At 37.3% G+C, this 71,690-nt stretch overlaps 2 protein-coding genes, 1 long non-coding RNA gene, 2 other non-coding genes and 1 pseudogene across 25 annotated transcripts; 4 read left to right on the top strand and 2 right to left on the bottom strand.

Annotated features, from left to right (window-relative positions):
- Positions 1-10,992: 10,992 nt before the first annotated feature.
- Positions 10,993-15,624, bottom strand: LOC148846327 (autophagy-related protein 11-like; annotated as a pseudogene).
- A 379-nt stretch (positions 15,625-16,003) lies between these two features.
- On the bottom strand, positions 16,004-24,834 carry LOC148846326 (uncharacterized). Of its 2 annotated transcripts, none has more exons than XR_016101938.1 (7): positions 21,285-24,834; positions 21,127-21,176; positions 20,934-21,038; positions 20,554-20,852; positions 20,361-20,465; positions 16,419-16,891; positions 16,004-16,270 (listed from the first exon to the last, which is right to left on the bottom strand). It is a non-coding gene; the product is annotated as an uncharacterized LOC148846326 (long non-coding RNA). The 2 variants fall into 2 exon arrangements; XR_016101939.1 differs by having other exon boundaries at positions 20,934-21,028; positions 21,285-21,424.
- A 3,447-nt stretch (positions 24,835-28,281) lies between these two features.
- Positions 28,282-34,575, top strand: LOC148846323 (large ribosomal subunit protein uL22y-like). Of its 2 annotated transcripts, none has more exons than XM_088955129.1 (7): positions 28,282-28,494; positions 28,588-28,624; positions 28,886-28,926; positions 33,548-33,778; positions 33,871-33,973; positions 34,064-34,131; positions 34,259-34,575. In XM_088955129.1, exons 1-7 carry the CDS (start codon positions 28,492-28,494, stop codon positions 34,325-34,327), a joined length of 552 nt encoding a protein of 183 aa, XP_088811255.1. In that variant the 5' UTR covers positions 28,282-28,491; the 3' UTR covers positions 34,328-34,575. The 2 variants fall into 2 exon arrangements, with proteins under 2 accessions (XP_088811255.1, XP_088811256.1); XM_088955130.1 differs by having other exon boundaries at positions 28,340-28,494; positions 33,916-33,973.
- LOC148846325 (small nucleolar RNA snoR74) lies at positions 32,430-32,559 on the top strand. The gene has a single exon (XR_016102647.1). It is a non-coding gene; the product is annotated as a small nucleolar RNA snoR74 (small nucleolar RNA).
- LOC148846324 (small nucleolar RNA snoR74) lies at positions 32,772-32,902 on the top strand. The gene has a single exon (XR_016102658.1). It is a non-coding gene; the product is annotated as a small nucleolar RNA snoR74 (small nucleolar RNA).
- A 1,245-nt stretch (positions 34,576-35,820) lies between the features above and the next one.
- Positions 35,821-62,410, top strand: LOC148846322 (uncharacterized). Of its 19 annotated transcripts, none has more exons than XR_016102290.1 (8): positions 35,821-36,947; positions 39,489-39,579; positions 45,731-45,793; positions 46,108-46,167; positions 46,247-46,318; positions 46,827-46,874; positions 61,653-61,844; positions 61,968-62,410. XR_016102290.1 is itself a non-coding variant. In XM_088955124.1 (6 exons), the coding sequence occupies exons 1-5, from the start codon at positions 36,835-36,837 to the stop codon at positions 46,866-46,868; spliced, it is 369 nt and encodes a 122-aa protein (XP_088811250.1). In that variant the 5' UTR covers positions 35,821-36,834; the 3' UTR covers positions 46,869-46,874; positions 50,871-51,487. The 19 variants fall into 19 exon arrangements, 5 of the variants coding, with proteins under 5 accessions (XP_088811250.1, XP_088811252.1, XP_088811251.1 ...); XR_016102291.1 differs by having other exon boundaries at positions 61,630-61,844; XR_016102288.1 differs by lacking the exon at positions 46,247-46,318.
- The last annotated feature ends 9,280 nt before the right edge of the window (positions 62,411-71,690 follow it).

Here is a 71,690-nt window from a genome sequence, read left to right as displayed (position 1 = left end):
GCTTAGCAACTCAGCTTCTCCTCTTCATCCCGTCAAGTAGGTTGTCGCCACGAGTCTTCTCCTCCTCCATGATACCTGCGAGAAGAGCTCGGTATCAGTAAAAAAAAAAATCATCTAAGTAAATAACGTACTCGGACTCAGTCCGACCTGGACAAGCTTAGCCTTTGTAAGGTAATCTTTGCATTTGAGCCCAAGCTGGGCCCAAGACTGGAAGGTCTTCGCCATGTCCTTGTCTAACATGGCACTGGGGTCGTGAATAGCCGCCCTCCAATGGGTGGGGAATGGCCACCTCCCTGTGGCACTTCGGACCACAAAGTAGTCATGCTTCCATGCTGGGACCTTACTTGGAAGCTCGTGTAGAAGTTTAAACCCCGGGCGGGGAGACAAGTAATAGGCCCACCTGTGCTCGGGGAGGAAGCTCGCATGCTTCTTAAGCATAAGGAGGGCGGAGAAGATTTCTAAGTCTAGTGGGAGGACATATTCACAACAGAGGGAGATGGTTCCAACAACGCTGCGGATGGAGTTCGGGTGGAGTTGACCAATGGTGATGCCGAAGTGATTCAAGACCCTGACGATAAGGGAATGAAGAGGAAGGCGCAGCCCGGCAATGAGCTGCTCCCGAAAAACCATGATCTCATCCGGACCATGCTCTCAAGGGAAGTCGCCCATGGGTAAACTATAGGTGTACTCCCTGGGTAGATTGAACTGACGAATAAGAGACCGAAGTCTCTCAGAAGTCATAGTGGAAGGGTCGAACTTATCTGGCATCCGAACTCGACGAGAAGTGGATGCCAGGTTGCCAGAGGTGATCCGGACTGAAGCTCCTACCTTGGGCTCATCCAGAAGGCTGTCGAAAGAAGCAGCCCAAGCCGAGGTCCCCACCTCAGGCTCTCCTAAGAGACAATCTAAGCTACTCGAACTAGACATTGAAAGGAAAGGAATTGAAGGAAAAGCTAAGGGGACTCACCAAGGAAAAGCTACTGGACTAGGAAAAGTGACGCGAGCTGAAGACCTTGGACGCGAGCTCAAAGAACAAGTGCTAAAGACTATGGAAAGGGAAAAGTGACCAAGACCCCCACTATTTATAGCCACTATACCCGTGCATCAACGATCAAGACCAAATCCATCCAATGGCTCTCAGTAAAATCGGATGCACGACCCCCTAGGTGAAATCAGTTTAGCTTGAATTTTTGACGTTCGAAGTCTAATAATCGTTTGACGTCCGCACGTGATCTGTACGCGACCCGGGTTGACCCTTGGTCGACCCGAGCTGGCCCTGATTAAGCCAAAGGCATAGGCAGGTTAGACCAAAGTATCACCGAGTTGGACGAAGCACGCCACAAGCCAAATCCACCCGTTATCCCGTGAACTCCCCGCGTCGGGTCACGACCCCGGGCACGGGGGGAAGGAGGCAATTGATGGAGGGAGATTTGGCCCGACCCCTTGGCCGAGCGACATGTGGAGGCAATCGGGTATGACCTAGCAGGAGTGTCAGCTCGGCACATCGCCATAGCCATAGCCCAAGAAGAGGCCCCAAGCTCCCCAAAAAAGGAGAACCTGTGCTTTCCTTAGAAATCCCGAGCCCTACAAGGAACACTCCACAAAAGGAAAAGCCCAGACTAACCCACCTTGGGTAAGTCCGGGCCACACTCCTGTCTGAACTCAAAGACCACCTCATGCACCACTTCGACACCTCAGCTCCAGGTTGCATGACTGAACGACCGTACCTGACACCAAAGAAGTTCGTACTTTGAGGCGGCATGCCTAACTGATCAGGGATCTGATACATGACAGCCGCACTCCAACGACCACCTGCTACCGCCATCTCAGTCATTGCAGAGATAGCTCTGGTAGAGAAGACAATGGCGGTTACGTATGCCCCCCGCAACAGCAGTTACACCTGATCTGGCAGAGGCTTGGGAGTGAGTGCACCAGGGCGGTTATAAAAGGCCCTCTTCCCCTAGAGTAAAAGTAAGTGATACTTTGCACCTTCTGGTCTAAGAGAACTTCTCATCTTCCTTGCTTTCTCAGAGTGCTAACTTGAGCATCGGAGCGTTCCTGTCGGGTTCTTCCCCTGGGGATCTCTTGTTTCCTCCCTGTTTCACGCATCTCCCACTCTGTCAGAGGCAAGGTTACCGATAGTTAGGACCGACTGGATTGCGCATCATCAATTTCCATCCAATTTAATCAATTGAAGAGAAGCATTATGCTTCTGCAAATTGATTAAGTTAAAAATGTACAATTGAAAAAAAAAGAACAAATAGAAAGCACCCAATCAAAATCAAAGAAGAAACTATTTTTTTTTCCACTTGGTTTCTCATCACTCACTCCCCCTCAATGTCTCTGGTTCCCATGAAAGAATGGGAACTCACCTTAGAAGAAGATGTAAGAATGTACAAAAACATTGAACCCCTCTTTGTTCTTGCCCGACTTGTACTCCCCCGGCATATTCACTACTTCTGGCAACCTTACCTCTCTTTCCAAATACCTTACTAATTGTTTCATTGTCAGTTGTGATGTAAGACCACTACTGGAGCACATCATCCCTAACTGGAGCATCATCACAACATCGGCTTCATCATATACCCAGTTCGACCTTGGGTCTACCACATCCAAGATGCCCCTTTTTGTCCACAGCGCTCCAGCCATTAGAATTTGTATTAGTTTTTGAACCGTACCCATTTGAAGTTGGGATCACCCTTAATATAGGAAGTCAATGAAGACAAGCTTTGACACACCATGACGGAGGAGGATGAAGATGGTCTGGGCATCTAAGCAAGTATTGGTGGTGTTAGGATGACACCGACCATGGGGATGGTGAAGCAAAGCTCATAGATGGATGAGACATTTGGAGCTACGTTAGAGATTACGCCTCCTCTCTCATGATGTAGAACGGACTGAAGGTTGAAGCGAGTCGCAGGCACCAACAACGGATCTAAGACCAGGTGTAGGAGATGTCGTAGACAACAGAGTGTAAGGCAAAGCATATCAAAAGGGTAGTTTGGGGATTTAAAATTGTTGTAACAGTTAAATGAGAATCTTTTATGATGATAACTAGCCAAATGCTAACAAAAGGGGGTCTTTGTCTAGGCCAAAGTTTAGGGGGATCTTTGTCGCAAAAAAAAAAAAATACAAGGGGGTCTTTGTCGCTGACCCCATAGTATAGGGGGTCCGTGTAATAACAATTTGCAAAGAATAAGAAGTTAAGCTCGCATACCATATAAATAGTACCCATGCATAGCAAGTATAGTGGATGGCTTTTGTAATTCGCAATATTCCCCAAGTCAATTTTAGGAGCACAAGAATTTCTTCAACTTCTTGAGTAAAAGAAAAAGAATAAACAATAGTTGGTGTAAGTTAACAAGCTAAATTTAGGTCTATCTATTTTAGATAGTCTATGCCCTTAGCTCCAATCAGATTGATGTACATAAACATTTATCAGTAAATGAATAAAGTACATTGTTGTTTTATGTTAAATTGGTACATTTTTGTGAATTACTTTGTAAACTGGGCACTTATGAGACTCATGTTAGTTTAGAATGTTCTTAGCCATTGGATAGAGTTGAGAAATTTATCCTAACAAGGATGACTCTAGTGTGCTTTGAATTGGTGGAACAACTTGTCTCAACTTCTAGAATTAGACCCCAAGCACAACTAGTGGGTTTCTAGAAGAAACATTGAACTCAAATCAATTTTCAGTTATACCCTGGACCTTGGAGATAAATAGGCAAAATTAGAAAGTTACACTCGACTCCGTACTTGATTATAATATTACACTAGGTGTTGGACTGAATTGTCTTTAATGTGCCCCTCAGTGAGATCCATCAAGGTCAAATATTTGGGAATGTTGGGGTAATTTGGGAAATTACTTGAGTGAATGATCATAGTGATAGGATCAACCCCTTTGTTAGACAAAATGAATATCGGGGTTTTCACTCTTTCTAATAGAAACCTAAACAACTAGTAATGGATTTCAACTATATTTGAAACATAATTTGCAAAATATATTTATATGTTATATTACTATTTTATGAAAAAAGGTTTTTAAAAGGTTTTAATTGTGGATTCGATCCGAGTAGAGAGTCTGACACTATATATTGTTGTCAGGGAAGGGGTCCTTCCCTATAGGCAATGTTTTGATGATTATGGGCCAAGAGGTTACGTGTAAGAGACTATTACAGGGATGATTACCTGATGGGCTTTATCTTATACAAGCCCATTATCCTTGGGTCTTCATAGGGTGGCTAAATTCAATGATCATTTATGTGTAAATGTTGGGGTCAAATTGAGCCAAAGCTTATTGGGTTAGGGGTTCACTACCTTGAAAAGTGAATTTGGCCTAATATTTTCCCAAGGTAGGGCCAAACCTTTATGGAGTTGTATGAGACCTTTGTGGGTCCCAAACCATACAATATTTAGGCCCAAAGTGGCCATGCAACACCTTAGGATGTGAACCATTAGGGAAAATGGGCCTAAGGCCCATTACTAATATGATTAGTTAAGTGATCACACAACAACTTAAGTTGTCATGTGACTTGGGTTGAAAATGGGCTTGGATCTAGGTGTTGATTCAATTAAAGATAGAGTCTTGATTCAAATTTGATTTGGATCAGCTCCTAATTAAATTAGGATAGTGCTCTATATAAAGGAGAAAGAGGGGAGAGTCCAATTTAGTTAATTCTCTCCACTCTCCTCTTCTCCCTTGCTTCCCAGAAACCCTAATTCAACCTAGCATTGTTAGTGATTGATTTCTATCAGTCCTCCACGATGTTTTTGCAAGAAAAACATTAGGGTACATCAAGTTCACATACCCACTTTGATCTAAGCAAGTTGGAGATTGGATTTTGCTAAAATGGTGTTGTTGAATCAACTCTACATACACACTGTGCCATTTTCAGATGGAAACTGATATTAGATGTGAACTATCACTTTTAATTTGAGTTTCAAATATGGTCCAGTTCAGTGCAAGATCGATTCAGAAGTTTCATATTTCAAAATTACTTGGAAATTGGTTCCTAGGTTGGGTTAGAAAATTTTTGAAAATTCGACCGATCACCAAACCCAATTTAACCATGTAAAATCTGATTTTTAACCTTTCCAATAGTGTATAAAAGAATGAATAAGCTGAAAATTTTCTAGAACAACTTGATGATATTCTATGAAAGACAAGATGACCTCTATAAGCTTTCCCTTATCCAAAATGTCAAAGACATTGAAGAGTAGTTTTTCATACAACCTAACAATGAGATGATAACCATCTACCAATGGCATACTTCACTAGTCAAGTCACCTTTGAGTTGGCCTTTTAGCAAGTGAAATGGCAATCTCTCTAAGAGATCTTAAACACTCGGTACATTGCAGCTCACCGGTAGATGATTGAAGAGATTGAAAAATAAAACACATATTAACCAAGAAAGATGAACGGATAAAAATCAGTACCAAGGTGTAGAGAATATGTCAACCCTAAAGTTTAAATAAACAATAACAATTAAAATATGCCATTTATTGAGTTATAATATCCCTTTATTGGGTTGAGTATAAAATCTAACCAAACCTAAGCCCTTAGATATGAGTTATAATATCCCTTTATTGATTTTTTTGAAAGATAAGATAAAAATTAATTAGAAACAACTAGAAAATAGTACAATAGCTTCCTACCCACATTTAGATTGGCTAGGAAAGAGGATAAAATTATAGACTCCAAAGAGAATGGGATCTTAACAACTCAGGTACATTCATATTTTTGAAACATTTACAGAGACCCAAAAAATCAGTTTACGAAAAATAGAATGTATAAGGTCCTCTAAACTATTTGCTTTGTTACAAAAGATTCTATTGTTTATTTTGGTCTAGATAAACCAAAGAACAACTGCATGAATAGACATCCAAATAAGCATTCCTTTTTTTCTTCAGTCCTTAAATTTTCTAGTAGCACATCAAGTCTTTTACTGAGCTTGGCATTACCTTATTGATCCTAATAGCATTAAGAAAGTGATCCCACACCTTAAAAGTGATAGAACAATGGATACTTAGGTGATTTGTGGTTTCAGGCACTAAGCCACAAAGACAACAAGATTGGTCCAAAATCTGTAGGCCCCTTCTCTCCAGACTTGTTCTAGTGAGCCATTTATCTAAAGTCATAGCCCAAACCAAAAAATTCACTTTCGATGTGGGGGGGGGGGGTGTAGGATTCCAAATCTTCTTACTAGGGAAATCCAAAGAACTAGATCTACTTAGCTTTGAAGCCAAAGATCGCACTGAGAAGCACCCATCACCATTCAACTTCCAGCACCACTCATCCACCTTGCTAGTATCAATTTCCTATCTCTGTAACATGTTCAACAACTCCAACACTTTACCAAATTCCCAGTCAAACAAGTTTCTTCTGAATTAAGGGGTCCAAACTATTGAATCTTCAGAAAATACATGGGAATCAGCCACTGAGACATCTTAGTTAGTTGCAGACCAGAAGAGGATAGGGAAGGCCTTAGCCAAGGTACTGTCCATACACCAAGGGTCTCTCCAAAACTTTAACCTGCCACCTTTACCTATTGTAAACCCCACCCCTTCATAGAAACAAGGAGAACATTTCAAGATTCCTTTCCAAATAGAACAATCCCTGTTTGGAAGGGGGTCTTGAGAACACCAATCACCCCACCGGTTCACCCCAAAATTGGTTACAATTTGGCTTCCTTACCAAGAATTCCTTTCAGTGCCAAATTTCCAAATCCACTTACTAAGGAGGGTAGTGTTAAACAGTTTTAATTTTCTAATTCCCAGTCGCCCCTTCTTCAATAGGATGACAAGCTTTCTGCCACTTAATGAATAATGATATGGATTTTTCTTTTCTTCTTCCCAACCTTTCCATAGGAAATTTCTTTGTAAGCACTCTAGCTTTTTGGCAATTTTAGTTGGGATCAGGAAGAGGGAAAGGAAATAAGTAGGAAGTTTAGACAAAGTGCTCTTTATAAGAGTCACCCTACCCCCCACTGAGAGATATTTAGCTTTCTAGGAAGAGAGTTTTCTCTCCAACCTTTCAATCACAAGGTCCCACAAAGTAGGTGAAGTACACTTGGCCCTAGAGGGAGATCCAAAAACTTTATAGGGAGGCTAGTCTTAATACAAATTAAATGGCCTAACTCAAAGTTTAATAAATTAGATTGAGGCAGGTCCAAAACCAAGATGATAATCACAAAATGCAAATGAATAGAAGCATTCAAATAATATAGGAATAGAGAGAGCACCAAATGAGGAAGAAGGATTGCATGTCTAGCACATCACAAAAACCAATTGGAAAAACTACAAAATGTGTACCTTAGATTCCTCTATCTTTCTCAAAATAAGCATCAAGTCACTTGCCTTATGTCTAGATTCTCCAAATCCAACAGTAAGATGATTTATAAGCACTTCTTTTAGAATATTTAACTATACCATAACAAATGTAAGAAATACTATTAGAGATTAGCACACACAAAAAAGAAAGCATCAAGCTACAATATATTCATATTATTCTATAGACCTACCTCTTTTGCCACTGTAAATATGATTTCTTGTCATATAACTTCATTTGAGAAATACAACACAATAATTCCAATGGAACCAAAAGGGTATCCATTCTTTTTCCAACTTTCCCTACAAGGGCATTAAGTAGGCCTTGCCTTACCCCAATGTCCATTTCTTTTGAAATCTATAGAAAATAACAATTAAAGAGTAAAATAAACAACATGTTTAATTAGACTTGTTTTTGTAAAAATAAAAAAAAAATCAATTAACAGAAATAGTTTGTATCAATGAATTAAGAGGAAGAGATTCAAGAGAACAAAGGGGAGAAGCATCAACCTTTAGGTGCATGTGCAACCCCATTTCTATTTATATAAATAAGCCTAAATACAATAGGATGGCTACTATAATCCTAACAGAAGCACTATAAGAAAATAAAATATAAGGGAGGTATGGTACATGAGATCTTTGAATTGCTCTGGTTAAAGACTCTTAGGCGAATTGGGTATTTCTTGGGATGAATGATTGAAGTTGCAATCAAGCAAACCATTAAAATTTCCAATAATCTAATATAACATGACATGACAAAATACACATAAGTAGATTCCATAAAAAGGTTTCGAATGGGGAGGTATGCCTACCATTCATGGAGGCCAATCAACAATTGGCAGACATATTTACTAAAGAAGTTGCACAACTACCATTTAAAGACAATTAATGTCTACGTTTAACTTGAGGGGACTATAAGAATAGTTGAAAAGCTTTTGTTTTTTATCTTTTTCTTTACTAGGGGTCTTTCTGCCTTTTTTTTTTTACTTTTTATAACTAAAGAAGGGTGCAAATGGGTTAGAAAATATGGGGTTCTTTACTTGATGTATTGCTTATGTGATTAGAAAAGATTGGGGTTAGGCCATCTCAATCTCTATGGTGGTTGGTTTTAAGTTATAGTTGTTCATCAAAAAATAGACCAACACCCTGGAGAAATGGGGAAGTGAACATCCAGGAGGTAATAAGATGAAAAACCTTTTTTTGATAAATGACAGAAATGTATTCATTAAAGAAAATTAAGGAAATACAAAAAGGGAGAGGTTATTTATAAAAAAACAAAAAAAAAGGAGAGGTAAACTCTCATAACTCTCCCCAAACAACATGTACAAAAAATAATAATAATAAATTACAACATAGCCCAAAGCATAGGACCCCTCCCCACTCCTAGTTTAGCTAACACATTGGCTAAGCAATTAGCGTCTCTTTTAAACAAATTTAGGTTAACTTCCATTCGTTGTGTGAGATAACTAAACTTCCTTTTATCATTGAAGTAGTCCCACCACCTTGAATCCTCCTATCGAAGCCAACTGATAACCAACTTTGAATCCCCTTCAATTATCAGTTTTCATTGGCTTTCTGAACTCCTTCTATAGGTACATAGTACTCACTCAAACCCTCAGAGAACATCAAACATCAATATTAACACCACAAAGTTGTGTGCGAATAACCCATAGTCAATCCCCATGCTACGATGAACCCGCAACACACCATCAACCCTACGATAAACTCATAATGCGTATCACAAAACTGTGATAAACCCGCGGTCCATCGGGCCTACTCGGTGCCTAAACCAAAAGAAACCATGATCGAACCCATCCAAGGGCCTCAAGCCTACTCGAACATGCGATGAACCTATGCCCACCAAAGTGTGCGATAAACCAGTAGCTTACAAGCCCACTTGAGACCCAAATCAAGAGAAACTGAGGGCCGAGCCCATGGCAAGGCCCACGTGCGCCCGGAGGCACGTGGAACCTGCAACAACAAAAAGACATGGTGAAATGCCACATGGATTCAACAAAGCGGTGCCTAACAAGTGGTGACATCATCAATGCTATGTCAATTAAGTTAAACTGCACAAAAGGTGGTAGCACATACGAGTAATGAGGAATCTTGAGGAGAAGGAAAGCCAATCCTCGGGAAAATCCTCATGAGGCATGTGGTGAAACCCTGGTAGCGCACTTAATAATTGATAGTGAATCCAATATTCCCTTTCCCGGTATGTTGCAAATACCCTTATCTCCTACTTTTTATGATCTTGGGATCTTCCCCATAAATAGAGGTCCTCCTCGTATTGAAAATCTATCGATCCTTAGCATTTGGCACCCAGCACTCAAGCACACTTTCTCTCCACTCCCTCACCTTAGCATCCCTTACCCTGGAAGCCTATTCCTCTACTCACCGACCTCTCTCTGTCTTTCAAAGAGACCACTCCCCAACCTAGCCTTACCCCACCTACATCTTCCATAACCGCAAAGATTTCAGCTCTCAAAGAATCTCTAACACCTATAGGACTTGAAAAGAGTTCCAATATTCTTCTTTCCTCATTCTTGAAAACTCCTATGCATAATGGACTCAGATTACCTTCACTACTACCATCAAATTTCAGCTTATTAAATCCATAGCTTGGGGGAGACCAAATTGGCCTAATAACAAGTTTCAATGAGCAAAATCAGCCACCAACCTCCAGTTCCTCAACAATAGTTGAAACTCCTTTAATTAATTTAAAGTTTTCACATAGTGGACCACTCTAATAGTGATGGCTTCAATAATGGCTTCCCTACTCCTCTCTTTTCTGCAAATGTTCTCCGGTTCCTCTCTTCCCATATTGTCCAACAAAGTGCAGTTCTCATTGTCGACACAAATTTCTTATATTTCAATTAACACAAAATATGGAGACAAATTTCAAAAATAAATTTTGTAATAAAGGAAAATACAAGGTATTTGAATTCTCTTTGATTTTTTCTTGATGACGTGAGCAACCTCAGATTAACGGTCGAATTCGGTGAACACAAGGGCCATTGGCATGTTTCTCATACTTTTTGAAGTGTTGATGTAGATTTCCTTAATTTTGGTGCTTTCAGAGATTTGGTGTAGTCTTCACTCCGGGTTTCGCACTTGATTGGCTTGGATGATGACTTTCTAAGAAAGTCCATTTGTGGTGGTTTAATCTTCTTGGGAGAGCTTGAATCCAAGTGTGTTGTAGAGAACGAAGAAGCTTTTCCCTTCTTTCTTCTCTCTTGATTTTGCAGTTGCTGGAATTTGCAGGAGCTTGTGGTTGCTTTCAATCTTTAGTGTTGGTGTCTAAGAGCTTCTTGCAGTGTGTTTGTTAAAAAGAGAAAATCTTTCTTCCTAGGCAAGGCTATTCATGGCCAAGGATTAGGGCTGCCACCTCAGTCCACTTTTTCCAACCAATCCCATGTGAATAGGGTGTTAGGTTAGGGTTAACTCCCATACATGCACCATTATGTAGGAGTTAGTGGTCTTGCCAAAGAGACCACCCTATTACAATTGAGCATGGGCCATATTGGATGAGTACACTTGGATCTTTGGGCCATTAAGTCATATTTATGTAGACTTGGGCCTTGGGCTCATGGAGGCCCATATTAACTTGAGAGGGCAATCATGTATATTAAGTCCATTTATTTGGCTTAAATACTCACATGTCTACAAATGCCCCTTCGAGGATGAGGTGACAAAGCTTTGTATGACGCCGATATCCTCGACGAAGTTGATGTCCCTATTGGATGATTGTTCAACATGGCCATTTAGGAAGTCCTTCACATAATAAGTCTGGAGGAGAAGATGCATGCATAAACTGAAGTTTCAGAATTGCAGTCATGAGGGCTCTTCTATTACGGAGCTTCGCCTTTGCAGACATCGTTCTTTTAGTAATTTCGTGGAACACCTGCATTTTCTTGTAGGCTTTCTAATCTGATCATGATGGACGGTTTGACGAACCATACTATTACAATTGATGAGGTTAAGTAGCATTTCATCCATTTCCGCTTGGGTAAGGATTAATAGCCGATAAGCTTGCTTTGTATAAATCGGTGGTCTTGACCTAGGCCGGTAGTTGTTTAGGGGGCAGGCTCATGACCGACACCTTAGATCTGAGGCGGCGATCTAAAGGGCTAAGCCAACGGTCCTACGCCCGCCATCTTTGACTATTTTCTTTGTAGTGGACCTGTCTTAAAACTTTCAGCAACAAACTGAATAACCCTTACACCGTTGTTGAGTTTATGACTTCCACCGCCTTTGAGTACCGATTTGACGTAGTTCAATCATTCCTAAACCAGTGGTATATTAGAACCACCGGCTCAGAGGTAATAAAGGTAGTGGTTTAGACCGCTGGCTTAGATCTCTTTAGACTGTCGCCTTAGGTTCGTCAAAATGTTGCTTCCGTTTTTAGGTGGCGGTTTGGACCGCCAACTTAGATTTCTTTGGAACGCCGCCTTAGGTCTGTCGAAATGTTGCTTCCGTTTTTAGGTGGTGGTTTGGACCGTCGGCATAGATCTCTTTTATGTCTAAGGTGGCAGTTGTATGATTGCCGACTTTGTTTTTTTAATTATTTATTATTTATATTAATTTGGTTTCAACATTTTTTATACCTATTTAATACAAATCTCATGGCAGTTAATGCATAAAAATCAATTTAAATAAAAGATGCAAATTAAGAATAAAAAACTTTTAATTAAATTATTAATTATTATAATATCGAAAACAAATAGCTTAAATATAATATCCAATTAATATAAAAAAGTACAAGGCATTTAAAAAAAAATATTCTCGAATAATGTAACAAATCTTTCAATGCAAATCCACTTAACATAATGGTTTAACCTACAAATCATAATATATAAATTGTTAGATAATGTAAATTAAATGAGATATCAAATTCAATTCTTAGTCAAATTAGAGTTGTATCCGGGTTTTGCACTCAATGCACAATTTAAGAGTATAAATATAGATATGTAGAGTGCAAAACCTTATATTTTTATAAATTTGTACAATACACATGGAAACAATACAAATGTTTTCAAAATTTGAGGGTGCATTTGGTTCGCGGATAGGACCAGAATCGAAATCACTTGTTCTTGGCACTTGTTTGGTTCAGTAAGGAATTGGAATCCAATTGTTTCTATTTGGTTCAACTAGAAGCTGGAATCATTCAAAGTTTCCAATTCTGCCTCTGTTAAAAGAACCTCAAAAACATCCACTAATTATATATATTCAACATATACACATATTGGCAACATGCTACTAAGTGCATATATGGAGAAAATATGAAAAAAAAAAGTAAAGAAAAACACATAAATGAACAAAATTCACAAAAACAATATTCTCCACCATCAACGAATCCAACTAATGATTTAGCATGCTAGAGGACTCAATCATATTTTCATCAACCCCTTCTCGGGCTTTGCTTGGATGGCTATTGAAATGTTCCACTTTTGCATCCAATGAAGCAGTTGTGTAGGAGAACTCATCCATGGGTTCAGTAGAGATTTAAGGCATGTGGGCCTCCCCATCTCCTGATAGTTCCGATTTGCACTCTTCAATTTTAACAAATGAATTGGCAAATTCAAAGACATACTTACCACTTGAAAGATTGTGTCTTTGAAGATACTGGTCAGGCAATCTTTGCTCTAGCTCTTGCATGTGCTTCTCATATGGCAAGCATTGCATCTCCTTCATCTTTACATGGGTTAAAGATGCTTTACATATTCATCATTCAAATGCAAAGCTTCAGTTGTCTTCTCTGCTGCATTCTTGAGTAAATTATCTTGCTTACTATCATCTAATGAGTCATACTCAATTTCAAGGCTAATTGAACAAGAAGCAAGTTTGGCTTTCAGTGTTAGACAATTATGCCCTTAGCTCCAACTTGTGGGAATGATCAAGAATCATTCTTGATATTGCTTCTTGGTAGAAGAGGCAATCTGAAGTCGTGATCACCAACCCTTTACTACATTCTTGCTGAAGAATTCGGTTCTTGCTGAAGAGCTGTCTTGTTGATTCTGCTTCATTTCACACTATATCATCTTCAGTGGAAGTAGTTTTTGGTCTTCTACTTGAACGTGAATACCTTCATTGGGAGTTACTGTTACTCCGTATCAGGTATATCCCTCTCCTCCCTTTCGCTTTTAGATATGGTCTGGTTTGGTTCAAGATTGATCCTTAATCTAAAATAGGTAATGCGATTCCCAAATAGTAGAGAGATAAATTTTTGAAAATTTGCCCAAACTTCCTTCAGGCTTCGGACATCCATATGATGGACCTCTCATCCCTTCATTTAGCCTTGCATTCTCTACCTCCACCTTGCTTGTTCCAGCAATTTCCACTGAGTCATAGCCTCAAGTAACTCCACAAAGTCAAATTTATCAGAGAGTTCCCCACAAGACTCTTCTTCCTTAGAAAATTGAAAACCATCATTTGACATGGAAAATGACCCTTTTGATGCTCCCTATTTCTCACCTTTAAAAGGAATATGTACCAAATATTCAAGTGCATAACGACCAGTATCGACCTCCAACAAATTAGAGTCAAAAGGAGCAATATTTACATTACACTCATTGGGAGTATCAAATAACTCCATGGATGCAAATACATCCTGAGGTAAGAAAACACTCAGTGCTTTCAAGTTGCTCCCGTATTCTAACTTCAACCTTCCTCTTTGTTGTAAGCCTTTCTTCCAATTGTCCAGCCATGCCCATGTACAACTTCATAGAAGCCTTCCTTCTCACCACTTCTTCAAGGTAGGCTCTATATGCAAGACTAATACAATGCACGGATTTTAGATTTGCAAACAGATCTTCTTGGCACACTATTGCCTTTTTGGAAGCTGGAAATTGTAGCTGAACATCTCTAATGATGAATTGAACATATGCAACCTTTTGCATACAAATATCGACAAAATGGTTCATCTCATTCTTCTTATCCTTAAAGACATCCAACAGCTTGGAAATGGACCGATCACAAGATAGCATCTTGGGTAAGTGATGTTTGTCATGGAATGGCTCTCATACATAGGGCCTAAGGATGAAACTGCATCATGAGGATGGAGTGATGTAGATAATTGGTAGCTCAGACAACCATCCACTAGCTTCTTTATAGTGGTGACATCCTTGCTACATAAAAATACAAGAATACATTTTTGGATGATAGTGAAGACAAAACTATAAGTATCTTCAAATACATGGTGTAATCACCATGGTAAGGCTATGGAGGTCAAGTCTCCGAAGGTCCAGAGATGGCGGTGGAAAAGAGAGAGGAAGTGAGGGAGAGAGAATGGAGAATTCCCTTGTAAGAAACGCTAGGTCAGAGTTATGATTCTGTCACCCTAGGGAAGGATTGCTCTCTCCCTTTTATAAGGAGGGAGTTAAGGTTATCAAGGAAGAAGTTCTTTTCTGTTAAGAATGAAAATCTTTTCTTTTGTTTGAATATTAAAACATCATTATTAGAGAATTCTATCCCTTTTGGATTTTCTCCATATGCGACCCTGTTATACTGATGTGGCACGGGTAACGTCATCATTTGGCAGATGTACTTTCATTAAACTCGCATTCGTAACTTAAAGATGTACATGTAACCGGTATCTATTCCTGTTTTACTGTGATTTTGCGGTTTTATAAGGCTTCGTTTGGTTTGAGGAAAAGTATATGTGGGATGGGAAAGGGTGGGATGGGATGGAATGGAATGGGATGAGAAAGTGTGAAAATTTTATTTTCTTCTGTTTGGTTGTACAAGGGAAAATAGTGGAAAAATTCATTTTCTCATATTTGTTTTTTGAGAAAATTCATTTTCTCATGTTTCTTTCCCTCTCTCATATTATGAATTAATGAAGTGAAATAAGGGCCAAACAGCCAAACTAATTGATGTAATCCAACTAATAAATATTTCTAGAATCATATTTTAATGATGTTGATTGTAACCATCACATTTGAGACAAACCAATGATGGGCCCACGTCATTTGAATTTCATATGGCAAGTTATGGCCCCGTGCAACAAGAGCTAGTAGTCCTATTTTGCAACCAATCGACCTGTAACTATAATTGTATTACTGCCCTTGGACAATAGAGCTAAGTTGGACTCCTAATGATAGACATTCATTAATCAGTAAAACTTAAGATTTGTGTTATATGTTCGTCAAAAGATTTTGCAAGTATTGGAATGATAGCTTAATGGCATAAGACTAAACACTGAAGCGTTGGGATGAGAACCTCTGCCTCAATTCATATATGAAACACATTGGCATAAGCCGCCTGAGGATGTGAGGTATGTGGCTTACCATGCATGGGGTGTTCCCCCCAAGCCTTCCCCCAAGGAGTAAACTTCACACCTTTTAAAATATTAATTTTCCGTATGGCATAATTGAAGACATGATGTTAATGCACATGTATCTGCTTTTCTATATTACCAAATTTGGAAAGATAATTTGTTACCATGGAAGTTTTGGTGTGTTTTTTGTTTCACAGGAAAAAAACTAGGTTTCCTCTTGTAGCACATTAGAAGTTTCAGGAACCTAGAGAATTGGAGGTTCTCTCTTTTCCTCTTCTAACCCCAGAAAAATCTACCCTTTCGGTTCCCTCTTCTAACCCCCAAAAAATCTACCCATTTGGTTCTCTCTTCTAACCCCAGATAAATCTACAGTAAATCAAGGAATGAAGTCATCACTTTAGAAGAACCAATCAGTTGCCTCTTTTTTCTTTTGCATTGTCTTCTTTGATCATGGTAACAAATGGTTCTAAAATCAAACCAAAAGAATAGGCAGTCTTGTTGGAAGTCATAATGGAAAAAAAAAATGCACACCACTGTAAATCGATCAAACAAAACTCCTGTACTTGTGCATGTCCTGAAGAAGATGAAATGGAGCTTCTCCTTTGCTCACTAAAACAGTCTGTCCTACCAAATCTCGCCTACCCAAGGAGAATGGAGCTTCTCCTTTCCGAAAATAGTAAAGAAGATGAAATGGGATTAGTCATTGCAGAGACTGGCGCAACTATGGTAAAAACATTCTTATCCACCAAAATATACAAGAAAATATAGGAAATGGTTGGCCAAAGCAAGATGAGTCTAGATTTAGTCTTACCTTTGCTTGATATCACCAAAGAAGTCACCGGAGATATGACCATTGGAATGCCTGGCTGAAGGAAGAAGGAAACTCTCGAGTTCTGGCCTGACAAAGCCTGATAACATTTCTTAGTCGCGTCTCTGGCCTGGCTAAATGGTGCGACCCATTTACTTATTTTTGGGATCCTGCGTCTCACTCTTTTCTCGTACCATACTACCGTATCCCAACAATCAAACATGGGAAAAAGGTATCATTTAGGAATATTCCTCTTTTCCCATCCCTTTCCTTCAAACCAAACAGAGCCTAATGGTGTCGGGTTCATCGCAATTTTATGTGTGTTTAGGGTTCACTGTAATCACACACGTGTCCTATCTTTATTGCGGATTTGCGCTAGCCGAAGTTCATCGTGACTTGTCCCAGGTATGAGTTCATCCGTGTAGTATTGGTTTGATACCTTTTATACTCTGAGGGTCTTAGTAACCATTGTGTACCTAGACATGGATTGAATTATAACATAAGTCACATAATAAAATATGCAAGGGTTACTAGTGGTTAAGCTTTACAATGATATGATCATGCAGCATTGGAGAAACAATCCTGTTTATTGATCAAAACAAAAAAAAAAAAAATAGTGCTGCTTAGGTGGTAAATGCGTACAAGTGTTTAATTCTGTTAAGTCAAAACATTTCTACATTGTTTGGGAACATTTGTACTACTTAAATCTTTCAAACACAAAACCATATAAGGTTCTGATGCAGCTATTCTCCGAAAGAGAGAATGGAGAAAAGAAATACAACATGCATGGTTTTATGCCGCCAAGAAGCAAGTGGAGCAAGACTCTTCAATCAATGCAACATCTCTATAAGAATTAAAAAAAAAAAAACATTTCTAAAACTTACATAGTTTTAAGCACAAAACAAAGAAAGGTTTTTATAACTCCAATCTCCTTAAAAAAATAATGAAAGTTGAGTAAGCCTGTTCTAAATAAATGTTAGTCAACATGATATACATGGTTTAATGAGGATAAATTGCATCCAGGCATTGTCTAGACACTGTTCCAAAAATTAAGACATTCTAGACTGCAAAAAATTAGTATCTCATTTGACATGTGGGGTTGCCACTAGAGTTAAATGGATAAATTCAACTGGACATTTGAAAAAGCCCTAAATATTTTTCATTAGCTCATTATAAATATTTGACATGAGTGACCTCATTTGAACTGATCCATATTACTTGTTAAGGCAAAACAAATACTGCTAGGGCAGTTTCTTGTAAGCTCCCTTTGTATGACTGCTTGTTGAACATGGATTTCTTTTGTTGATTAATGAAGTTTTACTTCACCTTTTCTCAAAAAAAAAAAAAGAAAGAAAATATGTAGTGATCTACTTGCACCAATCAAAGATAAAAGAGGGAAAAGACATTAACCCAAAATTTCTGAAACATAAAATCATGAACCCCAATTCAACAAGTGAATATTTCATAAACACTTCAATTATTTAAAAGTTCTAAAGATAAAAGTTTAGTTCACTTCAATGGTGAAGGAGAAGATATAGGAGAATCCTCATATTAAAGCCAACTTGAACTTTAAGAGTAATTAAACAAAGGCTAATAAGGAAAAACAATAGACAAGAGAAGCATTTAGAAGTTAACAAGAACAATAGAAAAAGAGGCAAATTTTGCACATCCCAACCTAGAATGCCAATCAATTCCCTAACCATTATAAAAATAGAACCAACAACCCAAGTTCCTGCAAGGTTTGTAAAAGCATTTCGACTAAAACAATACCATAATATTAAGTCTGGTCAATATATTGATGTTGTTTGAATATGAATAATCCATGGTCAAAAAAGAAATAAAAAAACAAAATATCAGATAATGAGCTTCTATGAACAAATGACACCTATAAGAAAATTCCTCCTGTGCAACTATCATTGTTTTTCTATATCACATGGTTGGTATTAGTAATCTTAGGTAAGCATTATTGGTCTCCAAAGAAGGTTGCACAAACAAGAGATGGTAAAGGAAATGCTTGCATTTGGACAATGACATGTTGAGAAGAAACCTGCATGGAATCCACGTTCATCTATCTTGACTATCTTGACACATAATCAAGTTTCTTTTCTTGATTTTGATCATCTATGCCAGCCATTGAAGGGAGTTCAGCTTCATGTTAGGTTTTTGATTCTTGGTTGCAAAATCATGCCATTGGGACCTCACTGAGGGCCAAATTCAGATCCTTCAAAAGCTTTCACCATTATGTTTTGAACTTCTCCCATCATCAGGAATTTTGTGCCTAGAAAAGTTTTTTTTTTTTCTTTGGGAAAATTTGCCACTTCAGGATAGTCCTATACACATTTCTCTCTGGTGTTGGTTATATTACTTAACTCCACTTGTTGATGCTCTATCTGCTTTACAACTTTTGAAAGTTCTCCAGTAAAAGACATGGTCATGGTCTCTTCCTTGGTGAGGTGCTGCTTTCTTATCTTTAATATAGCCTATGAAACATCTCCAATTGATGGTCACTTTCTTGGGCTTTTGGGGAGGCACCTACAAGCAATGCTGGAAAGGAGCCCCACTTCCTTAAGGTTGCACCTCCCAACAAGTTGCTTATCAAGTATTTCATCCACACCATCTGAGCTCATTGCCGCCGAGAGAGAGAGAGAGTCAGTGATGAATGCAAGATTCTTTGGCACCCACCATCCACACCATCTACCAACCTATGTGTGCCACTCACCATTCCTATTCCTAGGGCATAGTCATCTCTAATTAATCCATGATTAATGCATATAAATAAAGACCAAGTGTTGATCCATGGTGAATAACATATAAATAAACATGACTTCATGCTTTGAAGAATACGCCATGATTTCTTTGACATAGACTTTCACTAATCTACTTTATTATATGATTTCAATAGGGCAATTCAAATCAAATTCAGATATTTCTTCAGGGATTTATTATGATCAGTCCAACTTAATTTCAGCCCTTACTTTTACTAATAACTGGCCATAAAAGTACCCCATCCAGCAAAAATAAACTACCCAAGCAAATGCTAATCTGAAGTCATCTCTATTTTAATAAATTCACAAATGGTGGGGGGGGGGGGATTGAAGCTGGTTTAGGATCATTCAGATGCAAGCAAATTCAAAATGATAAACTTAGATCAATTGAGTTATGCAAACTTAAACGAACTCAGAATGAAAACTGATCCTAGCATGTAATTATCCACAACTTGATTGAGCTTTTTGTTGTGAGTTATTTCAAAAGTAAATCAGAAACTAGTTTGAAAACAAATTATTTCATAGAACAAATACATGCAAATGTGCAACGGAACCAGCTTCTTTTTGGGAAGCACATATGGCTAAGACAATGTCATAAAGCTCTTTGCTTACCACCTTACCCACAAGCTTCATTTCCCACAACTGTCTTTCAGCCTTAAGTCCTCTACCAACAAATACATACATGGCAAAAAGCCTCTCATGGACAAATTCTAAATGTGTGGAGCTTCCTTCTTGAAATACCCAATTAGACAATTGTACTCCGTCCCTCAGAAGATCTGACTTGTACTCTTCAACAAATCTTACATTTTTTAAATCAAGTTCATCTACCAAATTGGCCTTCATGAAACCTTTTAATTTACCCATTCAACTCTTTGACCACAACTGTCATTGCTATAAGGTAGTTGTAGACCACAGGTTTAGGAGTGGTCCTCAAGCTATAACTTCTCTAGAGCTCCTCAAGTATATTTCAGCACTATTGAACTTAGAAATGGAGGTTGGCTACTCATAGTTCAAGCTTTAATTACATCAGAAACAGCAAACAAGTAAGACTTTAAGTATTTCCAGCACCTAGAATGGATGCAGGTCTGCTTAGCATAATGATTGAACCTACAAATCCTATCATATAAAAGAGACTTTGAATGACACTTTCTCATTTGTGTTTAAATCAAATGACACTTACTAAAATCACTTGTGATTCAGTATTGGAGCTAAATTGGTGATAAAAGAGACTTTGAAAAGCATGTGCGGAGGTGTGCCTTCACAATTGGGATGATTCACCTCGATCCTTGCATAGAATTAATGAAACATAAATATTAAATAAATATTTATTCAATCAATCATAAACTATTTAAATCTAAATATAAGGGTGATACCTGTCTATTAAGTAATTAAGCTTCCATCGCATCCATCTGTTCTTGCATTGATGCAATTTGTTCTTCCGGCTTCTGTGAATGCTCTTCAGCTACGCTTTTACCTTCATTAGTAGCCCTGAAGGCATCTTCATGGCTCTGTCGTGGGCCCTAAACTTGGACAGAGTTGGGCCTAAACCTAGACCACGCACTCGGCCACAATGCTCTTGGCCCATCACACGAGCATAGACATCATTGTGTTCTTGTTCACTACCCTCATTTTGAGTGTGTTCCTCTCTAGACATGCAATTTTGCATTTCCTCCTTGAATATTATACAAAACTATTATTAATTCAAAACAACTTTTAAATTCATACCATTTAATACAGACTTGAATAAGTATACCATTAAAGAACCCGATCTTGAATCTACAGGTGATCCATCTTTTTTCCTGTGTGTTGCATAGAATATCTCCGTATGTGATACTTCAGCTTCCCTCTCTATTTGTTGCTACCATGAAAACATGTAATTATTTTTAACACATACAAAAATGATGAATGCAAACAGTATAATGAACAAATCAAATTTGTATATTTACCGATTCCTCGCATACTCTTGCAAAGTTCTTTGCTCCTGCTGTGTGGTTGACTGTTTGTTTGGAGCAGTTAGCTTTGTTGGTTATGGATCTTGCCTATATTAAAATACAACTCTCATTTAAATAAAAAACAAAAATATTTAAGTATTTAAGATACTTACAATCCCTCTTTCATATCTCCAAAACTGTACCAAAATTTTCCATTGGTGTGCATCAACCTGATTTTCAATCTGCTTAATTGGTAGTGCATCTGCATTATCCGGATCAGGGTCATAACACTTTTTCTTCAAAGTGGATTTCCAATTCCTCAACTTTTTACTCAATGACTTCACAGTGTAGTCTCTCATGTCATCACTCACCTTGAATTTTGTCTATAACTAAAATAATAGACCAATCATCACGTCTGCATAAGAGAAATGTCTAAAGAATAAACCGAAAAAATAATGAATTTAATACCTTGATAAGTTCCCATATGTCTTCCTTTGTTTCTGTAGGAATTTCTCTCCAATTGTCAATGTCTATGGGCAACTAGTTTGGAGTTCGTGCAAGGCTACCCAAATCTAACTAAATCCTTTGCTTTTTCATCATTGGGTTGGTTGTATTCATTGGACCCTACTTCAATTTATTCCCCTTCAGGCATGTTCCATATATCTAGTGCTATAGTGAGGCCTCTTAACCTATGTGTTGTACGAGAAGATCCCTCTCCAACATGCCCACTAGAGGACTCCTCGTGCCTTCCCAAGTTTGGTGATGTAGTATCATCTACATCAGGTGTTGACCTAGTAGTTGGATGGGCCACCAATTGACTTGCATGTGCCCATGTATCTTATATATTGGGTGGGTTACTAGTGGTTGGGCAGGCCCTGATTTACTTGCTCGTGATTGTCCCCTTTTCTTTAAGTTTCTTCAATATGTTCATTTTAACTTGTTATAAACCAATAGGGAATAGAGCTTCAAAAGCCATAAATTCCTCTTAACTCAGAATCCATTGTTCAAGATACAAGGTTGGAAGAGGTCAGAAATCCAACCACACCTAGCTAAACTGGTGTTACTTGCACCATAATACATTTATAAGATTCATCAATAGTTCAGAATTCAAAACAGAAAATAAAAAATTAGTAGTACTTATTCATACACATAAATTTGATGCAGCTAAAGACAATTCAGAAAAGAAGATTCATACATTTTTCTTACTATAATATGATGCAGCTAACGACAAAATTTGGCATCACTGTGAACATCAAGACCATACAGAAATTAATAGTACTTATGCATACACAAAAATAAGTAAATTTTGAATTAATAAGGATAAAGCTTGCTAAAGCTGAGTTGATAAGCAAAGAAATGGACTGAAAGTGAGGATTATGTGGATCAAATGGAACTATTTTAAACCATACAATAGACAAACTGAAAGAAAACTTAATATTAACCTAAAAGAACCATGCATTTGAGACCAATCAAAACAAATATTGGGTTGTACTCCTCAAATATTGGGCTGATTCTCTTCACCAACTGGAAGAAAAATCTTTTATTTCATTCCTCAAAACATCAAAATGGTCTTATTAGAAGAACCATGCATACATATATGCATATTTTACATGCATATATGTCTCTATGTATGTTATGTATAAGGTATGCATGAAACAAAAGTAGCATAGTAATTATAGAAAATAAAAAAATAAAAGTAGCATATTATGGTGACAAGCGTGCAGTTGATAGATGGTAAATAGGCTCATAAAAGAAGTCACATGGTATAAATCAAGTCCCTTGTGGAACATTGAAATTTTTTATTCCAACTGTTTACCACATAGTTCAGCAACAAGAAGAAAAACAGCACAGTGATGTAAGATTCTATTGAGCTGGTAATTATATTTGGTAATATCATCATATAAATGTTAAAGGTTAGAAGTTGAAATTTGATGGCAGTTTGATGGATAATCCAGGAAGGGCAAGAATAGGAGTTTTTGGAAACCACCAAGGAGAGGTGTTGCCCTATTTTCAGGACCAATTGGTTTTGGAGATTCAGTTCAATCTGAAATCCTGGCTCTCTTACAAGGTTTGAGACTTGCATTACGGCTAGAAGCAAGGGAATTGATAGTGGAAGGAGACTCACAATTAGGCATCTCATGGACCAAAAATTTCAGTTAAGCTCCTTGGAGATACAGACATGCTTTCAGGGAAATTGATATCCTAGAGGTTCAATTCTACCTTTAGCTTGATAAGGACTGCAAATGGGTTGACAGATGTTTCACAAAGCAAGGAGTTGACAGGCCTAGTTTATTTTGGGCAAAGCTATAATCTGATGTATTTTGAGGGTTCTATGTAACTTGGGTTTGAAATTTTGGGATGACATTCCAGTCATCAAGTTGTATTAACTATTTCTTTAATTAAATCTAATTAAACTTTTTCTGCTGATCAAAAAAGTACAAAGACTTCATCACTCAGGAAAGAGAATTTGCATCTGAACTGCAACCACAAAACTGTTAGGACAAGAGGGTGCTGATGCCCTGTCTCTAGGACAGCCAATGGACATCATGACAGCCTTGCAGCTTGTGCTGAAGAACCCCATGGCACATGGTGCTAAGGTGATTGAAAGGCGCACTGCACAGGATTGCAATCAGCTAGACTATGTTAAACTTGTTAAAGCTCTTTGTGTTGATCACTATATAAGCTTGATATTGGTGCCAAGTGCTAAAACTCTTGGAGAGTGGGATGGTTTGTGTAAAATTGATTCAGAGGGAAAGACAAGAAAAATGGTGGGTTGTTCTCGTGTGGTTGTCTTGCATAATGGGATCCATACTCCCAAGACTTAATGGGAGAAAGGTCAGGGAAATAAACCTTGAGAAAGAAAAGCAAAGAATGATGAGTAACTTCTTTTTTGATAAATAGAATGATGAATAACCCTTTCTGAGAAGCAACATTAATTGAGGTTTTATTTATAAAATCTGATCCTGCTATTAAAACTTAGCAGTGGCAAGCATAATGGTAACTTTATTCTCCTTATCCTCAAATCTCTCCCTTGCAAATTGGTTTTTGTTGCAAGTAGCCACTATCAGCTGTAATTCCATTGCTGAATAGTGAAATTTGTAAATGAGGAGCTGAATCTTTAAAGAAGACTTAAGTTTGCTCAAATGAGAAAGTAATCCATGACAACTAGAACATAGGTCATAGAGTGGACAAATGGATCAGGACTCATACACAGGATTTGCAAAAATATTAGTTCTTTCGTCAAGACCAAACAAAGGTTAGAAGAAAATGTCAAGATAACAAGTCAAGGATGAGGCCCCATTACAGAAATTTTTAACTTCAAAATGGCTATTAACTCAGGGAATGAGGATTGGGAAAGCAAATCGGTGATGAACCAGTTAGCAATTGGAGAAATTTTGTCGATATATTAATAGTGAAGTTGAAGCTAAATGGTACGTTCATCTTAACCCCATTTGATAGGTGCAAGGTCTGGTTGACTTGGTAGAAGACAAAACAGAGGAAAGTAGATTGACTTGTCTAAGGACCAGGTTAACCACCTTGCTTTATTGGAACTTAGGCCTCAAATACCTCAAGTAACAAAATGCAGGGGCCAAAGCCAAATAATTAGCAAACCAAAAAACATGAAGATGTGATAAGATACCAAAGCTGGAAGAATTACTTGAATAGAAGGTCTGGGGTAACTATAACTTGAAGTTATCCAAAACAAAAAAAAAAAAAAAAAAACTATAACTGACTAGAGGAAGCTAATTGTCATTATATGGGTATGGGGCCAGCTACATGAATCCTGTTTCACCATTCCATTCTGTTCAGTGCCATATCCATACTACAGGAGGCTAATGTCCCCTACTAATGATTTTGAGTTTCTGCTAACCTAGGTTTTTACTTCACAATAACCACTAAATTTTTTCAAATATTTATTAGATAATTTTATTACAACAAGCTATTTTGTGTTTGTGTTTTCTGTTATTTAACTAGTTTCTCTTTAAACAAGAATGAAGACGCACAAGACATATAGTTAGATATTCTGATATACAACACCAATTTCACGAGATTTAACAATGAGATTTTAATTCACAGAAAAAGGAAAGTGAAAAGAAACTTACTTCCCAGAAGAAATCCATAGGTAATTGAAAATTACAAAACTGAACAGAATCATCTTTTATTTGATTGGGTTGGCACTCGATGGGGGATTTCTTTTTATAATTTATTCACCAGTATCATATTTTTGTGCCTTTCTAGTCTACTTTTGACTTTTTGTTTCTGTTACATTTCCTGCATCAATGCTAAACAAATCAGATTTATTTTGTCATTTGTTTATGTATTTTCTTTTCTCATTCAGGTGGCAACATCCTTGAACTCTAATGACTGTTTCTTTTTGCACTGGGTCTTCAAATTTTATCTGGCAAGTACATCAAAGTACTTTAGAGCAACAACAAATTAACTGCAAAAAATGCAGACTTTTTAAAGGTATGTAGTTCAGTTCAGTTTGTCTTTTATTATTATTATTTTTTTTCTATTCAAAATTTGGGTTAAGGGGGTGTAAAACAGATTACACGTTCATCGTCTTTTTTCTTCTTAGTAGACACATAAAGATAAAGAACAGTATAAAAGGAGAAAAGCCCACATATGCCAATAAAATCTGAAAGCTTTGGAATATTTGGGGTTTCTTTGACGAGTAAGTTTTAACAATAAATTTCTGATTTGCTTTCTCTGATAAAAAACCACAGCATTTAATGTAAGAAATAAGAATCATAGAATGAATCAAAGAGATGCTTTCGTATTTGCCAAATAGCAAAGAGAAAAACTTCCTCTAAATCATCCATTTCCAAAATTGCAAGCTAAAGGGGACAAATAAAAACTAGCAGCTTGCCCAAGGCACTCAACAAGGCAATAAGCAGGTATAATACTAAACCACAAACCAGTTCTGTTCTCATTTCTTTCCTTTTTTCTACATCTTTTCCCAAATTCTTCAGCTTCAATCAACCAAAAAGACGCTTCAGTAAGAAACTCGTACCTACTTGAATTGAACTGTATTCAATTGGGCTCTTCAATTTTTACTAAAGGCCTTCCCCAATAGGCCCTAAGGGGCCCTTAGGGGGCAAAGCTAAAGATTCAGACAAATGTTTGAAGTTCTCCAAATAAAATATTCAAAAACCGATGTGTGAAGTATTGTATGATATTGTTGAAGCTATTAAAAAAAAAAATTATACATCAACAACTATACAATGATGACATGCACATTGGCCCATATACAAAAAGAATATCCACCAACTAATAGGTCCAGCTTTCCAAAAAAAACAAAAAAGCTTGGCACCTTGAAACATTCTTTGTACACCACCCCTTGCAAAATCTAGTTGTGTTACAGACTCGAAAAAGATATGATGGCCAAATCAAGAAGCTGCCATCTACCAAAGTGGTATGAATACTTGCAGTGGAAGGCCTTATTCAACATTATCTCTGTTTCTATGTTAGAGTTTATATCAGCTCCTCTACTGTCAGCAATTGCTTGTATTCTCATCAACCTCTATAGCAGGTTCATCTGATCTATTCCAACTAAAGTCATCACCACCCAACAACACATTATTTGCCAAGTTGTTATCATTGTACAACACATCTAGTATATCCATCTCAACATCGTCTGCACCAATAACTCCACATATGTCATATATATCTCTAGGTTTTGTCTTGGAAACAATATACCATTTTGTATCAATGGGATCATGAACATAGAATACCTGTTCTGCTTGAGATGCTAACACAAATGACTCATTTGTATGTAAGCAGCCTTTGAAATTTACCAGTGTAAATACTAGTTCATTGACCCTCGTTCCTCTACCTTGAGTAACATCAAACCAACCACACTTGAAGAAAAATATCTTAAAGTGTTCGAAATAATTTAGTTCAACTATATTGGTGAGCATGCCATAATATTCAATGTCACCCAACACCGGGTTCTTATCTCGGGTATTGGAAAAAATGTGTCTTCACAATCACAACAATGCCATTATTTTGTTTTAAAAATATAAAAAAATGTAATCATTGCTTATCTTGATTAGATTAATAAGGTTGCACACTATTAGAGAGACCTTTGGGTTTTCTAAGGTCTCCTATTTTAATGCATGTTATTATTACATTTAAAAAAGACATTTAAGAGAGAGAGAGAGAGAGAGAGAGAGGGAGTAGTAATAATAATTATTGTATTTTAAAATTTATAGTAATAATAATAATAATAATATTTTTAAATAATTATCAGCGTTTATTCAAAAAACAATATTAAATAATGCATTTATTAATTAATATAATGTAAGTTATAATTTATTAAAAATAGTATTAACAATTATAGTATTTAGTAATTAACAATAATTAAATAATTACAGTATTTTATTAATTAATAATATTAACTATACTTTTAATTAATATAGTACTTTTAGTATTTACAACATTTTTAATAATTATAGTATTTTAAATAATGAACATTATTTATTAAAAATAATGTATTTTTTATTAATAATATTTTTAATAATTAACCATATTTTACAGTATTTTCATTAATTACAGTATTATTAATTATAGTATTTATAAATTAATAGTGTTTATTAAAACACTGTATTTATTAAAAAAATTAATTTTTTTATTAATTTATTAATTAACAGTTTTAAATTGTTAATTAATGTAAGTTATAATTTAAGTCGTATTTTAAATATTATTTAAATTATATTTGAAACTGTAAGAAATATAATTAAATTTTAAAATGTAATTAAAAGTAATTATATTTAAATTAAATTTAAGCTATAAATATCAGAAAATTACATTTAATGAACAGAAATTAGCCAAAAAAATAACCAAAAATAAAGTACTAATAATTTTGTCATAATTACCAAAAATTATCCAAGAAATTACCAAAATGGATTAACATGATTTCTAATAAATATGATAAATTACCAAGAATTAAATATATATATATATATATATATATATATATAGAAAATATGTGCTAATTATGAATAATCTTCAAGAAATAAATGTAATTATTTCATAGTATTTTCATTTGTTTTTTCGTATAAATTATAAATTATATAATTTAAACATTATAATCCTTGTCTATAATGATATTAGCTCATAATAAAAAAATAGAAAATATTTATTTACATTATGTATTTTCATTATTTCACTTTCACTCCAGAAACCCACGGGTCCTGTATTACCGAATCCATTAATTTGGTTAATCGGATTTTTGGTTCGTTGAAAACTCTATTTGCTGTAACTGTAGGGTTAAGGTTTCACTTTATTGAGGGTTGAAGCAGCCGCCGAAGTCCTTTCAGTTCGTTTGGGGACGAAATACACCCCGCGGTGCAGTTTCATATCATTAGCAGATCAGTCATGGTAGCTTATTTCGTTTTTGTCCTCTTTGTTCTTCATATATGATCCTTCGTCTCTTCTGATTCAAGTTTTCAATTTACTTTTCTATCTTTTTAGGTGAAGTATTCCAAGGAGCCAGATAACACAACCAAGTGTAAGCGTTCTAGATCCATCTTCTCTGATTTTCTAGTTGCCTTTCAATTACTATTGAGCTGCGAAATGATTTCTTCGAGTCATTTTACGTTGTCCCCTAACATTCTAAGGTCTTTTTAGCGCGTTTTCTTGTCGCTGGTAAATTCGCTAGAAATGCATTTTTTTTTTTTTTTTATAAATAACACTGGAAATCCAATTTGTCCGTGTTTCAATTGATTTTAATTCATGTGTTCTGATTCATTTCTTGACATTCATCTTGCAGCCTGCAAGGCCAGGGGCTCGGATTTGAGAGTTCATTTCAAGGTGTGTTGATCTTAACTTGTTGTTATGGCTCTTCCTTTCTTTTGTTGTTTACGTGAACTGTGATACGATTCTCCATCATTGTTTTCATCTGCTTATCAAAACAAAGTCATGGTTTTGTTCAAAATGCTAGCGTCATTATTGTTATATTTGTAAACATATGGAAAGGAATTGTGGGTCTTAGCTAATATTTGGGGTCTCCTTCCACAAAGTGAATGGAAGGCCAGCCAGTAACATCTCTAAGGCTCCAACATTAATCTCCTTACAGTTGTATGAGAAGGACCAGTTTTCAATTAAAGCCAGTCCCAAATCAGTTTGCACTGTTCTAAAATCGACCATCTTCTCCCCTGTATCCAGAATTGCTCTATATTCATCAAAGGGATACACTGAAACATCAGATTTGACTTGGAGCTTACCCGCAGCTTCTATTATTACTTTCTAGTCAGTTGCCTTCTTCCCTGCTTTAACAATCAATCTTCGTTCCCAATCACCTGTCATTTTCCAAAAAGAATCTCTGAATCTTGCTTGAACTTGCAACTGAAAATAGTTGCAAGATTTCTTCCTGCAAGCTGACCCCAGGCACTTTGTCCAGGTCACAATAAGTTTTCTTAGAAGGGTCACTATCATGTGGATTTTCTTGATTTGCCTCAGAGCTTTTACCGACCAGGGTTTCAGCTTCTTTCAGCAATAAAAAGTCTTGGAGCTTCTGTGCCATTAACTTCCAACCTAAACCTTGTTTTCCTTCTAGAATACAGATAATTTGCTTTTTGGTATTACCGAAAATCTCTGAAACCTCCACATACCACCCTTTTTGGTTACACTTCAAGACCACCTGATACCTTCTTCTTGGAAGATCCAAAGAATTCCTCCAACCATTATTCTTAACAGAGAGACAAACTCCATCGTTGAAGCCTTTCAGCCATGGTAATGCTTCTTCTATTAAGAACATAAAGGCCCTTCCTCTCTGATCTTCAACACCAGTTGGATTCAATTCTTCCCTTTCTCCCAAAAAGAACTTTGCTTTAACCATCAACTCACCTCTCCATCTTCTTGCTGGTACGAAGGATCCCTCTTGCTTCTCCATTTCAAGACAGTAAGTGCACACACATAGGGCTGTAGATTAGCTGAGCTGGTAAGATGAAAAACTTTCCTTTCGAGATCTTCCCAAGAACTAGATTGGTTCTCAAAAACTCTCTTGTTCTGTTCCTTTCAAATACACCAGATACCAGCATGGCAACATGAATAATCATCAATGTGTCATTCCTGGTTATTTTCTGCAAAAACACACCATCAATGTGGTATAAACAAAACACTGAATTATATGGATGACTGTAAGGGATTCACAATGGCCATGAATCCCTAAAGGGCAGGGCAGCCCGGTGCATGAGGCTCCTGCCAATATGGGGTATGAGGAGGGATAGATGTACGCGGCCTTACCCCTGCACATAAAGAGAGGCTATTTCCAAGAAATGACCATAAATCCTTGCTAATTCAAAATCATTCACTTATCTAAGAAAATATAGTTCTTGTACAAAAAATGAGAGAGAGAGAGGCCATGCTAAACCACTTAAGAAACACTAGCATAGACATAATAAAAACCAAACTAGATCTAAGAATAGATCATGTCAGCTGATAAGAAAATGCATGTGAGAGAAGAAAAAAAATGTTGCAAACCTCAAGCTGCACACACATGGCCTCCAACAAACCATTCATTTTTGGGGCACGTTAAGATTGAGGCACAACATGGTCACTTTTGCTACGAGCAAGCTTCCTCGTCAATCTGGACCTGTTCTCTTTCTTCTTTTCTTTGGATGGAACAATGAAGCCCCTGCATAAAGTGGGATTTGACAAGAATATGCAAGTCATGATCATAAAGAGCACAAATAAAAGAAAAGAGGTAAAACATGAAAGACATGGAGCAATGAGAGAGAAGAAACAGATAAGATCCTAGAGCTAGAAGCACACCCTGCAGCCCCAGCAGAAGCCAGGAGGACTTCATAACATGTTTCACGGAGGTCATCATCTGTAATACCTGCCAGAGAAAATAAAAGAAAAAGAAAATTTGAAACTAAATGGTTAAAAGGGGTCTATCCTATTTATGCTCACATTTCATGCTTTGGTTACTTTGCCAAAGTTCTAAGGCAGCAAACTTTATATACATACAAAGTCCATGAATTCAGGCTGTGTTTTGTTTGAAACAAAAGGTAGGAAAAGGAAGGGAGAGGGAAACCTATACTACTCTTCCCTTCGTTTTCCTACCTTTCCTTTCAAACTAAATACAGAATTAAAGAAAATATACATTGATTTCTATATAATATAGTATCACATAATGTCACTTCCCCCTGTGATATCCACCATCATGGACTTATGCCAATAATATGAAGTCAACTACAGGAGCTTGAAACGACAGATCAGAATTCATATGAAAGACTTCCTACTGTAATCATAAAAAATTCAGCATAGAACTCAAATACCAGCAACTCCTTAAATCAGCTCCATTATGTAAAAAAGAATTCCAGCAAGGTAACCCATCATGCACACACTATTGCTCATACATTTCTTTCAATAAGTTTAGGCTCCAAAGAAATAGGGAAAAGATTCTTCTAGGCATTCCACTAAATCTTAGCCAAGGTTACCTGTTGCAAAAGACAGCAATCCTAACACAAGATCACTGGCATTAATTGTATTCCTTCTTGAAGTGCTGAGACTGCTAACTTCCTCATTATCGTCATCATCCTCAAAATCTTCAATGTCATCAACAGATAGTTCCGGAAGCTGTGTTGAGTGGAGGGGCTGTGATTTTGATAGGCTTGACATAATGGGTGAGGGTGTGTAGATAGGAATCTAGGTGGCTCCCTTCTTGGAGGTGAACCTGAATGGTCAAGATTTGTAACCAAAAAGAATTCATTGGTAGAACCTGTATTATTCTGAAAGAACAAGATAAGTCATAGGTTGCAATCACATTATTGTTATATTTGTAAACATGTGGAAATAAATTGTGGGCCTTAGCTAATATCTGGGGATATAGGAGAACTGGCTAGTACTTTTTCACTATTAATCATTATCTTTAAGGGTTCCTGCTGTGATACGGTTCACCATCCATTGCCCTGATGATGACACGTTTCTAGAGTCCAAAAGGCCAAAAGTATAAATGATGAAATGGGATGATTATATCCATTTGTTTGAGGATTAAAACTTTTATTTCTGAACGTTTTCTTATCTTGGAAGAAATAATTGGAATGAGTTGTTTGTCTATCTCTTAACTTCTACTTAGGATGATTGAGTCTCTAAATGTACGAGTTTGTGAGGGTATTTTTTAATGGTTGATAGAGTTGTATCTCTACTGTAACATTAGACTATTAGCATTTGCTTCTCTCTATTTGATTTTCAACTGTTATACTGATAAGTTGTCGTACTTATTTAGTTAATGATCCTTTTGTTAGAAATTACTGCTGATACTGGCATTAAGGGTTGATTTTGATTTGTATTGGTTTATACACCTGATGATAAAAGCAGGGTCTTGTTGCCCAGTGAATGGGCCTCTCGTAAACTTCAGGGAAATTATTTACATTGTTATTGGGTGAACCTCTGTTTGTATCCTTCATGACAGAAGGTTCAGTAAATGATGTTACATTATAGACACTATTTGATGCTTTGTTAGTGATTCTTTTGACTGTTCATCTATTAACTTCTAATTAGGATGATTGAGTGTTTGGATTTATAAGTTCGTCTGCTCTATTGACTGAACTGTATGAGGGGATTTTCTTATGACTGATGGAGTTGTAGGAATTACTGCTGACACTGGCATTGAGAATTGATTTTGCATTGTATTGGTTTAACACCTGATGATAAAAGCAGGGTCCTGTTGCTCATGTGAACGGATCTCTCGTAAATTTCAGGGAAATTATTTACATTGTTATTGGGTGAACCTCTGTTTTTTTCCTTTGTTCCTGAAGGTTCAGTAAATGATGTTACATTATGACACTATTTGATGATTTGCTGGTGATTCTTTCAATTTTCTGAATTAATGCTAATGTGATGGCATATAAATTGCTCATGGTGTTTTTGCATCAGTAGGGGTTCTAACTTGCGCTTCCTCAGAAAATGTTTTAAATGCTATGTCCAAATGGTGCAATATCTTTGTTGAAATTCTGAAAATAAGCAGCAACTAAATAAATGATAATAATAAGCAAGCTACCTTGCTTGCATTCTAAAACCGGTAGCTTCTGTGCCGTTCCTGCCTGCTGGAATTGATGTGAATGATCATGACAGCTCTTTAAATCCTAATCAGTCTGATTAGATATCTCACTGAAACAAGTGATCCTGTTATGTCTCTGTTTTCTTTTCGGATTCCAAGGATGAGCAACATCATTTATGAGGAGCCGGACAACAGACTCCTCAGATAAAGATGGAAGGGAGAGTTGGTTTTGGCATCATTAAGTTTTTGCTTCAACAAATTGAAATTAGTACAGTTTTCCTTTGATTTGTATGTTTTAGTAACCTTTGCCAGGGCTAATACTGCATACTTGTTCATCCTTTTGCATTTGTTGTGTTTTTGTTTTCATTTTTTTGATTCTATTAATTTGAAAATCTTGAATTTATGCTATATTCCTTGCTTCCTCAGAACACTAGAGAGACTGCCCATGCAATTAGAAAGTTGCCTTTGGCCAAGGCTAAAAGGTATTTGGAGGATGTGTTGGCCCACAAGCAAGCCATTCCATTCCAACGCTTCTGTGGGGGTGTTGGTCGAACTGCTCAAGCAAAGAACCGTCATCCAAATGGACAGGGACGTTGGCCTATTAAGTCTGCCAAATTCATTCTAGATTTGCTTAAGAATGCTGAGAGTAATGCAGATGTATGTTTGATTCTAGCTGGCTATTGATTTCGTTTTCTTCAAACTTTTAGATAACTATCTACATTCTAGTGTCACCCTTATTTATTTTCCAGGTGAAAGGTTTGGATGTGGATTCATTGTATATTTCCCACATCCAGGTAAACCAGGCTCAGAAGCAGAGGCGCCGCACTTACCGTGCTCATGGGAGAATCAACCGTGAGTTTGTTAACTTGTTATTAATTTTTACGAACTTCTTTTAAATTTAGCCTGTGTTTATTTAATGAGACTGTCTATTTTGTATGACAGCCTATATGTCTTCTCCCTGCCACATTGAGGTGATCTTGTCTGAAAAGGAAGAAGCTGTAAAGAAAGAGGTAATCACTGTTATTTGATTATACAAGAACAATAGCATTAATGAAATAAGCCCAAGGACTAGGGTAAGAAAAATGTGGTTTGTTGTGTCTTGATAGACTACTGATGTTGGATCTTTCTGTTTTGCAGCTTGAGACTCAGCTAGCTCCAAGAAAACCCAAAAAGGCTCAAGCTCTAAGAAGTGGTGCTTCTTCTTGAGCAGTGGGGTACAGGGGTTCGTTGCTAAAGGATGGTCTTAATCATTGCAACTTCTCTTTAGAGGACGATTTTTGTTTCTTTTGGATCAAACTTTGTTATTAGGAGGTAATGAGATCTGTTGTTATTAAACAAAATTTGCTACTTATATTTTGGTTTGGTTGCCGTGGAATTTTGTACCATGATGAAATAGTTAAATATTAAATGATCAGTAAAAAGTGGGGCGAATAGGTCATTTGGGAGTCTTGCCATTTAATTTTGCCAAATATCTTCAAGGTTGACCCTTTTGTCATGGCTTTGAGCAATATGGCAACGTTTAAATTATTCCTATTAAATCAGATTTGTTTCCTTGAAAAACAAAGTGGTCTATTTGTTTGACAAATTGAAGTGCAGAAGTGGAAATGTGGAATCTGATTGCCGTATATTGACGATACGCCTACAAGTGGCTGATCTTCATATACATTCTAAACATTCTTACGTTGCCCTGAATTGATGTGCACCAAATGATCTTTTAGATGTAACCAAATTAAAATAAATTGGAAATAGAAAGACACGTTATTACCCCTAAGCCATGGTTGCTTTAGCAGTCTAGCATAAATCATTCTAGTACTACATATCTAGCCAATTTCAACTACTTACTAAGGGCCTGTTTGGTGTGTTGTTTTGAGAAGATCTTCTAATAGTTCTGACATGTAAAAGATGTATTGAGTTTTTGCATTAAGATCTGAGCAGCCCGAAGTATGTTTGGTAAATGTACATTTTTCCGCATGAGGATAAAATATGAAAGACGTGGAAAGCTTCATTTGAAACTTCTCGAAATCAGTCCAAAATAGGCTTCTTGTGTCTTTTTGATGTTCTGTTTTTTGGCGGTTAAATTTCCGCGAGCCAAATGAGAATAGATTGAAAATCGGTCTTCCCGATTTATAAACAGCTGAAAGACTATACGAAAAGACACGCCAAACAGACCCTATGTCAAGCAGGGAGAGAGACTGCAAGAAAGAGAGATGGGAATGATTACTTGCTGCCAATCACTCACCTAATTGGTCCAGACCTGTGTCAGTGATGTTCTCATCTTTTATAAATCCCTATAAACGACGTCAAACATCAGGGTTATCTGAAACTTTCCAGTGATCTTGGCCCCTAGATGACAGTTTCAAATTAAGTTCAGGGCATGGTTTTCAAAACTGGTCTGAACTGGATGGTCCGGAAAAGCCGGGAACTGGTCAGATGATCGGCTTTGTTTTATCCCAATATTTTGCCAAAAACTGTTGATTTTGTCACTAAATCGTTCACTGGGAGAGTTGAATCGTTCAGACCGTTCAAACCATCCAATAATTTTAACTGTTTTATTTTTAAATTTTTTTATCAGAATGGGCCGTCCGTTGGAACCGGACCCCTAACCGGTTCGTTGTCCGGCTCTATTTTAAAATCCTTGGTTTAGGGTAAGGCATATCAAAATCAAGCGTTCAGTTGGTTAAGGCATTCAAATGGGACCTCTTCCACTTTAGCCTTCAACAATTCCGAATATAAAAACTGTTGAAGGCGGGATATTGTTCCCTTGCTCCCTCATCCACTATCGGTGATCTGACGAATCCTAAGACTCCGAAACCCTCCTGCCCGGAAACGTAACTAATCTCCTTGGTAGGCATCAAGAAGCTGAAGCTTATCAAACTAGACAGACCTTGAAGCGCTTCAAGTGGATCATGTCATTCTTGAATATTTCAAACGTCATTTGATCAGATTATGCTGCACAGGAATCCAATGTGGAACCTTCTCCAGATACCCATCCAGAATTTTTCCGTTGAAGAAGTGGAGGACGATGAGATAGTGATTCTAGATCATGAATCTTAGCCTTTCTATTGCATATAAAACTATAGAGCAAGGGTGGCTCATTTTCTCAATGGAGGAGTACAGATGGAACCCATCCTTTCCTCATCCAACCTTCTCAAATGGCTCAATCTCCCTACCTCTCTCATTAGATTTCTGCTTTGGTTTGCCTCCATGTTTCAGCTTTTGCAGGGATTTCAAATTTCCTTTAACACTTATTGGCACCTTAAATCCTTAGGGAATTTATAGTATGACCCATGGTTGTAAACAAGAATGTGTCTCAGATTTTGAAGCTTTAGTATTCCAATTGATAATCAAGATACATAGGCATGTTTGAGATCACGTCTCTAGGCTAAGCTTCTCAATAGAGTTGGGGAGTATCTAGATTTTGGTATACCTCAGACTTTAAATACCTTAAATGGAACAGGTTGATAAATTCATCTGGAAGCAACTCAATACCGGAACCTTTCAAATCCAACGCCTTCAGAAGCCTGCAACCATAGAAGAGTGTTCTGGTAAATGAGTTACGTTGGGTAGTGTAGCTACTTGGAACATGAAGATAGAATGGTACACAAGGTTCTCTCTTTTTGCTACTTTTCCACAATAACTCCTATGGATTGATAGGCGTCTGATCTTCTGGTTTGTTCATTATAACATTGCCATCAACATCAAATGTTGCTGAAATGTTTTGGTCCCTTGACTTTGCAAGAATAAATTCGTGCAGAAGGTCATGGATTTTGCAACTTTGGCTCTCCCATCACTGGTTGTTTCTACCATTTGAATTAAGCTTCTGTTGGTAAGCTAATAGAAGTAGCTCTCTCCAACTTCTTCTATTGTGTTTCCTGGTCTTCGTTGGATAAATCCTTCTACCATTTATAACCAAATTAGTCTCATCCGCTCAATTGATTTATCCTTAGAGAAGATGCTTAAATGCAAGAAAAAAGATTTATGGAAGATCGTGATAACTGAGAAAATATTCGGTTGATGCCCTTAAGTTGGTAATCATGCCCTTAAGTTTATTGCGGCAGTTTTTGAAAGGGATAAAAGGCAACTGCCGCTAGAAATATTGGTCTGCAGCCACAACCTGTCAGTCTTACCCTTAAGTTGGTAATGATGCCCTTAAGCTTGTAGTCTCTTTCTCTCTCTCAACGAATTTCACACCACAAACCGAGTAGGGTTTTTCCCCACGCCTCTTCCTCTACACATTTCTTCTCTTCTCGCCCTCTCCGTCTCTCTCCTCTCTTGGTCGTCTTTTCCTCTCATCCAAATTTCAAACCACCGGTCTCGACTAAACCACCGGTAGTGTGAAATTTGACTGCTATTTCTTAAAACTGTTTCGACACACTGGCTCAAGTTCAACTAATTAATCCAGACTTGCTCAAGGACGAGAGAGAGAGAGAGAGAACGAGAAGAAGTCAATAGTTATAAAGATACCCTCATGTCAAGAAGCCTTTGAGACATCTCAAGCAAAACCCCCACCTCTCTTCCATCCCTCTTCCTCCTTTGTTGAAAGCCTTCTTCTTCATTAAAAACTCCAAATTCTACTCCACTCCTCCTCCCACTTCTTCATCACAGTCTGTGCCTTCATAGGTGAACTCGACTTCGAGGTCTATCTTTGATTCTTTCCTCTATCTGCCTGTATTCTTTTACAACAAAAATTTAAAAAAAAATAGGGTTTTTAGGCTTGTACGGAGCTGATATTTCTATTATTAAAGGCAATCAAAGGCTTCTTGTTCTTTATCTTCTACTTCTACTTCTGTTTCTGTTCCTCCTTCGGCGTGGTCTCTTTCTGTTCAAAATTGTAACACAATCCTTGTAAGCCATAGATAGGTTAGTCCATCTCTTTCAGTTTGTCTATTGGTAAACACATCCTGTCTTTGCTTTAATGTAGTATTCGAAGTATTTGTTTTGTATATTAATGAAATTAATTTTCTTTGTGATTATTCTACACTATTAGTGATAGGTGATACAATCTTGAATTGATTATTTCTTAACCATCTTGATTTCCCATTATTGGCTGGCATCCATAGCTTTCGTTGAACTTTGAATTGTGTTCAAAACTTAATTTATTCTAAACTAGAGGGATCCATGATTAATTTGTTTGAATTGCCTACTAATACTAGCTTTTATATATTTTCTTGGATTAAATTGACTGTTGATGCAGTCTTCGGTATCATCTGCTTCATCTAAATTACCTATATTATTGAACGAGGGAATTAAATAAGAACTTCAAGCTCTGTGTTGTTTTGTGCCATGTTGGCATTGCAAGCCATCCTGCTCTTTTATTTACTTGAGCAGTACTTCTATGTCTATTTTCCTTTCTTTTTTTTGTGGTAATGGTTGAGTTTTTATATAGAATGCTTACCAGAAAGAATTCTTATTCAATAAATGTTATTTTTCCTTATTTCTATTTTTTATGTTATTTTTGTTAAGGAGGATTAAGCTTTTACTTGAAGTGACAAGGACAACTTTACTTCATGATTATTGTACCCTTCTTTGTGGATGGAGGTGTTGCACCATTATTTTTCTTTCTTGTTGTGATATATATTTTTGTTCTTTTCAAGGAATTAGTACCAAATGACATTATTTTCTATTCATTACTACCTGGAATATTTGATAAAATTTTGTTTGTTGTGATCAATATTTTAAGATATGATGTCCAATATCCTAATAAAACATCTTCAATTTGCTTTTGTTGACAATCTTTCTTTTATTCTCCAGCTTGGAGGAATGTGGCTGATATTTGGACATTAAAATAAGCCTGTTGATATCATTCAAGGGCAGATGGATAAAAACTACGGGCCCGTTTGGCGCATCTTTCCACGTGGTCTTTCGGCTGTTTACAAGCTGGGAAGACCAAAAATCAGTCTATTTCTGTTTGGCACACAAAAGATCTAGCCACCAAAAGATGGGGATGCCAAAAAGATGCGAGAAGCCCATTTTGGGCTGATTTCAGGAAGCTCCAAATGAAGCTTCTCGCGTCTTTCACATTTTAATCTCGCACGGAAAGACCCGAAATGATGCATGGAAAGATGTGCGTCTGCCAAACGGTCTTCGGGCTGCCTAGATCTTATGTCAAAAGCTCAATGTGTGTTTTGACTATCAGAGCTACAAGAAGATCTTCTCAAAAAGACTTGCCAAACGGGCCCTACATGTCACAAGTATATATCATTGTACAATCTTTGTTGTAGTGGTTAGATATTGCCAGCTCACACTTCTTGAAGTCAATTTTCAGGACATAGAATATTGTGCTTTCCCTTTGGATATAAAATATTTAGCACAAAGTACTCTTTCCAACTTGCTTCAACTAAAGTTTCTCTTTTCATTTTTTTAATAGCTGTCTCATGCCCTTACGACAGTTCGACATGTTAAAAAAAACTGATGTAGTCACCCTTGGGTCGGCTTTCGGAGTAACTTTAATGTCTCCAGTAAGATATTCATAGTTGGTGCCCATATCTTTATTTTCTACCATTTTTTACCATGAATCTAAGATGTTTTTTCCTCTTTGGACGATGATTGCTGATGTAGTTAAAATCTCATGATTTATGATATGGTTTATGATTCAAATAGGGAATCCTAAGGGCCCCATTCCAAATTTTATGATTGAATCCTTTTATGGATAATTCTCATGATTACTGTTTAAACCTACAATTCCATTCATGAACCAAAAATCTTATGATTTATCCAATTATACACTTCCAATTAATTTGAACAAAACCTAGCTAGTGTAGTAGTGTTCTACTTTCTCATTTCTTTGTCTTTGTATTTTTTATTGGATTTTTTAGCTTTTACTAGAATAAGACTTCTTTTTTTTTGGTAAATAGACTTATCCTATTTGTTTCGACTGCTGCTATAGTAGTCCGAACTAGTAAGAAGAAGAAGAAGAAGAAGAAGAAGAAGAAGAAGATGAAAGAACTGTCGAACCTGATAGGCTAAACCCTATCAGTCGACCTCTTAATAGTGATTAGGCTCTAATTAATTATACAAAGACTAAACTGCCCCCACTAAAGTATGGGACAGAGAGTCTCTAATAAGACTGCCACATAAGCACATAACTTAACAAAGGTGAGTTGACTAATCTACCCTTATTCGGTTAACTCTAACACTCCCCCTCAAGCTGGAGAATATATGTCATAATCCCAGCTTGTTACATATATAGTTCACTCTCCCTGAGTTTAAGGCTTTTGTAAACAAATCTACCCACTGATCACTTGAGCCTACATGTTCTGTGCTTATCTCTCCAGTAAGAACCTTCTTCCTCACAAAGTGGCAATCAATCTCTATGTGCTTTGTTCTCTCATGAAAAACAGGGTTGGATGAGATATGGAGCGCAGCTTGATTGTCACAGTACAATTTCATAGGTTTATCCATGTGGAACTCGATTTCTTGTAGGAGATTCCTCAACCATACTAATTCACATGTAGTGTGTGCCATGGCTCTGTACTTGGCTTCAGCGCTGCTTCTAGCCACAACCGTCTGCTTTTTACTCTTCCACGTCACAAGATTTCCTCCAAGAAATGTGTAGTAACCTGTAGTAGATCTTCTATCAGACACAGAGCTTACCCAGTCTGCATCTGTGTACCCAACTACTTCAAGTTTTCCTCCTGGTTTATACAATAGCCCACGGCCCGGAGCTCCCTTCAAATATCTTACATTTCTAAGAACTGCATCCCAGTGAGATATACGAGAGTTCTGCATAAATTGGCTCACCACACTAATTGCAAAGGAGATTTCTGGTCTCGTGATAGTCAAATAGTTCAGCTTCCCCACTAGTCATCTATACCTTCCAGGATCATCAAATATTTCCCCTGTATCACTGTTCAACTTAACATTTGGTTCCATAGGGTTCTCAGCCGGTTTTGCACCTAACAATCATGTTTCGTCTAGTAGATCAAGAACATATTTTATTTGCCACAGGTTTACACTTTGTCTTGATCTAGCAACTTTTATACCCAAGAAATACTTCAATGTCCCAAGGTCTTTTGTTTGAAAATGATTTTGCAGAAAGACCTTTAGTTTGACGATCCCTAATTTTCCACTGCTAGTTATGACAATATCATCCACATAGACCACTAATAAAATCTTTCCGGCTTCTGAGTCATAGTTGAACACTGAGTGATCAACCTGGCATTGTTTCATTCCAATATTCTTCACCACTTCACTAAACTTCCCGAACCAAGTACGGGGTGATTGTTTCAACCCATAAATTGCCTTTTTCAGTTTGCACACTTTACCATCCTCCCCCTGAGCAACAAACACAGGTGGTTGCTCCATATATACCTCCTCCATAAGGTCACCATGAAGGAAGGCATTTTTTATGTCAAGTTGAAATAGGGGCCAATCATACATAACTGTTAGGGAAATTAACACACGGTCAGAGCCAATCTTAGCCACTAGAGAGAAGGTCTCCATATAGTCCACTCCATACAACTATGAATAACCTTTAGCAACAAGTCTGGCCTTTAGACGCTCCACACTACCATCTGGCAAGTATTTAACAGTATACACCCATTTACAACCCACAACATGCTTACCAAGTGGAAGAGTAGTGAGCTCCCATGTGTGAGTATGCTGAAGAGCAGAGAGTTCCTCCTCCATTGCTTGCCTCCACCCAGGTGAACTAAGAGCCTCTTGGACATTGTTAGGTATGTAAATAGATGACAATAGTGAAACAAACCGGCGATGTGAGGCGGAAAGGCGAGATACTGAAACAAAGTTGGAAATGGGATGGAGAGTAGAACTACGTTTACGTTTCCGTAAGGCAATGGGTAGATCAAGTCCTAAGGGTTTAGCAATAGGAGCAATGACAGGATCCACGGACAAGGTAGAAGCTGGAGGAGGGGCCGGTGTCGTTTGACGTGTATACACTTGCCGAATCGGTGGTCGTTCAGTAGGGATTTGCACTAGATGAGGTGACGAGTCAACTCCAACAGGAACACCCGGAACGGGATCACTAACTAGAAGAGGAAGAGGAAGTAAAGATGGAGACGAATATGCTTCAGTTCCTGAGAAGAAGGGGACAAACTCAAATAGACATAGCACTTCCGAGTAATGGGATTAAAACACTTGTACCCTTTTTGAGTCCAAGAGTAGCCAAGAAAGACACAATTAATAGAGCGTGCATCCAGCTTGTCTATTCCAGGACTCAAATTGTGAACAAAGCACACACAGCCAAAGATACAAGGTGTTAATGGAAAGGGAGACAAGGTGGGGAACAAGATAGAGAAGGGAGACTGACCATGAAGAATGAAGGAGGGCATCCGATTAATGAGGAAACACGCAATAAGTACATCACTCCAAAACAGTTTAGGAACACTTATATGATGAAGAATAGACCGAGCAGTTTCAAGGAGGTGACGGTTCTTTCGTTCAGCCACCCCATTTTGTTGAGGAGTGGATGCACATCAAGTTTAATGGATGATGCCATGCTGTTCTAAATACCGTTGAAAGGAAGTAAGAAAGTATTCACGACCATTATCTGAACGAAGAACTTTGATTGGAACACCAAATTGTGTACGTATTTCAGCATGAAATTTTTGAAAAATGGAAAATAATTCACTCATTTCTTTCATTAAGTAAATCAATGTCATCCTTGAACAATCATCAATAAAAGTGACAAAATACTTGTAACCATTATAAGACTCTATTTTGATCGGGCCCCAAACATCTGAATGAACCAAAGCAAAAGGACTCAACATACGACTTTCAACTCTAGGACTGAAGGGAACACAACAATGTTTCCAATACTGACACGACTCACACTGTAACGACGACAAATGACTCAAAGACGGAACCAGTATCTTGAGTGCCTTGAGAGATGGATGTCCCAGTCGACAATGCCATTGTAGAGGAGTGAGAGAAGTCTGAAGTGCAACTGACGATCCACCACCGTTAAGGTAATACAATCCACCAGCTTCATGCCCCCCACCAATCTTCTTCCCCGTCTTGAGATCCTGGAAAACACAAGAGGAAGGGAAAAAAGTAACAAAACAGTTAAGAGTCTTGGTTAATTTACTAACAGACATAAGATTGAATGGAAACTTAGTAACATATAGAACAAATTATAAAGAAAAAGAAGCCATGCCAACATTGCCAACACCACAGATGGGAGAGGATGAACCATTGACAAGGGTAACAGTTTGAGATGTGGAAGTTTCAGAGAGAGAAGAGAACACACCTGGAGTCCCGGTCATGTGATTAGAGGCTCCAGAGTCAATAATCTAGCGAGAGGTTTTAGATGACAGGCAAGATATACCTGAGTGGGCAAGAGTAGCAGTAGTGTGCTGTGAAGTAGACTGAAGGAACCGCTCATACTCATCATGCGGTACAGTCACCATCTCCCTCCCGAAAACAAATGTAGATGTGGAAGGAGTTAGGTCTGCTTGTTGATTATCATTGACATCAACCCCACCAACTACAACATGATTGGCCCATGTAGAGGGAGGGCCATGGAGATCATAACAGAACTTTACCGAATGTCCTTCCCTGCCATAGTGGGTACACTTCCTTGTAGAGTTGCTTTTTCCTTTGCCATGGCCTCCCCCTGAAGCACGACCACCACCTCGGCCAATTATGGAACCTCCACGATCTCCTCGGGAGGCATGTCCTCCCCCTTTTGTACCACGTCCACCTCCTCTGGCTGTCACAAATGCTGATCTATCAGATTGTGTGGGATTCTCTGTCTGTCCCAAAGAAATCCTACGAAGCCGTGCAAACACTTCCTCAAGTGTAGGAAGGGTAGAGCCCCCCAATATTTGGGCCCTAATTGGTTCATACTCTGATTTCAACCCCACTAAGAACCTTGTGACATCTAGTTGTTCCCTCTGTTGTTGCGGAACCTTAACATCTGGACTTAGAGGATGATAGACATTGAGTTAATTTTTGAGGTTCTTCATACTGGCATAGTACTCTTCTAGGGTTTTATTTCCTTGTTGCAGATCAAATTACTCCTAATAGAGTTGATATACCCTTATAGTATTATTTTGCCCAAAATACAACTTCTTGGCATGTCCTTAGCAGTACCTAAGAACATGAAGTTGTCACTTATTTTGGGTTCCATACTATTCCATAGCCATGTCATGATTTGAGCATCTTCCTGTTCCCAATCATCAAACCCTGGAGAGTCAGCCGGTGGTTTATCTTCTTTCACATGCTTCACTTTCCTCTTTGCCTTGAGAAAAACTTCCACTAACTTGGCCCATAGAACATAGTTCTCACCATTTAGTTTAATTGAGGTCATCTGTACACCTAGATAGTCAGAGGAAACCACCACACTAGGTTTCTGATCACTACAGCCATCTCCCATTGCTGCCATGATACTCTTTCAATGCTGCCTCTAATCTGAATTCCTAGTCACCAACTAAGTGCTGCTGTCAGGAGTTTGATGTTCCAGAACCTACAGCAGTCCCTAAACACAATGATAGATACACAAGCCTTTGTTCTTGTCCACACCACTACTGATTTCACAAAACCACGAACCACACCGACATTAATTCAGCGCTTACTAACCACATGTAAGCCCTCTTACAACTACTCAACAGAGATTGTGCATCACAAGCACCACCACACAGCCATAGCTGTCACACACGGTACAGACCTGTCTAACACTTTTAAGAGAGCACTACAAGATCAAAGAGAACTCAACTAGTGCCACTGCATTACAGCTTGCACCATTTGGCCACCCACAGTAGCCCCTACACCATTCGGCCACCTGCAGCAGCCCTTACACCATTCGGTCACTGTAAACACAGCCTGTTCTTGAAATTTTTTTCAAGAACCAGGGCAACAACCAACCTAGTTCTCTAGGTTCTAATCAGTCCTCACAGATTCTTGAAGATTTTCAACCCAGAAATACCAACAGCACAAAGAGAAGAGATAACCAACCTTCTTTTGGGTGCTTCAGCCAACCATTCACTGCTGAAGTCGTTTTCTTAAGAAAGGAGGTTCTGTGCACCAGAGAGAAAGAAGAGCTGAGATGTTTCAGGCCTAGGACGAACCAGTTTTCTCCATTGACAGCCCGGAAAAGAAAAGGAGAGAACTGAAGCATGAACTGAAGTTGTCACGAACTGAAGCAGGTCACGAACCCCGCTCTGATACCATGTTTCAACTGCTGCTACAGTAGTCCGAACCAGTAAGGAGAAGAAGAAAGAGAAGGAGAAGAAGAAGAAGAGAAGAAGAAGAAGAAGAAGATGAAAGAACTGTTGAACCTGATAGGCTAAACCCTATCAGTCGACCTCTTAATAGTGATTAGGCTCTAATAAATTATACAAAGACTAAACTGCCCCCACTAAAGTATGGGACAGAGAGTCTCTAATAAGACTGCCACATAAGCACATAACTTAACAAAGGTGAGTTGACTAATCTACCCTTATTTGGCTAACTCTAACACTATTTAAAGAAATTTTTTATCTTTTTTCCATCATATTTTGGTAAGGAGACTTCTCTTTCTCTCTCAGTCGAATTTCACACCACAAATCCATGTTTCTTTTTAAGATACCTTTCATTTTCTTGCATTTCCTTAAGGTGTATATCTTATTGACTGGACTCTGCTCTTGATCGAGTTCTGCCTTTGTTTTTCAGACACATCCATCACAGACTTGCTTCATGTCATCAGTTGATCTTCACACTCATTACTCATATCAGGTAATAATGGAACTCTATAAGCATTTCTTATGTGATTTAACTATTGATTTTCAATTTTCTGTTCTTCCCTTTGGGAAATCTAAACTAGTTGGTCTTGTTGCTCTCTGATTAAACTGAACTTTGTTTCTTAACAAATTTCACCCCCCGGGGGGGGGGGGGGGCTAACATAACATCCTTAATTACAAGTCAATATTAATGCATATTTTAAAATACAAAACCAATACTTACAGTAGCTACTGTAAGTGGCTACTGTGAAATCTAGCTATTGTCTGGTAGCAGATTTGCCTTTTGACCTAAATTTCCCCATTTTACAGGAAGTGGTATTCTATGAGGATGGTGAACCTATAATACATGGAGAAGCTGGAGATCTGAAGGTTTGAATCTTCCCTCATTTGTGTTTGTAACATGTGGAAATAGACTATATACTTATAGTAGCTACTGTCTTTTGAGCAGTTTCACATTCGGACTGTACCTTCTACTTGTGCTTTGCATTGAGAATGAACATGATTTCATGGTGAAGTTGCTGTAAATATCTCCTACTAATGACCCAAGACAAATATTAAGTACTATAGAACTAATGTTGAAACAATTTAGGCCCTGTTTGAGAACACTTAAAAGAAGTACTTCTTTTAAGACATGGGACCACACATTAAGTGGTTTTTAAGTACTTATGGGCGTTTGGTAAAAAAGTGGTGAAGAAGTACTTTAAAAAAGCAACTTCAAGGTGGCTTTTTTTTAAGTACTTCTTGAAGAAATACTTCTTCAAAAAAATAGTATGAACCAGTCCCTGACAAAATTTTATAATGACAAAAATACCCCCGTGCAGTTATACCTCTCCCTTCCCCCCTCATTCGACCCTCAAACCCTAGCAGCAGCAGTGCACAGTTGCAGGTCCACCGGCGAAGAACGGCGGTGAGGAACCGTGGCCGACGGACCTGCTGTTTGGCCTCTTTCCTCTTTGTTTTGAAGTTTTTTTCTCATTTAATTGATTTTTTTTTTTGTTTTTTTCTAACATGAACTCTATTCTTTGTAGATCTACTATTGTGTAATCTACTGTTCGAACGGCGACCGGTGATAAGAGGTTAGTTCTCTACAGAGATCGATCTCTGTATTTTCATGGTTGTTTTTTTTTTTCATTCGTTCTACTATTGTGTAATCTATCTGATAAGTGGTGTTGAAGTTGGTTGCGTGAAACAGAGCTCTGAAATCCGAAATAGAACTTGATCTCAGATCTCTCTGAAGCAGAAACCCAAATAGGTGTTTATTTTTTGATGAATCCGAATGGCTGAATTCAGCTATTTTTCTTGTATGATAACATTATTGGCTACTGTTCAGGGAAGAAAAAAGAGGATATGCAGTTATTTCTAGCTGAAGAATTTTTCAATTAGTTTGCTCTAAATTGCTTTTCCCTGCAAATGCCTCCTTTGCTTGTGGATGCTTACATTTGTTAGGGTGAACCAGAAAAGATAAGTACAGAAATTGAATGACTGACTTATGAAACAAAAATTCAGACCCCTTTCCTTTACAATACTCAGGGTTTAGAAATCACTCAAATATGCAACTTATTAGAGATAAACTTGCTATTTGCTGATATGAACTCTTCAGAACTAGAAATTTCTATGCCAAGGCTGGGCTGAAATGAACTAGTAATTTTCTTGACAGAACTCTTCAGAACTTGTCCATTGCCAGCACCTTGTGAAAAGAAAAAACCAGCTTTTCTTTTCCTTTTGTCACGGATGCTGTAGGTCTGCATTTCTTTTCCTTTGAGAGCTCTATGAGGATGCTATGGCGTATGCAGCAATGGTGTCAAGTCTTTGTTATGATACCTGTTTCTTATAAATTATAATACCTGCTTCAGCTAGCCCTCACTAGGGATGTCATTCTCTCTTATATGGGGAAGTGTAACTTCTTATTGGCTTAATTTAACATAAACTAAAAGATTAAATACAGGGCATGGACTGATCAAGAGTTGGGTGTGTTTGTGTGTATGTTAGAGAGAAAGAGAGAGAGGTGTCTCTCTCTAACTTGCAAGGTGTCTCCAAATTAACAAGATATAGCCACATAATTAAATGGGTTCTTCCATGGAGGTCAATGAGGTAAAAAATCAGCTTAAAATATGATAAAAAACTGTTTGTTTCTACTGTATGTGTATAAAATTCATCTTGATAGTGATATGTCAGACGCATGGAGCCTTTTTGGGATTCCATTAAAAATCCTACATGGAAGAATTTTGGGTTGTCGACATCTGACTCATCTAGCAAATCCAACCCACAACCATTGCAAAAAGGATTTGGACAATACACACCAAGTTTTGTCATAGCTTCTTTTGTATCAAAGGAAACATCCAAAATGAGATTATTTAAAAGAATACATAACAGGATTTAGATAATTCTGTTATAGAATACTTACAAAGTAGTTCTTTGGGTGGATCTGGATATGATACAGGAACAAAGTGAGTTATAAGTATCTTAAGATCAATTGACCCTTGTTCAGTTCAGTGACACTAATAGGTGTTTCTTCAACTGAGTTGCATTCAAATAAAGAATCTTAGGTAATACACAGGATAAATACTCAAGGCCAAAACACAAGAGGCTGATACAAATAAGCCTAAATACACGTGGCAAACCATTTGTTTTTATGCTCTTTGTTTTTCCTCATTAAGACCAAATCAACCAAGCATCTTTTCTTCATTCTTGGTAATCTAAGCTCTGAGGGATTTGAACCATAAACCATCCGAGCAGTAGTATCTCATGAACAAATACAATTGGGATTTGGGAGTCAGCTTTCAGCATTCACAGCCAGTGACCAGGTTGGTTGTTGTAGCTCAGTTTCCCGTGTAATCATCTCACTGTGGTTTGATTGGATGTTCTGTATGGGCCCACTTATTGAATGGTCTTGATTTACCAATCGATTGTTATATTGTTTAACTCTTTGCATTTTATTTAGGGTTTGAATGTTTTAGTATTAGATATGATGGCTTTAGGTTTTGTTCAAACTTTCTTAATGAAGTTCTTCTTTTTAATAGCCTTGGGTTGGCTGGCAAAAAGGAACCACAGGCCCACACACACCCGTAGAATCCTAAGCCCATTCCAATATAGAATCCCACCTTAGGCCCAAGCTCATCTCAAACAGATTCCATGCTCAGCCCAACTCGGCCAAGGCCATATAGGCCGGCTGTAACCTTAGATCCAAACCATTCCAACCCACATCCAAAATCTGCCAAGGCCAAGGAAGTCGTCCAAACCCATTTTAGCCTATGGCCCAACCAAGGCCAATGCCAAATAGGCCTAGGCCAATATCAACTCCGACCTAGAAGCCCACCTTAGGCCCAACCTCATCTCAAACCCAAGTCCAATTCTACCTTGGCCATAAAGGCCAAGCAAATGCTAGTCCAAGCCTATTTATGATCAAGCCTGAATTCAAAACTTGATTTGAATAAGAATAAACAAATTCACATATTTGTCAATACTAACATAATTCATATACTTGGATTCAGGTATATTATTCTTGTGGCCATTTTTTCTTCTATTTTATTGTCAATATTAACATAATTAGTATTGCATAATTAGTTGGTTATGGCTAGTAGTCAAGGGAGAAATGGGGGGAGTTCTCAGGCTACGTGGACTCTTGAACTGCATAAAACTTGGGTGGATGTATGCTTGCAACAAGTCATTGTCGGGCATCAAACCAATACCACATTGGATAGACAAGGATGGGCAAATGTGATTCAGGATTTTAATAGGATAACGTGGAAAAACTACACCCAGAAACAAATGAAGAATCACTGGGATGCAGTAAAGAATGAGTGGAAGATATTCCATAAACTGTCAACATTTACCTGATCGGGTTGGGATCCAGTGAATGAAACATTCACTGTTGGAGATGACTTTTGGATTGACTATCTGAAGGAATGGTGTAATTTAGCATTTTTAACATAATAAACATGTAGGTTAATCATTTTGTTATGTAGAACCTTGCATAGTTCTGTACTTGTGTGATAGACATTCCCTGATGCGGCTCAATTTAGATACAAGGGTTTTCCCTGTGCGGCAGATTTGGACATCATATTTGGTGGCATAGTTGCCCATCGTTACGATAGTTGGGCACCAAATGAGGGTACACTACTAGAGGTGGTGCCCTTAACCCAACCAACTCTAGATGATGACTAGTTGGATGATGAATACAACATGAACCAGAGCCACCCATGTTTGCATTTGAAACAATGTAGGATGCTGGAAGGGTCCCAACAAGCACTCACTCATATAGAGCTATTAGCAGAGATGTAGGGGAGAGTAGCAACTCTACCAGGAAAAAGCAGACATCGGTTGCTATGCAGACTAGTAAGTGTATGGACAAGATTGCATATGCATTTGAGCTATCAACTACCCATAAAATTGGCTAGGACAAGAAACTAAGTTCTATGGAACAATGCTTTAACCTCCTAAAAGAGATCCCTAAGATTGAGGAGGGGAGTCCTTTATTCATGTTTGCTAGTCTCCAGTTCATGAAGGGTGAATTCCTTGACTTGTTTATTGCGATCGGGTTTCCTACCTTACTATTGAAGATGGTTCAAGAGTTGTATGAGCATTCCAATAGTGTGTGAAACTTGTTTGCATCAATTTGTGTTTAAGTTTATGTTTGTCACATAGACTGGAGAACTTGAGTACTCTTCATTTAGTATTTCGTAGGATTATTATCGTTGGACTTGATTTATATTTTAATGTTAATTAAATGTGTGTTTTTTATATTTTCTGCATTTATGATAATTTTGTTTGTCTTTACTAAATTTCATGATAGTGTAAGAGATGGTTATTGATAAGGAAATTGAAACGGAGACTGAGGTAGTATCAGGTACACAGTCCGATTCCGATAGTAGCTTCTCTTACAATGGGGTGATGGGTACCGATGATGAGCATGAGTGCATTGTGAATGTTGTCTCTATGTTGAGTGAGTTTTTTTATGATACTTGGGTTCACAAAGAACCCAAACACACCATGGACTGTACGGGAGTAGTGTACACAAGGTCTTTCCTTGAAGGGCACGATGACTGATTGTATGAACTTTGTCGTATGGACAAATATGTATTTATACGATTGTGCAATACTCTGAAAGAGCGTGACCTCATTGCAAACAGTCGAGATATTTCAGTGGAGGAACAACTAGCTATTTTCCTTCATATTGTTGGACATAATGAGAGGAGTTGGATGATGCAAGAGCGGTTCCAACATTCTGGCGAGACAATTAATTGCTTTTTCAACTACGTAGTATTCATTGTTTTATTAGTTGCTTTTTCAACTACGTAGTATTCATTGGTTGTCACCCAGGTATATACGATACCTAGGCCGAATGCAACTTGCAGGTCCATCAGTATAGTGGTGTAGTCTTTTGCTCATATAAAACATACGAAGAAGCATATTGTCAATTCTGTCATTTTATAACTTTACATGATTCTTCAACTATTAGGCCGTCTGGTCGGAATGATGCATTTAAATTAACCTATGTGTACTGGGCATCTACATGTGTTTTATTAGTTGGAGTTATTACATTGGGCATGTTGTACATGTCCAAATGATATGTAATTTTACAAATGATATGTAATTTTACATTGGGCATGTTGTACATGTCCAAATGATATGTAATTTTACAAATATCTGCACTTTTATGTTACTTTAGGGCACATTAAACAAATATGGAAAGGGAATTTATTTGTGAAAATTGAGCTTTAATTACTTCTTCTATAAGTATTTTGTGAAACTTACGCCTTAAAAGCATTTTTTGGAAGTATTTTGTGAAAACTGTGCCTTAAAAGTACTTTCTGAAAATAGTGTAAACTGCGCCTTAAAAGTACTTTTTGAAAATATTGTGTAAGTTGCACCTTAAAAGTACTTTCTAGAAGTATTTTGTGAAAATTGTGCCTTAAAAGTACTTTCTAGAAGTATTTTGTGAAAACTGCGCGTTAAAAGTACTTTTAGAAGTATTTTGTGAAAACTGTGCCTTAAAAGTACTTTTTGAAAGTATTTTGTGTAAACATGCCTTAAAATTGCTTTATAGAAATATTTTGTGTAAACTACGCCTTAAAAGTATTTTTTGGAAGTATTTTGTGAAAATTGTGCCTTAAAAGTACTTTGTAGAAGTATTTTGTGAAAACTGCACCTTAAAAGTATTTTTTGGAAGTATTTTGTGTAAATTGTGCCTTGAAAGTGCTTTCTAGAAGTAATTTGTGAAATTTGCATAGTAAAAGCACTTTCTAGTAGTAATTTGTTAATACTAGTTATTATTATTATTATTATTATTATTATTATTATTATTGTTATTATTATTATTATTATTATTAATTTGATCCCCATGGCAACCCACGTGGACCTCCACGTGTTTGATGTTATTTTTGCAGCTTATAGTTTGATGTTCAGACATGGAGTGTTTTATAATACATATTCCAGCTGTATTAAAATATCTAATTTTCTTTTACTGCATTGTTTGTCAATAACATTATTTTTGGGTGATGCTTTCTTGGATGACAAGTTATTTGTTTTTCCTTTTATTGCAGCTAGATAAAGTCATTGTGCAACCACCTAAAGATGTATCTAAAGTTCTAATTGGACCTAGAGGTGTAAATCAGGTTGTGCCGTTGCAACCCAGTATGATGGATTGTGGGTCGTGTCAGGCATGGCACGATCCTATGGGTCGTGCTAGGCCTAGAGTTTTAGGTCCATGGTCTGGCACAACACGACACGATCTTGCGGGCCATATATATTTATATATTTTATATATAATATGTAATATGTATATATGTATATATATATATATATATATATATTATATTATGTATAATAATTATATAGTATATTAATATATAAATTTATTTTAAATTTTATTATATTATTTCATTTTATTATTGCATATATAAACAATCGTATAAATCAAAATTCATATAAAATAAAAATTTAAGATCTTTTTTAATTTTTTGTCTATTTTCTTTAATTTGTGTTAAAATTTTAATTATTTTTTCAAAAAAAAAACATGGCTTGGCTTAGTTTGTGGCCTGCTTGGCCCAAGGCTCGTCCTATAGGCACCCACGACATGGCAAGGTATGGGCCTGCATAAACTCAGGCTGTGGGTTGTGCCTGGATGACCCCCCAAACTATCTTGAGGGAGGGAAGCACAACCTGATTCGATCCACGAGTTGGCATGGTACGGTGTGCACTTTGCATAGGGCACATGCGAGTCGTGCCATGCCAACCCAGCATGACCCAATTTACACCTCTAGTTGGACCTCTAAAAGCCCAAAGTAGGCCCCCATCAACTTTTGCTGGCAATACCATCAACTCTAAAACCTAATAAAATACCTTTCAAATAAGTAATAATGGTGATAGGGGATCTCCCAGTATGATCCCTCTAGAACTAATTAAAAAAAGAGTCAAAAGATCTACTATTGATAATAATTGAGTACATAGGGCAGTTACACAAATTTTACTCTATCCATGTCATTTAGGACCAAAACTTTGATCAGTAAAAATTCAAGGAAGTTTCAAACTCTTACAATAGGGTCCTGTACATTATTGACTTCATCAAAATCCAATACCAACTTGATTTGCAGCCCCATTTAAACTCTAGTAAGTTCATATTTGGGCTCTACCTTGACTACTATTTACAACTATTTATGATGTAGTAACTATTATTAAAGGTGGATGCAGTTCTTCATAGAGGTAATCTGCACATGGACAAGATGTCAGCTGCAAATACAATTGAAACCTTAATAATCACATTAGGTCATTGTGAACGTCAGGCAAATGCTCCAGCTGTTCACTTCACGGCTGAATGGTAAGAGTCGCCACCCATCGGAAATCCATAATGGAGAGTGATGGGCCTCCCGGATTTAAATTATCCAAATCATTTAGAACTAACAATGACTCTGTATCAATAGACCACTGGGTAAGTTGAGGGAGAGAGGGAAGGGGTTAGACACCCCTCTCTCTAGTTAGTGTGAATACCATAATCCCCAATTGCACATAAACTAGATTAGAGACTCGGATCCTCTAATAGCTCGAAAGAGTGTTCCCTTCTGCATTCCCAGATCAATCCCCTTTTGGATGTAGGGCCTTGAGCAAATTGAACCACAGAGAACTTACAAGCCTCAAAGTTCAAATTCGAACCCAAGAACCAAAACAACTATAGATAACAATAGAGAGAGGAGATGAAAAATAAATAGACAACGTAGGACTAGAACTACAATTGAAACTTTGAATGTGGGTATGAGGTAATCAAACTTTACTTCGTGTCCTGAAATGAAAAATGATGCTGCAAAGCTCTCTCTCACCACTCTCTCAAAGCCCTCTGTCCTCTCTCAAGACCTTCGCTCAACCATGCCTCTCTCCTCCGACCCTCTCGATTTTTCTTCTCTCCCTCTATCTCTCTCTCTCTCTTGGACCCTCTTTTGGTAGCGCCTTCTTCTGAACTCTCCATTCGACAACCTTTAGGCTTTCCCAAAGAAAATTGATGAAAGAGTGAGATCCCTCCTCCCAAATTCCCTCTTTCAACCCCCTTCTATTGGGAATGGTGCTTCCTCTTTATAATGGAAAGGAAGGGGGATTTAAAAAAAATCTAAAAGGGGTTTTTGGTAGGTAAGCTTGGGTTTGGGGGGGGGACATCTTGCCAGGTTGGGTCTTCAAGAGTCAAAAATGGTAATTTGGGGTGAGGAAAATTTGGTTATTTATGGTCTTGGGGCAATTCAGTAATTGGTCCAAGGGGGGTATTTTGGGAATTTGGTGTGAGGGATAATTTGGTAATCAGGGTTTTTTTTTGGGAATTTGGGCAAAGGATATTTTAGGAATTTGGAAGAAGGGGTATTTTGGTAATTTTGGCTTTGAAGGGTATTTAGGTAATTTGGTTAAGAGCGTTTTGGGAATTTGGAAAAAGGGGTATATTGGTAATTTGGTCAGGGGGTATTTGAGTAATTTGGTGTGGGGTAATTTGGGAATTTGATGTGGGGTAATTTTATTAGGGGTATTTTGGTAATTGGTCCAAGGGGGGTATTTTTGGGAATTTGGGCAAAGGGTATTTCGATAATTTGGAAAAGGGGTATTTTGGTAATTTTGGCTTTGAAGGGTATTTTGGTAATTTGGTTAAGAGCATTTTGGGAATTTGGAAAAAGGGGTACATTGGTAATTTGTTTAGGGGTATTTGAGTAATTTGGTGCAAAGGGGTAGTTTGGGAATTTGGTAACTCGACAATGAGGGAAGGGTGATTTTGGGGTCTAAGGGTAATGTCTATTTGGGGTTGATCGGAGTCATCGAATTGGTATCGGGTAGATTTAACGGTGGATCTAAGGGCTCTTGGGGTGAAATTCGGATCTCTTAGGTTTTTGGGTGTTTCGGAGAGGTTGAATGGGTCTGATCGGGTGTTTGATGTGAATTGAAGGTCCCAGCAACAGACCAAGCAAAAATCTGGTGTTGATAGTCATCATAAACATATATAGTTGACACTTCAAACTGTTAAGCACGTAAACTTAACATAATATGATCATCCTATAATAATTCCATGAGCATCTTGAAATCTAGTTCTAAAAAAATCAGCAAACCATTTCCTAATTTCGGTGTTGTTTGACATATCTCATGGGTGATTGAACCCATGTTCTTGGTGCTTCTAGGTGACTTTTCAAAAGTAACCCTATGAACTAATCTCTCAAAATGACCCAAATCCATCATTAATAATTTCCTTGGATGTAATATTTTGTGGTAGTGAAAGAACCATATTACTTCCCCCATCCCCATAAAAGAAAGGGCTTCCTATCAGCAAATTTGCACTCAACAAATTTAAGACCAGCCTTTACATGGGGACTAAACTAGTTCTGAGAGGGGGTCAACAGTGACAAGTATAATCTCTGCCCATTGAAGTTGCATTTGCACCTGCACCAGAATCATTATTCAACCCTCTTTGAGTGCATTCATTGGAAGAGTCCAAAACAAATCCATCTTTCCTTGGCTATCCATTATTGGTCTCAATGTTTATCTTTGGTAATGTAATTCCTGAGGCCTCAATTTCTAGTGAAATTCCTGAGGCCTCAATTTTTTGCATGGGTTGTATTATGATTTGTATGAATCTGATTCCTAATCCTACGAGAGGGAGGGAGAGAGAATCTATGCTATGGGAATGCATGACTTCCATTTACATTTTAGACTACGTAGAACTAGAGATGCATCAAAGTCATCTTAGCATTGTGCAGGATGTTTATTAAATTGTGTCTGCCTTACATTCATTTATGCATTTGTGTTTTTCTTTTCCTTACTTCCTTTACCTTTACATGACATTTTGAATTTTTTAATTTCTTGATCTTTGAGGATATATTACAAACCATTAAAAATAGTAATTAATAATAAAAATAAAAATAACACATTTGACAATGCACAGAACCCAAAGTAAAAAACTTTCGAATTTCCTTTGCCATCTATTACTAGGTTCCGAAGTTGTCAAAAGACACCAAGCAGTATTCATTTGATCATGACATGTGGTGGGACCTATTACCATTTCATCATGGCATGTCTATAGTAGCACTAATTGCCTCCCAAACTAGCAAGTAGTGTCTTGACTCCCCAGGTCAAAAGTTTACAATTTGTTGAGTTTTGGGCTTATAATATTTGTTTTTATTTACAAAGCATAGTAAGAGAGTTATTGGGACCATGGCCCATTAGTTTATGTTTAACAGTGCTTACTTAGTTTTTAAAGTAGTTGACTTACTAAGGGCATACTTGTATAAGCTAATGAAAGGACCAGCTAGGCCTAATTTTGGCTTCTCCCATTCTCTTCAAATTTTCTCCTCTTTTCTTCTCTACATAAACCTTCTCTTTTCTTTCTTTCTTTCTCTCTTACACAGATTCTATATCAAAATAGATTTTTTGCACTTTTCTACTTGGTATCAGAGCAAGTCTAGAGATTGTTTAAACCATTCCATCATATCAATTGATTGCATGATGAGGTCAAATGCTAATCAAGGACTTCAAGTAAGCCTAGTTTTTGGATTCTTTGGTGAATTTGTAATCCCTTGTAGTTGGTCTAGCATTTAGCACCAAAACTAGGAAGAACTAGGAAAAGGAAAAGAATCATGATTTAGTAGAACTCTTCAATTTTGACCTAAAAAGTGATGCTCTATTTTTTTTGGGTTTCTTGAGGTTTTTTAAAGAGGGCGATTCAAGTCCTAGTCTTTTTCGAGGCCTTTGAAGGGAGTAGCAATCTTTTCTCTTCCTTCCCCTACTCCCACAAAGAAATGAATCTTTGGAGGAAGGGGTTTTTAGGGTACCAAGAAGGTGTTTGAGGTTTCTAAAGGAGATAAAACTCTTTCTTTTCATCACACATTGATTTCCTAGTTTGTTCTAGGAGTTATGAAGGGTTGTTGAGTTGGAAACAAATCTATAGGTGACGTGGGACTAGGTAGAGGAGGTGTTGGTGATTTCTTTGGGGCTGAGACCATCACTACAATCAAGTTGGATAGTACTACATGGCGAAGACAAGAAACCTGAGACTGACTACTCCTGGTGGGTATAGGAGAATTACATGTTGATAACTTGGTTGTGTAATTCCATTTTACCCAATATAAGTAAGAACTTTCTATGGGCTAACATAGCTAATAAGATTTGGGATGGAGTAGCGGAAACTTATTCATAGAATGAGAATGTTGCTAAAGCTTACTAGTTGAGAAACCAGGTGATTGTTATTAAGTAGGGAGATACGTTTATTGCAATTTATTTTTCAATCTTCAAACCTTATGACAGGTGTTAGATCATTTGGAGTCTATGGTTTGGGAAAGTAGCAAAGATGCAACAACTTATTAGAAGTTGGTAGAGAATAATAGGGTATGTAAGTTTCTAGCAGGACTTAACCCTGAATATGACATTGCATGACAACATATTCTTTATTGAGACAGTGTAACTCTCTTTCAGACATATGCCTTTGTGTCTAGAGAGGAGAGTAGGAGGAATGTAATGATGAGGAAGGAGGACAAGAACGATCTAATTTGTGACTACTGTAAGAAACCTAAACATAGTAGGGATACTTGTTGGAAGCTTTACCCACACCTTATACCGACCTGGCTCAAAAACAAGAAGGGAAATGTGAATATGATAGAACTGGTGATTTATTAGGACCACCTACTACAACTTCTCTAGAGTCTATTGCAACAACTGTAGTGAGGCCAAATTGGAGAGATATGGGCAATTTTTGAATCAGAGGGATACAACCGGTTCTAGCTCATTATCAGGTGGACAACAAGGTGCAGGTGGATCGGGAGGTAGCCATTTTACTTCGTTTGCACATACAAGCAGTTCACATGCCACTACAAGTTATGCATCCATTACAGGTAAGGGAGGACCTCCCTATATTATAGAATCAGGAGCCTCAAAATATATGACCAATATTTCCACCATCTTCTCTTCATACCACCTCTACTCTAGTAGAAACAGAGTTTCCATAGTTAATGGATTACATGTTCGCATTGCTGGGAAAGGGTCTATCAAAGTAACCGATACCATTACCCTACCTTCTGTCCTTCATGTTCCTAGACTGGGAAAGGGTCTATTAGTAGCTTGACAAAGAATTTGAACTATTTAGTGATTATTTTTCTCTTGGTCATTGTGTTTTGTAGGATTTAGAACCAAAGAGGACGATTGGGAGTGGTCATGAGGTGAATGGAATCTATCTTCTTGATGTACTTCCCAGTCATTAGAGTCATCATGTTAGCGGAAACAATGAGTCAGAGCCAGGGGGTCAGATTATGCTTTGGCATAATCGGTTAGGGCATTTGTCTTTTACTTCTTTACATTTTTTTGTTTCTAAAGTTGTTCGTCTATCAGTTTGTCCAGCTTGGAGTGTGAGGGTTGCCAACTTGGAAAGTGTTGTAGATGTTCTTTTAAAACATGCAATAAAAGTTGTTCAATTTTTTATATTGTTCATACTGATATGTAGGGGCCATATCATATTTCCTCTATGAGTGGTTATCAGTGCTTTCTTTTGTTTGTGGATGATTATTCTTGATACTCTTGGATATATTTGATGAGATCTTGTGATGAGATACCTTCTTTGGTTTAACATGTCCATTAGATGGTATTAACACAATTTGGGGTATGAGTGAAAGTGTTTAGATCAAATAATGCCAATGAATACTTTGAAAAAAACATGGCATCATACCTACTAGAGCATAGAGTAGTCCATTAGAGCAGTTGTACATATACTCCACAATAGCATGGCATAGTAGAAAGGAAGAGTAGACATATTGTGGAAGTAGCAAGAAGCATGATGGTGAGCTCTATAGTTCCAGTTCGTTTTTTGGGTAATGCAGTTTTTATAGCAATTGTTTTATTAATCGGGTAGCTTCTCATGTTCTTGGATATAACATTCCATTCGGCCTTTTTTTTCCCGAGGGGAAGATGTTCCATATTCCTCAAAGGGTTTTTGGATGTGTATGCTTTATCCATATTCTTGGTTTTCATCGCTTAAAGCTAGAACCTAAGGCGAAAAAGTGTGTCTTCCTTAGGTATACAGGAAATCAAAAAGGGGAATTGTTTATGATCCTATCTCAAGGGGGTTCTTCTCATGGGGAGTGTTTTGGGGAAGGAAGTAAGCAATCTACACCACTTCCTGTTCCAATTCCTTTGTCCACTCCAAAGTATGACTCACCTACTCCACCCATTTTGCCACCTCCATTGTGTCTTTCTTCTCAATGTTTTACATGATAGCGCCTACGACAACATAGGGAAGAGATAGGAGTGCTAGTGGCACTCTCTCCAAACCTAAGTGGAAGATAGTTATGCAAGAAAAAATGAAAGCATTGGTTGGAAATTAGACATGGGAGATTGTGAATTTACCTAATGGCAAGGAGACAGTTGGATGTAGATGGGTTTATACAATAAAGTACAAGGTTGGCGGAAGTATAGAAAGGTACAAGGCAAGGTTGGTTATAAAAGGGTACACTCAAACTTGGAATAAATTACTTGGAAACTTTTGCACCTGTGGCAAAGATGAGTTCAGTCTAGATTCTCCTATAACTAGTAGCTACATACTCTTGGCCCCTCTTCCAACTTGATGTGAAGAATGTTTTTCTTGATGAGGACTTGCAAGAGGAGGTGTACATGGATCTTCTAGCTAGTTTTTATAGTGATGTGGTTAAAGGAAAGGTATATAGATTAAAAAGTCTTTATATGGTTTGAAGCAATCACCTAGGTTTTGGTTTGATAGGTTTAGAAGTGCATTGGTAGTGTTTGGCTATACTCAAACTCAATATGATCATACTCTGTTTATGAAAAGGAGGGATCACTGGTGTCAGTTTTGATAGTGTATGTGGATGGCATTATAGTCACAAGAAATAATCTAAGTGAGATAGATACCTTGAAGAAGAACCTGTACAAAGAGTTTAAGATTAAGGATCTTGAGGAGCTAAAGTATTTTTTGGGCATTGATGTGGCAAGGTCCAAGCATGGGATCTTCATCTCATAGAGGAAGTATGTTTTGGACTTACTATAAGAGATAAAAAAATTTGGGGCAAGGGCATCTGATACACTTATTGATCAGAACCATAGGATAAATGCTTTAGAAGGTGAGCTAGTGAAGGATGTTGGAAGGTATTAGAGATTAGTGGGCTATTTGCTATACTTATGTATGATATGACCATGCATCTCTTATGTAGTGAGTATGGTGAAGCAATACATGCATGCCCCACGAGTTCAACATTGGGAGGCCATTAACAGGATACTTTCCTATTTGAAGGGACACCCAAGTAGAGGCATACTATTTACTGATCATGGACATTTGAAGTGAGAGGTTTACATAAATGTTTGTTGAGTAGGGTGTCTAGATGACAAGAGATCTACATCAGGAGTTTGCATTCTTGTTGGAGGTAATATGGTTTCATGGAAGAGTAAGAAACAAATAGTTATAACAAGGTCAAAGTGCAAAAATTGAATACAAAGCCATGACACATGGTGTTTCAGAGCTCCTTTGAGTCTAATCCTTGTTAGGGGAGATTAGAGTTGAGGTTGAAGAACCTATAATGCTATACTGTGATAATCAAACAGTAATTTACATTAACCATAACCTAGTTTAGCATGATATAACAAAGAATATAGAAGTAGATAGACACTTTATATGGGAAAGGGTGACATCTAGAGAAGTGTGCTTACCATATGTTGCATCTGACTTGCAACTTGCTGATATTCTTACAAAATGTGTTGCAAGAAACAAGTTGGAGCATAATCTACGCAAGTTCGGAATGTGTGACCTTTATTCCCAACTTGGGGGGGAGTATTGAGTTTTGTGCTGATAACATTTGTTTTTATTTACAATGCATAGTTAGAGAGTTATTGGGCCCAAGGCCCATTAGTTTATGTTTTAGTTAAGAGTGTTAGTTTTTATAGGTAGCCGACTTACTAAAGGCATACTTGTCTTTGTATCTAGTTTTTATTTATGAGTATATAAGCTGAAAGGAGCAACCAAACCTAATTTTGGCTTTTCCCATTCTCTTCAATTTCTCTCCGCTTTTCTTCTTTGCACAAACCTTATTTTTTTTTCTTTCTTTCTTTCTTACACAGATTTTATATCAAAATAGATTTCTTGCACTTTTCTACTCAATTTAATTGTAATCGGGATATTATATGGATCATATTATGGTTTTGAAAATATTATGCAATATAGCTTGCAATATCTTAAGATGATTCCAAAATTTTGGTGTTTAGATAGCTAAGCAAAAGAATTGAATAAAGTTAGATGTTAAAAGCTATATCCTAAATTAGTTGTGTGAATAGTTGCATAATTTTGTTATCAATTCTAAGCAGAATCCTTTTTCTCAACTAAAGGTACTCCAATCTTTCCTGAACAGATCGGAGAAAAGGCTTGAGGAGGAGCTCATAGAACTAAATGATAAGGTTGTTAAGTTGAGTTCAGAAATTGGGGAGATGAAATGAAGAGCCTGACAAAGTGCTCTTGATTAGACCTGTTAATGGGTCGGGCTTCGGGCCTAACTTACATTGTGTCAGGATCGGACTTCGGGCTGGGCCCCATTCAAATTCTGGTAAAATTCAAGCCCGAACCTAACCTATGAATATGTCTACTCTTGATATTTGATCAAATGAAGATCCTAAAATATAAGCCAAATGTGATAACTTATAATACAATTTTAACAATGTTGGGACAGGTTGGTCGTTTAGATGAAATGTTGCATGAGTTTGCTGTCATGAAAGAAGTTGGTATGGTTCTAGGTATCGTCTCTTACAACACTGTAATAAATAGCTCACAGAAGGTGGGTAGATTGGATTTTAGCAATGTTGTGAACTTATATCATGTATCGCTTTGGGCAGTTAGGGAACTTGAGGAATTCTACTTTTCTCTCATATCTAGAGAGGAGAAATTCTCTCATATCCAGACAGGATTTTGGGAGAAGCCAAAGAAGTTTTTGTAAATGAAGTTTGTTGAATGGAACTAGATATTTCTAAGAATAAATTGATGCAATTTGTATTTTTAAGAATAAATGGATGGAATTTGTATTCTTGAGAATGAACGAATGGAATTTGTATTCTTGAGAATGAACGAATGGAATTTGTATTTTGAATGGAGAATAAACTTTAAATTTTATTTGTATTTGATTTTTTTTTTTGTGTATTTCATTTCAATTTGGATAAATGAATATAAAACAGATTATTTGAAGCAAATTTTAAGTTTATTTAATAATTAATAATAATTACAATTTATTTGGAATGAATTTCAGGTTATTTGGGTAGGTGTATAAAATAAAAAATATAGTTTCAGCGGCAGTCGTAAACTTTTCAAGATTTGTCCGTAGTCAGGAAAATTGCCGCTAGAACTTTTAGCGACAATTGTGTTAATGACGGTTTGCCAATTGCTGATAAATCCTTTAGTGGCAGTTTTTATGACATTTTCTACTAAAAGTCAATTTTCTTGTAGTGAGTTAGGGAGCATCTAGATTTTGGTATACCTCGGACTTAAATACCTTAAATGGAACAGGTTGATAAATTCATCTAGAAGCAACTAAATTCTAGAACCTCTCAAATCCAACTCCTTCAGAAGCTTGCAACCATAGAAGAGTGTTGTGGTAAATGAGGTAGGTAGTGTAGCTACTCAGAACATGAAGATAGAATGGTGCTCAAGGTTTTATCTTTTAGCTACTTTTCCATAATAACGCCTATGGATCGATAGGTGTCCGATCTTCTGGCTTGTTTAATAAAGCATTATCATCAACATCAAATGTTGCTAAAATGTTTTGTTCCCTTGCCCGTGCAAGAATAAATTTGCATAGAAGGTCATGGATTTTGCAACTTTTGTCTCTCCCATCACTGGTTGTTTCTACAATTTGAATTAAGCTTCTATTGATAAGCTAATTGAAGTAATTCTCGCCAACTTGTTCCATTGTATTTCCTTGTCTTTGTTGGAGAAGTCCTTCTGCCATCCATAATTGAATAACCCTCATCCACTCAATCCATTTATCCTTGGGGAAGATGCTCAAATGCAGGAAACAAGATTTCAAACAAACAGTATGGAAGATAGTGATAACTAAGAAAATATTCTGTTGATGCCCTTAAGTTGGTAATCATGCTCTAACCCATAGCCTCTTTTGCCATTCTATTCTATTACACTCCTAACTTATATTAAATTCTCTTAAGCTATTTTTGGTTGCAGTGCAAATAAATTTGCATTGATGCAAAACTAAGGTAATGCAAATGATTTGGGTGCAAATTCTGATTTGTTTTTGTTTTAAAATTTACCTTACTTTATTTGATTGCATACAAGTGAAGTAAAAGAAGACCTAAAACAAAATTAGAGCAGAAATGTTCTTTTTATTTGTACTCCTATACATTTGTACTAATGCAAATAAGATTGCGTTGCAACCAAACATAGCCTTGTGTCTTTATAGTCATTGAAAGCAAGATGTTGTTGCCTTGCTTTATATGAGAGAGAATTAAGGTAAGAGGAAGGTGGTGCACATTTTGCATCATAAAAACTGATGCAAAATTTGCACCACTTCCTTTTTACCTTCAATCTGTCTTATAAAACAAAACTCTCTTATATAATGGGGGCAACATCATCTTGCTTCCTATCACACTCCTGGTTGTATAGGATTTGTTGTGAACACAAGTGTGCTTATTTAGTTGTGGGACCAAAGTGAACATGTCAATGTTTTGTATACATTCTTTTTTGTTTTTCATATAAGGGGGAGGGGATCACATCATTTTACTTCTTATAAATAAGACAAAATCAAAATTGAAGAAAACATTTGCATTCCCATGCATTTACAATTGTCAAAATGGAATTCACACTGCAAGGAAACTGAGTTTAAGGGCTGTATTTGATTTGCAATGTAAATCTGAATCAAATAAAAAGTTTGCATGTCGTTCAATTTTACATTTGTTTGTTTGTAACTATGATTTGCACCATATCTAACATGGTTTGCTAGGGGTAGAGCTAGGATTTTTTCTTGAAGGGAGCCAAAAACTAGTAAACATGGATAGGAGGGGACCAAAATCTAGGTAAGAATTAAATGGGGGTATTGTGGGGATTTTCAAGGCATAGGGGGTATGATTTGTACCATTTGAATATGACTTTATGAAAGTCAGTGGGAGCCACTATGGTAAGACCTAAATGTGACATAGGGATTGATATGCACATTCTTTCATGATTATTTTAAGTGCAATGAGGTAGAGAATGTCATAAGATGATATTTCTAAAGACCTTTTGTCATTAGCATGAAAACGGATTGAATTAGTGGGTGAAGATGCACCATAAAATTGGGCTATCCATTTCACTAAGACAGTCAATGAGATTGCTTCATGGGATGATAGGGGCATTATAGACTAGTGGGAGGGGCCTATTCTAAAATGAAAGACTCTTCCACGGTACATTAGGTCTCCGGACATGATGGGTCAACACTTACTAGTTAAAAATGTTTAACTTAAAATGGCAAATAACCTCATATGGTGCTGGCTAAAGGGAAAGGTTATTGGATTGGTGGATATATGATCCTTCTAGAAAGTAATGGGGTATGGAGCTGAAACAGTTGTACTTATGTGATTCTCCACATTTCCAAGGACATGAACTATGTCCTTGTCACTAAAATAGGAGGGAAATCTTAGAGATGAACAAATAGAGATGGAACATAGATAAAACCCCATTCTATGAAAGATAATATGAAACAATAATAAAGTCGTGGAATAATTAATCATGCCTTTTATAAAAAATGGCATACGAATAGTTTACATTAAATTGTTAGACAACAACAAATTGAAAGGACTCAACTATGCAGACTAGTTTTGTAACCTAAACCTAGTGCTCACGTTCGAGAAATTGGACAATGTTGCCAAAAACCCAGCACCACAACGTCCAGGTGATAGGACTTCTGAGGCAAGAATAAGGGAATATGAGGAATGAGATTAGAAAAATTCTCTTGCCCAATGTTATGTCATAGCCTTCTTGGATAGTTCTATTAAGATAGTTTGACAAAATTGATATCTACAAAGATAGACTAGATAGTCTAAAAACCATGTATGAGGAGCATAATCGTTCTACAAGACAAATGGTCATCAAATTGTTGATGACTACTAGGATGATCGAAAGCCAACCAATTCAAGACCATGCCATGTAGATGATAGATTATATAAATGAATTGGAGGCTCTTGGCTCCCAACTTGATGATGACACAAAAAATGATGTCGTCCTAAATACTCTATCCTCATCCTTCAATCAGTTTGTCATGAACTACAACATGAACAAGCTAAAAGTTAGATTGTAGGAGCTCAGTAATATGTTGCAAAGAGCTAAAAAACTGATTAAGAAGGATAAGCTACTAGCTATGCTTGTTAAAGGTGACAAATTTGACAGGGAGAAAAGGAAGGGTAAGAGAAAGCCTTAGAAAAAGGGAGGCAAACCGAAGAAGCATAAGAGAGACAAGTCATCTGATGAATGTCACTTCTGCAAGAAGACTGAGCATTGGAAGATGAATTGTCCTCAGTATCTAGAATCCTACGAGAACAAAGAAGGTATTTTTGAATCTCTTGTCATAGAAACCAATACATTGGTCATTTCTGCATCGTATTGTATTGACTCTGGGGCTTCCACTCATGCATGTAATACATTGTAGGGGTTCAAGGAAGGCACACCGCTAATTGATGACGAGGTTGTACTTTACTTGAGGACGACTGCAACTGTTGCAGCTAGTACTATTAGAACACATCCTTAAGAAAATAACACATGATATAATTAATCCCACGTGTCTGTGGTATTACCAACTTGGCCATACTAATAAAGAACATATCACAAGATTGGTGAATGATGATCCTTTATATTTTCTCACTATGGAAGATTTACCAACTTGTGAACCATACCTTCAAGGCAAGATGGCAAAAACATTATTTATAGGTAAGCTTGAAAGAAATACGGACACACTTGACCTTATACATAAGTATGTGCTCCCATGAATGTTAGGACACAGAACCAACACTGTTATTTTATAACTTTCACTGATTAATATTCTCGACATGGTTACATGTATCTAATGAGACATAAGTCTGAATCCTTTGAAAAATTTAAGCAATTTAGACATGAAGTTGAAAAATAGTTGGGGAGACAGATCAAAGCCCTTCGATTAGATCGATGAGGTGAATATCTCTCCAACGAATTTAGGGACTACTTGAAGGATAATAGGATTATATCATAGTTATCTCCTTCTGGACACTACAATTAAACGGTGTGTCAAAGAGAAGAAATCAAACTTTATTAGATATGGTCCAATCATTCCTCATCTATTCAGAATTACTCATATTCTTTTGGGGGCATGCATTGAAGACTACAATTTGTGTACTGAACTGGGTTCCAACCAAGTCGGTTCCTAAGACTTCTTACAAGCTATGGACTATCAAGAAAATAAGTGTAAGACACTTGCAAATATGATGTTGTCTAATACACGTCAAAAGAACAAATGCGAACAAATTAGAATCCAAAACTAGTCATTGCCTATTTATAGGCTACCCCAAGGAATTTGTAGTGTTGACCAACGTATCGTACACGACTCCACTGGAAGATAAACCCACAACATTCCTAGTTATCTTTGTATTTTTCCTATACTTATCTCCACTTAATTACTGCATTTATCCCCTGTTATTGTTATCCTCTATATCAACTTTGTATATATATTGGTGAAACATCACTCAATAAAATCATTGAATTCAAACCAAAACTCTGAGTTCTATATGGTATCAGAGTCCCACGTGACCAAGGCCTCCAGTATTCAATATGTCTTCAACCTCCAACACCGCTACCTCTTCACCAAACTCCTCCCTCTTTGTAACTCCTTCAATTTTTCACAACTCATCATAGTGAAGTTAACTGGTCCCAACTATCACTTGTGGAAATTCCAAGTGGAATGTGCTCTCTTTAGTCACGACCTCCTTGGCTACCTAGACAGTGCCTCACCTTACCTAGCAAACAACTCTCCCTCTCTTCCAACAACTGAACAAATTGAATGGATCAAACAAGACTGAGTCCTCCTCAGTTGGCTCTTAGCCACCCTCTCCGACTTAGTACTCCCTTATGTTGTTGGATGGACCACTTGCCGCAAAGTCTGGATGACTCTTGAAAGTACTTTTGCCACGAAGTCTACTACTTGTGCAGTCCACATTCATGATGATCTTGCCACATTACGTAAAGGAGACTCCTCAATGACTGATTATCTGCAAACTCTAAAGAGTTACAATGATGTATTCTCTGCTCTTAGGGAACCATTATCCACTTCGCAGCTGATTCATCATGCACTGGAAGGTCTACCCTCGAAGTATGATGCTCTTGTGACAGCACTTTCTATGAGATCCACTGATGTCGCATTCAAAGAACTTCAAGGTATGCTAATGTAACATAAAACACGACTCCACTATAGCACTCCTGATCCTCTTCGATCAGTGAACACCGCCTCCACTCATCCTGGTCGCCATCACAATGTCAAAATGTTAACCAATTTGGTGATCATTGTTGGAGATCGAAGTAAAAAACAAGTAAAAACAGAACAAACTTATTTGCTGAAGTTTGTAGTTAACTACTGCGTTATATTTCCGAACTGAGTGTGCCTATATATAGGCTTACAATTAAAAACTAAATTGCTAAAAGTTCTCAACAAACGGATTTTATTGGAACTACCTCAGACCTGAATTAAACAATCAGAAAATAAAGGAGAAAATATCTCAATAGAAACCTAGCTATCAAAGACCAAGTCTAGTTTACAACTTTTGAATCAACTTCAACACTCCCCCTTGATTCAAACTTGCAAACACCAAGCTAGGATCTAAAGTAAACATGTTTTCTATGAGGAAGAGATTTTGTTAGAATGTCTGCCACTTGCTTATCCATGCTGCAGTACTTTAAAACAATCAGTCCTTCTGCTACAAGGTCTCTAATGAAATGAACATGAATGCCAATATGCTTGATTCTACTGTGAAAGGCTGGATTCTTAGTCATAGCAATTATAGATTTGTTGTCACAATAAATCTCAATTGCTTCCTTTTGCTCTTGATCAAGTTCCTCAAGTGCCCTTCATAACCATACAACTTGACATGCTGATGAAGTTGCAGCTACATACTCAACTTCCAAAGATGACAAAGCGGTTGTTGCTTGCTTTTTTGAACTCCATGAAATGGCACATGATCCAAGACAAAAAGTATAACCCGAAGTGCTCTTTCAATCATCCAAACACCTTGCCCAATCACTATCAGTAAATCCAATCAACTTAAAATTTGACACATGACTATACCACAATCCAAATTCAAGTGTTCCAGCTATATAACGCAAGACTCTCTTTGCTGCTCCAAGATTATGCTTTGAGGGAGAATGCATAAACCTGGAAAGTACTCCAACCGAAAAGTCTATATCTGGTTGAGTATGAGTCAAATATATCAGACCACCCACCAAGCTTCTAACATATCTCGCATCTGCTGGTTCAGTACCATCTTCAAGCTGCAATTTCTCATTTACATTCATGGTTGTGGTTTTAACTTTGCAATTAAGCATGATAAACCTCTTAAGAATATCAGTTGCATATTTCCTTTGTGAAACAAATATCCCATCTTTAGCGTGTTTCACTTCCAGACCAAGGAAATAATGCAATAGACCTAAATCAGACATCTCAAATTCTTTCTTCATGCAAACTTTAAACTCTTCAATAAGAGAAGAAGAAGAACCCAATATAAATTATGTCATCAACATATAGGCAGACAATGAGAAGATTATTCTTACCATTTTTCTTCAAATAAAGTGTGGGCTCATTCTTGCTTCTCTCACAGCCATTTTGATGAAAATAAGAGTCAATCTTGTTGTACCATGCTCGCGGGACTTGCTTTAGGCCATAGAGAGCTTTCTTTAGCCTGTACACCTTTTCTTCTTTACCATGAGCAATGAACCCTTCTGGTTGAGTTACATAAACTTCTTCTTTCAGCTCACCATTTAAGAAGGCAGACTTGACATCGAATTGGTAAACATGCCAACTCAATTGTGCAGCCAAGGCTAGAAGTGTTCTCACCGTTTCAAACCATGCTATAGGAGAGAAAGTGTCATCATAGTCGATACCTTGCTGCTACGAGTAGCCTTTGGCCACGAGTCATGCTTTGTGTTTCTGAATTTCTCCATCAGAATTGTACTTCATCCTAAACATCCATTTGACTTCAATGGTATTTTTTCCTTCAGGTAGCTCCACCAATTCCCATGTCTCATTTTTCTGAATTGCTTCAATCTCTTCTTTCATGGCACTTTGCCATTCTTCTTTGTCTGCTGCTTCTTGAAAGCTTGTAGGGTCAGATACAAACAAGGTGCATGTGGCCTCGTAAATATCTGTTAATGATCTGAAATTTCTTGGAGGAGTTTCATCTGAGGATGCTTGAGAAGGAGAACTTCTGCTACTTGATGAAGTGGATGATGGTGAAGAAGAAGATGATGAACTCGGTGTGCTTGTAGGAGTTTGATTTGCTGCTTCAGTTGGTTGACCTTCACTTCCCATCACAATTTCAATTTCTGCAGCTTCTTTATTTCCTCCCCATTCCAGTTAGCATCTTTGTCTAACACAACATTCCTGCTTATGATCACTTTGCCACTAACAGTGTTATACAGCCTATATGCTTTGGATTGAGAGCAATAACCAATAAAAATACACTTAACAGATTTTTCATCAAGTTTACTATGATTATGAGAGTCTACCAAAGCATAGGCAGTACAACTAAAAATTTTTAAGTGGCTTACCGATGGTCTTCTACCAGTCTAAGCTTCATATGGTGTTTGATTCATAACAGCCTTTGTCGGTGACAAATTCAGCAAATAGACTTCCATGGTAACTACTTCTGCCCAAAACATATCTGGAAGTTCTTTGGCATTCAACAAACTCCTTGCCATCTCTACAACTGTACAATTCTTTGGTTCAGCAATGCTGTTTTGCTCCGGAGTGTAAGGTGTTGTCAGCTCTCTATGCACGCCATGCTCCTCACAAATTTGTTAAAATAAACTTTCCTCTTCTATCAGTTCGTAATGCCTTTATGCTTCTTCCAATTTTCTTTTCAACAAAAGCTTTGAATTTTTTGAAGATTCCAAATGCTTCTAATTTGTTTTGCAGAAAGTACACCCAACTCATGCGACTGCAATCATCTGTAAACAACAAGAAATATCGACTTCCACCAAAGGATTCTGTTTCCATAGGCCCACAAAGGTCAGAATGAACAAGCTCAAGACAATTAGATGCTCTTCTGGATTTTCCTACAGCAAATGGCTTTTTTACTTTGTTTCCCATAGATACACCCTTCACACAAATCTAAAGATTCAATTTTAGGAAGCCCAAAAACCATCTCTTTTTGAGTCAACAACTTTAACCCCTTGCCATGTAAATGCCCATACCGTAAATGCCACACTCTAGATTCTTTATTTTCTTTGGCAATAAGAGCATGACTCTCTACACTAGAGATTTGAAGAGGAAACAACTTATTTTTGGTCATACAAACATCAACTATTATCTGACCTGATTTTTTTATCTCTAATCGCACATGAACCATCATCAGATGAGAGAGAATAACCACTATCCATCAGCTGTCCAACACTTAACAAATTATGTGACAAGCTAGGAATAAAATAGACATTAGAGAGAAGTTTAATTTTACCATGACCATTGTTAATTGCCACAGTACCTTTGCCTTCAACTTATATCTGCTTGTTGTCTCCAAGTCTCGCTTTCAACTTGTATGATTCATCAAGTTCCTTGAATAATGACTTCACGCTGGTCATGTGATTTGAGCAACCACTATCCAAACACCAAATGTCAGTAGAGACATTTGTGTCTTCATGATAGGCCATGAACAACTTCACCTCAGCTTTGTCTTTTTTTTCTGCATAGCTTGCTTGTTTTTCCCTTTTCCAACATTCAACTTTTATATGTCCATATCTTTTGCAATAGTGACATTGAACACCACTCTTGTTGCCTTTTTACTTGTCATCAAACGGCCTATGTTCACCTTGCTCACCATTTCGTCCCCTGCCTTTACCTGGACCACCTCTACCATGGTGTCCTCCTCTTCCATGTCCTCTGCCCACTGCATCTTTTGGCTCATCCATATGGTTAGAGGACTCCCCCGTCACATGAAATACTTTCTCTTCACATTTTTCAACCGATCTATTCAGTCTAGTTTCATGAACTTGCAAAGAACCCATTAGTTCATCAAAAGAGAAATTAGACAAGTCTTTTGACTCCTCAATGGTTGCAACTACATGATCAAATTTTGGAGTCAAACTTCTCAATACTTTTGCAACTACAGTTACATCAGAAACTTCTTCTCCATAGGATTTCATTTGATTAACAATGGTAGATACTTTAGAAAGGAAAACTTGTACT

Source organism: Nelumbo lutea, chromosome 7 (assembly GCF_056320005.1).
Source record: "Nelumbo lutea isolate HS-2025 chromosome 7, American lotus-T2T, whole genome shotgun sequence".
NCBI lineage: Eukaryota > Viridiplantae > Streptophyta > Magnoliopsida > Proteales > Nelumbonaceae > Nelumbo > Nelumbo lutea.
This window is presented reverse-complemented; position numbering and strand designations above follow the sequence as displayed.

What these genes read in the sequence shown, in the direction of transcription:
- LOC148846322 (XM_088955124.1), top strand. Translation starts at nt 36,835, where the DNA reads ATGTTTTGGTCCCTTGACTTTGCAAGAATAAATTCGTGCAGAAGGTCA. An exon ending in ACACTCATTACTCATATCAG is followed by an intron (nt 45,794 to 46,107) that starts GTAATAATGGAA and finishes CCCATTTTACAG; the next exon opens with GAAGTGGTATTCTATGAGGA. An exon ending in GAGAAGCTGGAGATCTGAAG is followed by an intron (nt 46,168 to 46,826) that starts GTTTGAATCTTC and finishes TATTCTTTGTAG; the next exon opens with ATCTACTATTGTGTAATCTA.
- LOC148846323 (XM_088955129.1), top strand. An exon ending in ATTTGAGAGTTCATTTCAAG is followed by an intron (nt 28,927 to 33,547) that starts GTGTGTTGATCT and finishes TTGCTTCCTCAG; the next exon opens with AACACTAGAGAGACTGCCCA. An exon ending in AAGAAGCTGTAAAGAAAGAG is followed by an intron (nt 34,132 to 34,258) that starts GTAATCACTGTT and finishes TCTGTTTTGCAG; the next exon opens with CTTGAGACTCAGCTAGCTCC.